This window comes from Argentina silus (genome assembly GCF_951799395.1).
Source record: "Argentina silus genome assembly, chromosome: 9".
In the NCBI taxonomy this organism is placed as follows: domain Eukaryota; kingdom Metazoa; phylum Chordata; class Actinopteri; order Argentiniformes; family Argentinidae; genus Argentina; species Argentina silus.
Genome location: NC_139663.1, coordinates 13046879 through 13118967, shown reverse-complemented (window position 1 = coordinate 13118967; position 72089 = coordinate 13046879). Strand labels below are relative to the sequence as shown.

The 72089-nt window shown below is 43.8% G+C and overlaps 4 protein-coding genes across 4 annotated transcripts; all 4 read left to right on the top strand.

Moving 5' to 3' along the window:
- Positions 1-26472: 26472 nt before the first annotated feature.
- ptger1b (prostaglandin E receptor 1b (subtype EP1)) lies at positions 26473-30813 on the top strand. Its single transcript, XM_083677992.1, has 3 exons — positions 26473-26659; positions 28113-29026; positions 30490-30813. Exons 2-3 carry the CDS (start codon positions 28160-28162, stop codon positions 30745-30747), a joined length of 1125 nt encoding a protein of 374 aa, XP_083534118.1. The 5' UTR covers positions 26473-26659; positions 28113-28159; the 3' UTR covers positions 30748-30813.
- Positions 30814-33500: 2687 nt separating this feature from the next.
- Positions 33501-49739, top strand: ilf3b (interleukin enhancer binding factor 3b). Its single transcript, XM_083677083.1, has 19 exons — positions 33501-33552; positions 35400-35525; positions 36015-36241; positions 36570-36750; positions 37232-37379; positions 38926-39020; positions 40448-40543; positions 40983-41094; positions 41778-41875; positions 41977-42088; positions 42384-42497; positions 42684-42889; positions 43134-43307; positions 43701-43838; positions 44287-44430; positions 45066-45195; positions 45414-45464; positions 47748-48194; positions 48761-49739. The coding sequence occupies exons 2-19, from the start codon at positions 35499-35501 to the stop codon at positions 48889-48891; spliced, it is 2631 nt and encodes an 876-aa protein (XP_083533209.1). The 5' UTR covers positions 33501-33552; positions 35400-35498; the 3' UTR covers positions 48892-49739.
- A 4188-nt stretch (positions 49740-53927) lies between these two features.
- farsa (phenylalanyl-tRNA synthetase subunit alpha) lies at positions 53928-61470 on the top strand. Its single transcript, XM_083676266.1, has 13 exons — positions 53928-54092; positions 55018-55155; positions 55354-55452; positions 55563-55681; positions 56570-56662; positions 57011-57139; positions 57423-57538; positions 57764-57848; positions 58035-58134; positions 58372-58540; positions 58836-58913; positions 59214-59328; positions 60875-61470. Exons 1-13 carry the CDS (start codon positions 53946-53948, stop codon positions 60978-60980), a joined length of 1494 nt encoding a protein of 497 aa, XP_083532392.1. The 5' UTR covers positions 53928-53945; the 3' UTR covers positions 60981-61470.
- Positions 61471-70632: 9162 nt separating this feature from the next.
- syce2 (synaptonemal complex central element protein 2) lies at positions 70633-71522 on the top strand (the record flags this gene model as incomplete). Its single annotated transcript, XM_083676506.1, has 2 exons — positions 70633-70833; positions 71328-71522. The coding sequence occupies 2 exons, from the start codon at positions 70633-70635 to the stop codon at positions 71520-71522; spliced, it is 396 nt and encodes a 131-aa protein (XP_083532632.1).
- Positions 71523-72089: the final 567 nt, after the last annotated feature.

The window sequence follows — 72089 nt, the reverse complement described above, 5'->3', positions numbered from 1 at the left end:
TACCACATGGGAAGACACATTTTGTATGACATCCTGGCATTTTATACATACTCAATATATATATATATCTTTTATATATGCCATTTAGCTGACGCTTTTATCCAAAGTGACTTACATTGCAGAGTGCATACATTTTTCAGTATATATGGTCCCAGTGGGACTCAAACTCACAACCTAAGTGCTGTTAGCACCATGCTCTACCAACTGAGCCACAGATTTCTAATCTTGAGCATCCTGAAAATGCCTACTAAATAGGTCACCGTATGAACGTTCAGGCCTAAACATGACTTGAGATATTTGGAACACAAATAATTGTAACAAATCATGTATGACTGGTGAAAAGAACAGTGATCTAATGAAATGAAGATATCTAATCAAATTGAATGCGTTCCGAATACTTCCTAATATGTAGAGGAAAATATAATGTCAGCAGCGAAGGAACACATCACACACTTACCCATAAATGCACTACACTGATTGTGATGAATGCACGTACATTATCGACCTCTCAATTGCAAATATCAGCCCCTTGATTGCTAATCTCAATCAGAAGCAGCTTTTTGCTGTTGTTCACCAATATGAAGCACATGCTTTGTATTACAGCCATTAAACTAAACTGGCCTCTCTCAAACCACTGAGGGTTTAAACACCATCTGGTCTAAACGGGAGAGAGTGAGAGAGAGAGAGAGAGAGAAAGAGAGAGAGAGAGAGAGAGCGAGAGAGACAGAGAGAGCGAGAGAGAGAGAGAGAGAGAAAGAGAGAGGGAAAGAGAGAGAGAGAGAGAGAGAGAGAGAGAGAGAACCCCAAAAGGCCTGAGAGCCAAGTCTGTGATCATTCTTGCAGAACATTAGCGCAACACATTAGCCCGCTCAAACCAGCTTTTATGGTTCTGTCAGTTGTTCCATGGAGTGCAACAGAGTTCAGATCTCTTTCTCGTAACTCTGATTCATTCTCTTCGCTGCCAGCGTTGGAGGAGGTAGAGGGGGGTCCCTCTTGCTCTCCCTTCTTTGATAATCATTTTCCAGAAAACACTTTGGAAATAGAACTAGGCTGGACGTTTTAAATCATCATGTTCTCTTCTCTTCTGCTCTGCTTCATTGTTGTACATGTGAGAATGTAAAGATCCGTCATACTTTAACTGCATCTGGAGTGTTTGTGTTGTACAATGGCTACTGGTATGTCTCGTTAGCTGCTCCATCAATCACGATTAGTATAGAAAGTTCAATTTTGCATTTTACATTCATGGCATTTAGCAGACGTCTTTATCCAAAGCGACTTACAACAAATACATGTTTAAGTAAGTGAATCATCTATCCATCAGTCATCATAAGAAAAAGTAATCTATGGTAGGACCAGAGGCCATTGGCTATTGTTTGATATCTGTGTTCTGTATCAGCAGTGGATACATGTGTATATGTCTATCACAGTGTGGATGTACAGTACTGTATAGTATATGTCACACTTCAATGCAACACAATGCGCTTTACAGGAAAAACACACAGTACCAAGCTGAACATGTAATATGAAATATGTAATATGAATGTACATGTAATATGAATGTAATGATTTCCTCACACTTGTTATTTTGCTTCTTTCAAAATATCTGTGACGGAATATAAGAATATATTTGAACGCTTCTGAGAGGAGTATTCCAGAGAAAGTGTGGCTCCTGATCAGAGCACACCAGAGAACTTCCATTGAATCTGCTGTCACGCTGAGTCAGATCACAGTGGAGATCTACTCCCAATGTGAAGTAATAGAAGGAGTCCTTTGAATCCTCTCTGTTTGTCTTCACACCCCACTGGCAGTACCTCCACCATGGGATATAGAATATTCTGCGAAACATACAATGAAGCAAATGTTTCAGGAGCGATTATCTAAACACCAAGTCTGTGAGGTTTTCCATTGAAGACTTGGAGAACGTCCATTTCTGACAGGAACGGAAGAGGGGAAGAGGAGAAGAGGAGAGAGGGGGAAGAAAGATATTTCCGTGTACAGTACTGTGATTTTACAGGCTTTCAGGGGTTATGGATTGTACTGTATGTGTGGACCTGTTTGTATGCATTGTATCAGTGGAGGCTGGTGGAGACAGAAATCGGAGGATGGACTCATTGTAATGCACGGAACGGAATGAGAAATGGTGTGTGTTGTTTGACATCATTCCTTATTCCGTTCCATGCATTACAATGAGGCCGTCCTCCAATTTCTACCTCCACCAGCCTCCCCTGCAATACTGTAAATATAGCATAACTGTATTGATTGAATGTGTTGCATTAAGAACAGCACAATATTGAGTGAGTCAGTAGCCTCTCATCAATTTGCAATAGCATCACCAATCAGCAGTTATTTTAGCTGAGCAGACAGGCTGTGGTAATGTGTTTTTCTATAAGCTTGTATTGGCAACTAGACTAAATCATCTAATCTGCAGGTCCCTGACCTCTGTGTGTCAGGGAAGACCTCGTCTTATCATTGGAAGTGAGTAGGTCCATCTCCTCTGATTTAATGCCGGCTTCGGCATGCAGTGGAGGCTGGAGGAGGTAGAAATTGGAGGATGGCCTCATTGTAATGCATGGAATGGAATGAGAAATGGTATTATTGAGAACTGGTACAACAACAACAACAACAACAACAACAACAACAACAACATGAATACATGGTATTGTCTGTCTATGTATAAATGTGCTCTCTTGGACTCCAGTACTGTACCATCAGAATAGAAGGAGGATCTAGCACACAGTGTTCAGATGTTCCTTCCCTGTGACTTGTGCCAAGATGTTCTGAACAAACGCCACCCTGCCTACTGCCTATTCTGGGAAAAGCCATGGAACTGGGTTTGATTATTTTCTCAGTTGTGTCCTCCACGCCTTTCCCCTCCCTCCCTCCGGGCCTCGTTCGGATCCTGTTTTAATTGGTGTCTGGGACTCCACCACACAGAAGACCATCTCTTATTTATAGGTTCCTCCGTCTCCTCCTGGCTGCTCTGCTGTTCTGGGAATCAATCAGACAACGGTTCAAATAGTATTTGATATAGCTGTATTTGATTGAGCCATTGATTGATTCCGTTTGGCTGACACAATGGACCCGATGTAGTCCCAGAGGTACAAACCTCCACTGTTCTGGGAATCAATCAGACAAGGGTTCAAATAGTATTTGATATAATTTCAAATACTTACTAGCTGTGCCTGATTGAGTTGTTGATTTATTGAGTTTGCCTGACACTGGAACCAGTGCATCAATGGAATATTTTAGTTCCAGAGGTGGAACCCCACCAAGCTGTCATTCAAGGCAGGCTCAGACCTATTAGGATCAATGAAGCACTAGCTTGTGTCCCACAGTGATCTAAATTCTAATAAACTCTGATATTCTCCGTTAGTGTTCCCGTTAGCTGATGCCCTAATGAGTGCATGCAACACGTCTCATTACCCAGACTTGAATTATTGATGGTGTGTCGCATTCGGTGACTCCTTTTTTAAACATGAAGAATGTGGCATTTCAATGCTTGATTGTTTTCGAGAAATTGCCACATGACCGATGGGCAATTGGGGCAGAGTATATTTGTCCAAATGTGCTCTCTCTTCCTCTCTCTATATTTCTCTCTTTATTTCTCTCTCTCCTACAATACCATGTTTATTTGATCCTGTTTTGATTATAACAGCATGTGGGTTTATTTACAACAGATATAATCACTCTAATAAATACACAGCCACATGGGCCTTTTTCTTTCCCAATGCCCTTTGACCTCCATATTGCCTCACAACACATCCCTCATACCTGTGATTTACAGTACTGTATCTAAACCCCTGAGGGCACATTCCTCTCCCTCATTACATTAAAAAACTGTTGCAGTCAATAGGCTCCATAATTATGAGTGAAACAGGTTGCTTATGACATAGTGCCAAACATGTGTTCCGTGGGCATGGTTCTAGAACCTCCAGAACCTTCAAGAGTTGTCTTTTCTGCTGCGCCAAGTGGGAGGAGCTGGTAGACATCAGTTAAAGGGATGTTACGACTGGTGGAGGTCAGTTTGTATGAAGGCGTTTTCTTGTGTTTTCTCATGATCTCACTGACTGACAATCTGTCTGCTTTAGCCATGATGTTTATCATGTTTGATTGCTATGTGTTTGATCTATTTCTACATTTTTGTGCGTTTAGTCAAATGAATGAGTGACGTGAGTGACGTCTATCTCCTTCATTGGACGGGGGGATCAGTGAGTCAGAGACATTGTTAATATTGAAAGTGGGGAAAATAATGTTGAGTGTGTGTGTGTGTGTGTGTGTGTGTGTGTGTGTGTGTGTGTGTGTGTGTGTGTGTGTGTGTGTGTGTGTGTGTGTGTGTGTGTGTGTGTGTGTGTGTGTGTGTCCAGAATTAGTTGTCTCTACTTTAAACATTTTAGTTTGAGGGGTCAAGAGTAAATAAGAAGTGTTTACAGTGTTTTTGAAAAACGACTAAAAAAATATTTTTAACGCAATGTAGTGTCCTTAAATGAACTGAGAGAAAGGAATAGAAGCAAGATTGTGGGGAATTGCCGGAAATAACAAATTACGTCACCCTAATCTCCTCCATAATGGACGACTACCACGTCACAGTGCGGCTCATAGTGGATGCTTCGCCTGCCTTAGTTGTGACCTTAAACAGGACTGTGCCGTTTTAAACAGTGAGAGTGTAAAAATAAAACCAGTGCAGGGCCAGGGGTGATAAAAATCTCATAGACAACACTTCCGCAAGGCGGTGTATTTCTGGGTGTGTTTACTTCATGTTAACACAGCATCATTCCTCCCAGATCTGCAACTCCCACTCATCTGTTGCCGCAACCGTTTGGTCAGAGAGATAGTGTTTTTTTCCTGTTGCAACATTCGGATAGGTACAGTGTAGTAGCTTGATGATGGGTACATAGAAAAAGACAGACAGAAACGCAAGGAATAAACAAAGTTGGGTATCATTGAATGGCTGTATGTCTGCGTTATGATGCTATAAATATAGCGGTAACTGCATTGTTCTACATTTATATTTACATTTGCATTGTATCAGCATGTTCTTAAATAGAGTGATTTAGTAATTGCTTTGTGGAGTCCAGTGGCAATTACAGTGTTACTACACAGGCAGAAGAAAGAAAGAAAGAAAGAAAGAAAGAAAGAAAGAAAGAAAGAAAGAAAGAATCTTTGAGAATGGAAGCACTAGACCACCAGCCAGGTCATTCACCCCAGAAGATCAATGACAACTGTTCTACCACTCAGTGTTCTGTCACTCATTGTTCTATGGCGTAAGACCTTTAAGCCTGCAGCCGGCTCGTTTGGCTTACCGCTGTGACGGACAGGTGTAATGGCAGTCGATGTGTTTTAATGAGAGGAAAATCGATTGTGCTGTGGGGAGGGAATGACGTGACCAGACAGAGGATAGCCAGCAAAACTGAGGGTCATGTTTTCAGGACCATTTGAATATAACATTCGTCCAACATATTGAGAAAGCACATTCAAATTCTTTGTTGAGCACATCAATCCAGACCAGTGGAGGCCGGTGAGGTAGAAATCGGAGGACGGGCTCATTGTAATGCATGGAACGGAATCAGGAAGGCTATCAAACACACGTGCGCATGGAACGGAGCGTGTTTGATGCCGATCCTCATTCCGTTCCATGCATTACAATGAGCCCGTCCTCCGATTCCTACTTCCACCAGCCTCCCCTGATCAAGACATAAATAACTTCAGAAGAGAGCAACAATGTTTTGAACTGATCCTCAAGATCCAAATAAGCAGGTTCGATTGAAAATAGCCCTAAAAAGCATCCTCTCCTCGTAGTTCCGCTTCCAGAACAATCCAGATCTCTCTGCTCTCTTCAACCAGCGAATGGTGGCTAGCGGATGACTCTATAGAGCCTTCCATAAAAGGCAGTGCAGGAAATGTTTGATTCGCCGACTGTCTCTGTGCTCTTTTGCCTGTCCTCCCCCGCGGCCCAGCAGAGCTGTGCGGCCGTCTAGTGATGATGCAGACCCAAGCCCTTCTGCCCTCTCTGTTACAGTGTGACATTCTTTATGTGCTGTTGCACAGGAGTCAGCCGGGATGAGACTACCCAGCTGTGTGAATTAGCAGGGAGGCTCTGACTGACCGCTGCTTGACCACAAAAGGGAAAATGAATGGAAAAACAATCGTAAAAATGAGAGTGGAGGAGAATGGCGGATCACTGTACAGCAGGGGAGGCTGGTGGAGGCGGAAATCGGAGGATGGGCTCATTCCAATGCACGGAATGAGGAATGGTATTAAACATGCATCTGTGGTTCATTGTGGTTTGTACGCACTGGGCTGGGTCCAAAAAGATAAGATATACTGTTACGTAATGAGTTCCTTAAAGAACTGTGTGTGTTCCCTAGTTAGGGACCTTTAGCGGTGTACAGCTGGGTCTCAGTCATATCTGTGGTCCGTTGTGGTCCATACACCCATTGGGTCCAAAGATGGGGTACGGACCTAGGCTAGTTTCCTGACCCCCAGATCCCCATGGGGGATGTTAGGACTGTGTGTGTTCCCCTGCAAGGAGCCTTGACTGGTTCAGCCTGATCTCATTGCCCATATGTAAGAACGATTCCAATTGTTCATCCCTCAGAATGCGACCTATGTTTACGTATGAATGACCACGTCTCGCATGTAGTTTAGCCAGTATTAGGCAGTAACTTTGAGTGGTTAAGGTTAGGGTAAGTTGTCAGGGGAAAGCCTTAGCCGATATTAGCATAAACAACAACAATTAGCACATGCACACACGCACACACACGCACACACATGCACACACGCACACACACGCACACACGCACACACATGCACACACACGCACACACATGCACACACACACGCACACACACACACACACACACACACGCGCACACACGCACACACGCACACACGCACACACACGCACACACGCACACACACGCACACACACGCACACACACGCACGTAAAGTGGTCACCATGGACTTACTCCAATCAGAAAATGGTCTGAATCTTGTCTGTCTGTACATACATTTGTATTTATGGATTCCCTCAATGCAGATTATTAACCCGTCTATCCATTGGCTTGCCAACTTGTTTAGCCTCCCTAACCTCAAAGCCAACCTTGCCTCCAATTACATTGCTGTGTGGGTGTGTGTGTGGGTGTGTGTGGGGGGGTGTCTTGAGGGGCTGCTGTAGGTAGAAAACAAGCATGTATAAGCTATACATTAGTGCCTAATATAAAGTGTTACCTTTTTTACTTTTTTTTTTTTGTTTGTTTATAATGTGCATTCATATACAATTGTGTTTTAGTGTAAATTGTAGATGCAGTATATCTGTTGTATCAAAAGACTGTATTCTTTAGACAGTTTTAAACTGTGGCCCAGTGGTAGCCAATATGAACTCCAGAGAAGCACATACAGTATTATATTGTCTGGCAGGGTGACCTTCTATATCCTGCAGTGCTGACTAAAGCATTTTGTAATTCTTTATTATTTACAAGGTCCAATATCTAAGGCCCTGAACAGGGAGATGGAGGCCCGCAGCTCATAAATTCAAAAGTATTGAAAACATGAAGTCATTGGGAAATATTGCTTTTTACATAACACTCAGATGTGAGTGTTTTCAAATGGAAAATTCTATTAAACGTTTCTGATTTTAAAGTAGTACAGAGGGCCCCTTGTCTTTTTCCTCTATCTGTGCTGCATCGATCGCATCATAAATGCATTTTGGACTTTGATTACAACGTTGTAAATGTCAAAATTGATATCTTTATTTGGAATTGAGATTTTGGGATTAACATGACATAAGTGTTGGCAGCGTTATTTCGAAACAGGTTTGAGGAGAACTTTGTAAGCGGTTTCTTTTGAAGCCTTCCCCTCCACCCATATCCTCCATAAACTCCACTTCTACCCATAATCCTCATTCCAGAACCAGCAGGTACTCCATTCAGAACTTGCCCAGCTTTAATGTGCATAAAGCATGAGACTAAGAATGAATACTTCTCTGGAACAATTGATACATTCACATAATACACAGTATTAGGGGCTGAAAATTATAGTTGTTTTGCATTCTGAATGTCAACAATTAGCAGGCTACGTTAACATAGCCATAATAACAAAGCGCATTTCTTATCTAAACATTTTTTTGGTAGATTACAATACAAAAATGTGCCTTTTATCAAAAGAAGTTCACATTCATGACTTCCTTATCTGCTTGGTGTTCATTACTCAAACTAAGTGTGTTGAGTCAAGTATGAAATACCCAGGGGAGGCTGGTGGAGGCACAGATCAGAGGACTGGCTCATTGTAATGCATGGAATGTAATGAGGAATGGTATCAACATGTGTTTAATACCATTCCTCATTCCATTCCACGCATTACAATGAGCCTGTCCTCCGATTTCTACCTCCACTAGCCTCCCTCCTCTCTTTGTCCTTATCTCAGAGCACGGCTCCCGCGATTAGCCATAACCTTATCACCTTCCTGAGATATCTTGTTACCCGGGAGAAAGGAAAACAATGGAGAGACTGAGCGAAGGTGGCAGAGGGACAGCAGGGAGAGCAGGGAGTAAATGAGAGGACCTCAAGTGGTTTTATTGTCTTGACATAATGTCTATTGTAGTTACTGTGCTAATCTGCTTCCCATATGGCTGAATGAATTAGGTCATGGGTTCATGCAGGGTGAACTTGTACACCTCGGACGTTGATTAAAAAAATCGAACGCAGGTGTTATAGATAAAAATGATAAGCCTATTGATTAAATGACTCACTGTTTGCACCTGTTTAAATGCCATCTAAGATAAGGCTTCTCCATGTTTTTTTATTCATAGCCTATTGGAAATGGAGGTACTGTAGGACAGTGGGAGACAGTTTAACATGAAACAGAACTCTGCAGTACGCACATTTACAGTCATTGAGTGACGTACTGTACGTCAAAGTCATTTGTTTGTGTCCCAGGTGGGAAATCGAACCCAGATCTCCCAAACGCCTACCGTTACACCAAAGAGCACATCCCTAAAGGTCTAGTAGTCTCAGGCAGGGCTACCCCTCACAGATCGTGATTCCAAATCACGTTTTCTACATATGACAGTATGAGACATGAAACAGAACTCTACAGTCATTTTCTGACCTAAATTAAAGTCATTTGTTTGTGATGACAGATCTCAAACACAGCCACCTGCCCTCTAACTGTATGTCTGTGTGTTGAAATCAGCCAAGCTGGAAGCAGTAGAGAGTTGAGGTTGGATCGTTTGGTTTGGTCTGCTCCAAAACCTGGAGAGAGCAGACCAGCCCATCTGGCGAAAGGGATGGACTAGGGTTAGAGAAGAGTGCACACATGAAATCATTCCACCCCTTAGAATCTTGGCCGAGACAAGAGAGCTAAATCCTGCAGGAAATTCTTTGGTATTTGACTTTGTTTAGTTAACTTGGTGAATAATATGATGGATGACGTCTTCTGGGTCCACTTGCAAGCCCCTCTACACCCCTGAGTGTGAACCAGTCCTCATGTGAGTCTTCTTGTAGTCTGTATATCGCCTTTGTTTTATCAGTTGGACTGATTTAAGGATGTGTCTACATGTGTTCTTTTTCTTTCTTGAAGGCAAGAAAGCAACACTGAATGAAAAAGCATGTAGGTCCAAGAGCCTGTCTTGGAAACCAGTTGTTTCTCACTCTGAAGTCTGAATTCTGAGACCTTTTCAACTCCCCTTTCAATTTATTGGCAGGCATGGCCTCTTGTTGCACCTGCACCTATGCTGACACACACACACACACACACGCACAGACGCACGCACACACGCACGCATGCACGCACGCACACAAACACAAACACATACACACACATGCACACACAAAGTGCATGAAGACACCCGTATGATAATGTGGCAGATTGAAGCATTAGTACATTACTTCACCCAGATGGCACCTTACTGGTCAAATGAGCTCATCAAATCCCCCAAATCATCCACCGTTTGGTGATTTACAGCTTCTCCGGGCAAATGCCAAAGCATCTAGAGGTGCAGCCAATTCCCCAGAGGAAAAAACTGGGCTCACATCATGACATGAGTTTCTCAGAACTAGTTAAATACTGAGGTTCACGCTGCACCGACGCGAAGCCCTTAAGTTACATGCATTCCACTGGTGGATAGATATAACATACAATGTTCCCTTCAAAGGCCTTTGAAGGCCAAAGAGGGACAGTAAAGAACCTTGTAGGGTCATTAGTGGAACATGCAGATTTGTTTTTTAAGAGAGGTGGGGTTACCTTCACAGAGAACATTTAGAAAGTTCCTTAGGAGAGGCACAACTCTGAGTAGCCACATCCAAAGGCACTGGGCCTGATACACTCACTATGACTATGTCAGGGGAGGCTGGTGGAGGTGGAAATCGGAGGACAGGCTCGTAATGCAAGGAATGGAATGAGGAATCGTTATTAAACACGTGTGTTTGATACCATTCCTCATTCCGTTCCATCTAACCCTATCTATCTATCTATCTATCTATCTATCTATCTATCTATCTATCTATCTATCTGTCTATCTATGTTAATCAACATAATGTTTCTCAGAATGTCTCCATGGCTGCACACACTCTCTCTATGAAGAGAAGTGCTGTGTCTTAAGGGTTGAAAAGGAATGATTACCACTATGAAGAGAATCATACAGTAAATGGTACTCTGCAGTCTCTCAGAGACATAAGCCAATTCATCATGTTAGCCCTTCGCCTCACCTTGGGGTCCACTGTTGTACACCAGAGATTGCTAACTGGGGACATGGCAATCCATCAAACACATCCCCCCATCTCTCTATGGTGTTTTTTTCACAAACGTCTTGTTTTCTAGTCCCCAAACACTTCCCCCCACCCCCACCCCCACCCCCCCCGTGGATTGTAATCTCTCCCCACAGTACCTGTCAATGGACTACCACCTGAGGGGGTTTGTTTGGGATGCTAAGTGGGACATGGCTGGTGAACAGACCATTTATACCTGAGCCTCGAAGCTGTATGTAATCTATCAGGGTGTTTCTGAGTAATCTCAGTCGTTGATCAGCGTCATCTCCTCTTACACCTACTCCGTTGCAATCCTCCAGGTCCTTTCAGAGAGTCTCTGAATGCTGTTGGAACACAGTAATTGGTTGACAATCTTGTTTACAGCAGACTGACTGACCCGGGCTGGAGCTGGTGGATCCCAATCAGAGGGGCTCCAAACAGAGGAGTTGCTGTTTGTTTTGGCTACTTACTATGCCCTGCTCATATGGGCGTCCCCTTGCCTGCTCTACACCCCCCCCCCCGCCCCCCCCCCCAACCCTAACCAAAATCTAACCAGCCAACAAGTGTAAACAAAGAAGTAGCCACAATAGCTTGTTGAAACCCAAACCCCATCCAAACAGGACATCCTGGAAGCTCTCAAAGCGTCCCATGTGTTTGTGGGGAAGGATAGGAGTGTGTTCCCATGGGGATGACCCCATTGACGAGGAAATGCAGCCAAATGCATGCGTATCGGATGCGTGATACAGAAATGGAGAGTGAGTGTAAATCATCCTACGTGTCATTTCAAGGAAATTGAGAAGGAAGGGATTGGGAGAATGGTGTTATTGTGTGTGTATTGTTGAAGCACTGAGTTTGGGCCAAATATTAAAGAGGGCCAAAGAATGAGCTCATCTCAGTCGCTCAATGGTGTCCAGATTTCTACCCCTAGTAATATGCATCTTTAAGGTGTATCTATATGAGGTTAACAGTAAACACAGACAGTAAATGTGGGTGTGGCAGGCATTGTTAATCATAAACATTTATCATTTACTCCAACACATCATCTGGAACAGGGGAGGCTGGTGGTGGTAGAAATCAGAGGACGTGCAATGCATGAAATGGAACGAGGAATGGTATCAAACAAATGTGGTTTCTACCTCCACCAGCTTCCTTTGTACTGAAGGTACGCCCCAGGTTTCCTGTTGAGACTGAAGGAGAAGACAGAAACACTCGAGAGAGAGAGAGAGAGAGAGAGCCGACTGGAGGAGGGAGTATCCTGACCCGACCAAATGTTCAAAACAGATTCAGCCTCGATAGACTTGAATCGTCAGACAGACAATCGAATGACATAAAACAGACAGTGATCATTTCCACCATTACATCTCTCTTGGCCCAGTTTAGGTGTGGACAGCAGCATCCAGAGACTCTCTGTGAGGACCTGGAGGATTGCAACACGGTAGGTGTGAGAGGAGAGGTTGCTGATCAACTACTGAGTCTACTCAGATACACCCCGAGAGATTAGTCAGAGTGGATGGAGGGATGGGGGGGTGTAAAAGGAAGAATGCGACAGATGGATGTGCTGCAGAGTGGAGGAGACAGAGCATCTGGTTTCAGTTGAGGCTGTCCTGTCCCGTGGACAGGAGGGGCCTGGCTGGAACCTGGTGAATGGGACTATTATTGGAGGCTTGAACCCTGTACAGCAAAAACACCCTGTTCAAGACACACTCCGACACACAAATAAGTAACCCCTTCCATCGACACGCACATACTAGCACACATAAACACACACCAGCACTTAAAGTACATATGATACACATTGGTTCATCCAATACATGTCCATGGTCCTCTGTGGCTCAGTTGGTAGAGCATGGCGCTAACAATGCTTAGGTTGTGGGTTCAATTCCTGCTGGGACCATATATACTGAAATGTACGCACCCGCTGCAATGTAAGTCGCTTTGGATAAAATCGTCAGCTAAATGGCATATATTATTACATGTCAAAACAATTACTTTACTTACATTAGGTAGGCCTACTTTACATACCTTCCATAGTGCTAACCTGACCCAACCTTGACCTTCATCCACAGTATTCTCTAATCATCATTTTTATCAGCTTCCACATGTTGTGTAGCCAACCCAGTCTCCAAATGAATACGTTCTGGGGGATTTCTTCATTCATTTCTCATTGCTAAGGACAGTTTTCTCTAGGGACTCTGCTAATGTGTCTGCCTGATAGCGATATCAACGACCACCTACACAGAGCTTTGGAGAATCATTCCAGGAAGTTGCCGGAGGGTCCTATTAAGCACAACATATCCCAGAGATGATACAATGACCTCTCATACCCCTGTTGTTGCAATGTCCTGCTTGAGTGTCCAGTCATGAGATTCAAACAACAAGATTCGACTGAACTATTGTAAAATCTGAAGAGTTTGGACACAAAGTCATGCAATTGAAGTCTACATCAGCATTTAAATGTGATCATGTCTGCATTACCAAACAAAGTATTCACTGTGTGTGCAACCTCCATTAGAGAGTTACCTTCATTATTGTCTTGTTTAACTCTGGGTGAAAGCCAGCATTGTTAGGTCTTGCACTTTAGAGATCCCTGTGGAAAAATGTATTTCTGAATTCCTGCAGTGGGGGTGTTAAGTACAGTATGGGTTCACTGCAGACATTTGAGTCAGGGAAATGTAATGGTACTAATACTAATTGTAGTCATAAATGCTTTAACCAGAACCACTAATACCACACAATACCACATAATATCCATGGGAAATAAAACCACAGGGTGTAGAGTTCCCTGCCAGAGGCCTCCTGACCAGCTACAGAACCACACAGAACCATATCCATATCATTCAACATCAAGGTTAACTACAGGGCTATGAAGGCTAGGGGTGATATACACATCCCAAAATAACCTTCACAACCGGTGTTAGGTAAACAAATGATATGTGAAGAAAGAAAAGGTATATTAATGCTCCCCAGTGCTGCTGAGAGTTGATCAGTGGAGGCTGGTGGAGGTAGAAATCGGAGGACGGGCTCATTGTAATGCATGTAATACACAGGCTCATTGTAATGCATGGAACGGAGTGAGGCTGGTGGAGGTGGAAATCGGAGGACGGGCTCAAAGTAATGCATGAAACAGAATGAGGAATGGTATCAAACACACGTGTATGCGGGCCATTTCATCCTTAACTACACAACTATAACTATAGGCACAGTCAAGGTCACTAGATAAGAGAGAATAGAACAATTGAACAATTTTCTTTGGCGATAGAATATGACTAATGGGTATTTCTAAGCAAGACAATGGCATGGCACTTCATCTGCACAGAATCTGATACAGCAGAACAAAGACAGTCTCACCGTGACATTAGACGATGGGTTCCCACTACATTTACATTTACATTTACGGCATTTAGCAGACGCCTTTATCCAAAGCAACTTACAACAAATACATTTGTTTAAGTAAGTGAATCATCTATCCAACAGTCATCATAAGACAAAGTAATCAATGCTCAGACAAGGGGGCATAGGCAGTCACAAAGCTAGAAAAAGGATTTTCTTTTTTTCTTTTTTTTTTATTAACAGGAGAGAAACTTGTACAGGGGGGTAGTGGGGGTGAAGAGGTCATTAGGAGGGAAAAGAGAGCCACTATTACTATACAGACCTGGGTTCAAATAGTATATTAAATAATTTCAAATACTACAAATACTTGATTGAGTGTGCCTGACACAGTGGAGCTAATGTAATATTCCCAAAACTGCTAACAGCGCTCAGTTTGGCATTCCAGGCAGGCTCAAGCAAACGTTCAAAGTATTTCAAAACATTGACCAAGGTCTACCCAGATAATATTAATAGGACTTTCTCCAGGATTCTTGCTATACAGCTGTCTGGCTTCTGTTTTGATGGAATCTTTTAAATATATAAATGACTCAGGATGTTTGGCTTCTGCAAGCTGATATGTTTAGATGTTTAGAGGGCTGTTACTTCCTCATGGTTGATTAACTCGCAGAATCTCAGACAAATAAGACAAAAAAGTTTAAATTTAGTCTCTCATATGACTCATATGTCAGAGGCATTAACAGCAATTATACAGCGGTGGGCGCGCGGGGGGGGGGGGGGGTGGTGGTGGAGGATGGATGGACTGGAAGCGTGACTATCTGATGCGGAAATGGAGAGGTTTTAGGGAGTACTCAGGGGAGGTAGAGTCGTAGAGTCTCAGAGGCGTGGTGCCAGGGCAGGAGGAGGAGCAGGAGGAGCAGGAGGAGCAGGAGGAGCAGGAGGAGGAGGAGGAGCAGGAGGGTGTCCAAACTCTCAGCCAGACTCAGACACAGGCGGCCAGTAGCTCTCAGCAGCCAACTCACCCCAGGACACAAGGAGGAGTAGAGGCTCTGATTACATAACACAACTGTCTGATGCACCACATGATTCATGTAAACACTGTTTGGCCTTCATATCTCTCTGTCCGTATTGACACATAGAGTATCCACCCAGCTTCATGTGCCTCATAGAACAGCTGCTGTGTTAAAGAGGAGGGGGGGGGGTCAGGGGAGAGATGGGGAAGAGGTGTTTGAAAATGTCCAGTTTCGTAATCTCCCAGGAGTGTGTTTTTGGGTAAAAATACATTAATTGACCACTAATAAGAGGCACAGGCACAATGGTATCATGCATAACATTCAGTGTTTAACAGGCAGTGTTTGTGTGCCACCACCGCCACCACCACAGTCTGAGTCTCTGAGATCCGCCCTCTGATGAGGTGTACACAGGACAGAACACGCTCTGTGAGTTTCCACCAGAACTGAATGGCCAGAATTATTACAAAAACACAGGAAACTAAACTAAAATACAGGAAAAGGCTATATTACTATTACCTCACTAGTACATACTGGGTTGAGGGTTGTGTTCCTTTGCCCCCTCCTCTCTCAACCATTGCTTCTCGCAAAACCCTATTTATGCATACCATTGCCTGCCTGGCTCAGCTGTAAACTGACAACAAGTATTTTCTATCCCATGAAATCAGTGGGACCTCCCCTAGTTCTCTTACTGCCACACTTTATGGACATGGAATAATTTAGAATGCTACATCACAATGCCAGTGTTCTAAACCGTCCAGAATTCTAAACATCCTGGCCCCGTGTGGGTCTTGAAGTAAATCTTGCCCTACAGCAAACCATTAAGTAGGATTTCTGGTCAAACCTCAACAGTTAATCTCATGGCCATTAAGGCACTCCAATACAACTGTCCACAACTTTCCTGGACAGTGAGATGTTTTGTCAGGCGTGTATCCCAAGTCTGTCTCTGTCTTTACTCAGCCAATTCAACAGACATTGAATACCCCTACTGAGGGGTTCATGTCCCCCAACCCCACCTCCACCCCCTCAACTGTACCAGGACTATAGTGCCCCTCTCCTGCTAGTATGTCACTCTGTGTACCCCTCTTCTGCTATGAATAGAAGATACAGTATTACTGTATCTTATAGTCAGATACAGTATATTACAGATACAGTATTTACCCACAATTCAAAAGCCTATCCCCTTGTGGGCAAAGTGGGAGGCTCATGTGTATGAACAAGTTATTAAGATAGTCCTCATATTCTCATTATCACCTTGTATCTTTATGGGCCCTGTGGTGTGGTGCCCAGACTCGGACAGCATCCTCTGCCATCTGGCTGAGTGTAAATCATGTGTGTCATCCTGGTCCGAGTTATGGGATTGAAGGGAGTGACTCAAGTCCTTTATGATGTTTGCTCCCAGATCATTAGTCTGAGAGCTCTATCGTTGCCTGAGAGAAACACACACACACATCACATACACTTTTAGCACGTGTTCAGGTTACAAATGACGAATTCTTCCCATGATGTCTCTAAAATGTATTCATTGATATTACGAGAAATATGACAATGCCTTTTACCGGAATATTTTTCTCGTTGTTGGAAATATAATAACACAAATGAACTGTGTGCAATTTGATATTGTGCCATTTGCGATTATAATGCTACTATCAGGAAATTATCGTATATTAAGCAACACCAAAACTAACACAGCTAGTCCAAATGCCTGAGGGAAAGAATGACGCTGTAGCTGCAACACTGTTCCCATGACAAACTGGCCTTGACATTGTTTTCTGGACGTGACAGACACCAAATCTTGAGATCTGTACATATCGTACCTCAAAATATCCCACCAATCTCAAATAGACATCTATGCCTGATTTATGCAAAGTCATACACAATCGGGTCTCACATTGGGATTGGGTGGGTGGTTGGTGTATGTCTTTGTTTTTAGTTTTATAGTTGGTGTCCCTATTGCACTAGGAATTGGTAGTTGGTATTGTAAAAAAAATAAAAAAGGGATAAAATGACCACAAAAAAAAACATATACACTCACCGAACACTTTATTAGGAACACTATACTAATACAGGGTAGGGCCTCCCTTTGCTCTAAAATCAGCCTCAATTCCTTGTGGCATTGATTCCACAAGATGTTGGAAACATTCCTTTGATATTCTGGTCCATGATGACATGATTGCATCAGGTGCACTTTCAAGCTGTGAATCTCCCGTTCTACCACATTCCAAAAGTATTCTATTGGATTCAGATCCGGTGACTGGGAAGGCCACTGAAGAACAATGAACTCATTGTCATGTTCATGAAATCAGTTTGAGATGACTTTTGCTTTGTGACATGTTGCATTGTCATGCTGGAAGTAGTCATTAGAAGCTGGGTAAATCAAATAGGCTGTGGCATTCAAGCGATGATTGATTGGTATTAACAGGCCCCAAGTGTGCCAAGAAAACATTCCCCACACCATTACACCACCTCCACCATGAGAAGGTGTACAGGTGTTCCTAATAAAGTGTTCAGTGAGTGTATTTCATATCGAGAGTGAGGCAATTTACACAGGAAGAAACGGACAAATGAAATGATGAGCTCTTTCTGTACATTAGTAACATCATCTCGTTAGCAGTAAGGCCTAACTGATGGGAGGATGGGGGAACAGGGCGGCAGGTCACCCCCGGCAGGTCACCCCCGGCAGGTCACCCCCGGGGTCAAGAGAGGGAGGAGGAAGAGGAGTTTGGGGTGGCTGTGCTCAGACATGGGTGACTGGCCCTCTGTCCTGTGTAGTGAGAAGCTGGTTACAGAGACAGTGCATGTTAATGGGAACATGCGCGTGCACACACACACACACACACACACACACACACACACACACACACACACACACACACACACACACACACAGATATTTTGGTGTATCGCTTTCCAATTGTTCTTCATGGTTTGATTGAATCAGTGGTTCTCAACCAGGGTTGTGTTTATGCTAGAGGGGCTTTAGGACTATCTCAACCAGGGGAGGCTGTTGGAAGTAGAAATCAGAGGATGGGCTCATTGTAATGCATGAAACTAAATAAGGAATGGCCACCTTTGACCAATTCTGTCTTTATATGCCAAAGGGGGTTTAGGACCAAATATCCTGTTATTAGTATAATGACTTCATGAGCTGAGCAATGGACTCTTTGTCTCTAATCAATATTATTGATATTTATTATCGATTTAGGTTTGTTTGTATGGCTCACCAGTTTGTCATGCATTATGAATTACTCACTGGTTTACAAGGAGCCATTAGCCATTCAACAGCTAAAAGCAAGTCATATGATGCACTACTGTATGTATATGACAGAGAGCACTTCAGGGCGACTGAAAGATCCTTCCTCCTACACAAGGTTGGGTGACGTAGATTCAAATGTCATGCAAATGTCACTAAGTGAGCTCAGAGAGAGCGATAAATACATACGGCATATCTGTCTTACGTTTCATGAATCACACGTCAGTTTTGCAGTTTTTATGAACAAATTATTTAATTATAAATACAATTATGTGCGCATTATTTAAGAACATATTGATGACTGAGGGCCTTTATAGCTGCTTCCTGGGTCTTTGATATCACACAATCAAACATCATTCATCACTCGCCTCATAAAACAATGTTATCCCTCAGCAGCAGCAGCAGCAGCAGCAGAGCGAAGGCAGCAGAGCGGGGCAAGGTCATAATTACAGAGGGATTTAGAGGCTATTCATCAAAGCCTGGCGCCCATAGCACTTCTCTCAGACCCCGACCTTTAACCTTTTCCCAGTCTCTGTAATGCAGTCGGGGGATCAGATTAACATCCTCTGATGATGACATTCCACCTGATTTAAGGCCCAATGACTGCGGGTCCCGGCTGTATAGCCAGCGGAGCAGGTGGTTCAGGTTTGACAGGTTTGGTGAAAGAGAGAGGAATGGTAATGTTGGCATCTCCATAACTGCTGCATGCAGGCATGCAAGACTACATGGTTGTCATGCCGATCACACATGGATGACAGGCAGGGGTTGAGCACAGAGGATAGGATACAAGACACAGGATGTTTTTATTGCCACACAACTGAGGTTGGTGGGATTTGTTTCCAGCATGGTGGGGAGCTCTACATTCAGGCTGGCGGAGGTAGAAATCCGAGGACGGGCTCATTGTAATGGATGGAATGGAATGAGGAACGGTATCAAACGTGTGTGCATTCACTGACATATCAATGAGACAAAACAGATAATGCAACACAGTACAATACAACATTATGTGCAATGAGTGTGGAAGGTGCAGTAAGATAGTGTACAGTTCATAGAAGGAGAATGAGACAGGTTTGCTACAGTATACAGGCCACACTGATCATGCATGAATATTGTAATGACTAATACTGGAAAACAGAATCAAAACAACAGCATTTGCTATCTGTCTTGGACAGGCATGCATTAGGCAGCTTTCTTGCATTCCGTGGGACATTCATCTATGAGGAAATACGATAGCAAATAGATTTTGTGGTGAAGAAGAGACACCAAAACCATGAATCCCTATTAGAGCCCTCACTTTCAGACAGGCAATGAATGTTAAAGTACTTTATGGAGATATGGAGATCATAAATCACACTTCACTCCTTGACAGAGCATTGATCCAGCAGAAATAAACGCACTGAATTAGCCATTAAAAGCTTGACAGAATTGGATGAATTTGAAAATGAGGCTTTTGCATTGTACAGATCCATAACACGATACACTGAACTACCAGGTGACAGAATGAAAGAGATGTTGCTTTGCTATGAGCCCATGAAGACAAATGGTGCTCCTCTGAAACTCTGAGCTTCGACCCACCAAGATTTAGTGTAGGATTTTGCATAGAGCTCCATATTGGCTCATTCTGAAATAGCTCCCAGTGAGGAAACTCAAAGACCCACGAGTTGCAGAGTCTGAAAACATTTCCTCTTTCTGAGGAGAGCTTGAATGCACCATGATCTTCATTTTCATTGGGGTGCAATCATTCACACAGCACATCATCTGGACTGTACTCTTCATACAGTAAATAGGTTTAGTCAGGTTGGAGGAAGGTTTTAAAGGTCAAGTTTTATCCGCTTTTTATGCAAATAAATGAAATCTCGGATGTGTTCCAATAACCACACTAGCATGCCGCATAGACTGAAGCAACATGTATTGGCCAATCATCCTCAACGGTATACTAGAGTGGATATTGAAATGTGTCCATCATTTAAGCTGTGTCATGGCAGAGCAGTGCATGGTGGGACATGTGAGTGATTTTCTCTAATGTGAGGTTAAGTTCCCATGTTCCGAGGGATGAGTCGGGGGAGGGCTGTGGTTTACCGGTCACTTGAACCGGGACACTTTACTTTCTCATTTGTTGACATCAGTTCCCAGGATACCTTGCAGGGACAAGGTTCATACTCAGCCACATCCTGAAGGGTTAAGATGTCCTTTCTCTGACCTCTCGTTGTGTGTGCTTTTTTGCTTGTTTCTTTTTGATCATTTCTAGTTTTTTTCTTGTAGATATGGGCGTGCGTGCAGGAATGTTGGTGGTCTTTATGTGTGTATATGTGTTTATGGGTTCATGTGTGAATGTTAGTGCAATTACAGTACAGAGAGAGAAATTCGTTATGACAAGAATCTGACATCCATCTGTGTCGATGTGTTTTATGGAGCATTGCTGTGTAATAGAGCTGCAGCAAACCAAAAAGACATACTTTTGGTACAGAGAAGCTGCTTGACAAATCTTTGCACAAAGTCTTGACATTACACCCATATTCTCAGGGTCACCCAGACCCTTACACAGGGCCTATGAGAACAGACATTACTGGTAGTCTACTCAGACAGCAAGATTGAATTCACACCTAACACTGCTCCAGCCTCTTAGGTCTCTGCCAGGGAGACCGCCAGGGACAGAGGTCTCATTTCAAGCCACTAGTTTAGCTTGTTAAAAGAGAAATCTTCAGAGCAATTATGGAACCCCAATCTATGGTGAAATGGTAATGGCTGCTGATGAGGCTCCCACATGCTCCTCATTCCAGGGAGTCTGTCGATAAGTGGAAATCGGCAAGCTCATCTTAGTGCCCACGGAGCACAGACAATTCATCGGAATGGTTAGCAGTTACACAGAAATGATCCCCTTCCCACTCACATTCACACTCACACACGCACACCCACATGCACGCACACACACGCACACACGCAAACACACACACACACACACACACACACACACACACACACACACACACACACACACACACACCATGTACTGTATCAGAAACTTTTCTATTTTTTGGCACATTTAGTATTATTCTTCCTTTCCCTGTATGTGTCCATCCTGTGTTTATGCAATTATTTCCATTGTCTTCTGAATGACAGACACATAGACGCACTACATTTAGCAGAATTATTGTTGGAAAGAATAAGGTGTCAAGCTGTCTCTCTTCCTGAATAGAAATTCAAAGCATATTTTATTTTCCTTCATGCTACTTCAAAAAGGAATATGTCAGTCACCTGATTTCTTGAGAAGTTCTGCAGATTTAAATAACATTCATCTCCTGGCATCATTCAATTCAGAGAAATGTTCTTCAGAAGCATCCAGCCCCCACCCCCCCCCCCTCCCCTCTCCTCTCCAGACCCCACCCCTCCTCTCCCCTCCTCTCCTCTCCAGACCCCACAACCACATTGGCTCTCTGTCGAGGGACCAGGCCAGGAAGGGGAAGGACAGACATATTTTTGTTGTGTGTGGTAAACCAAGTGCGGTTAGGGGAGTGTCTGTGCAACTGTCAGGAATCCATAGGGAGGAGGAGGAGGAGGAGGAGGAGGAGGAGGACGGGGATGAGTTGAATGGCAGTCGCTTCAGCTTTATCTTGATTCTGCCCTCTCACCTGAATACCTACAGTACAGCCCCAACACCTTTTAGACTAATGCTCCAGCACCTCAGGGGCGGCTGGTGGGGGGAAACATTTGAGGACAGGCTCGTTGTGATGCATGGAGTGATGCATGGTGTCCTCAACTGTCTCCCTCCCCCAGCCCCCCCCTGAGGTGCTTGAGCATGTCTAAGAGGGGCTGTCTGGTCACCGTACCGGGGCACTGAAGCACCTATAAGTGGACAATTTGTGTTGAAGAGGTGTTCTAGTTTATGTTCCTCACATAGTTTATGCATTTGTTTGGATGCTCACAAGACTTTGGAGGTTCTTCAGACATCAAAGCCTGATTGTCACAGTCTGCGCTCCCACTAAACTGCAGACTAAATGTCAGGCTAATTTCCCCCATCCAGGCGCAGCCAATATCTTCATCAGATAGTGGAAAGGCAAAGGTTTGAGGGGAGAGGAAATCACATTAATGTTTTAGGGAGCGTTTCGGTCCTGCATCCCGAACAAATCGAGGCGTTCCAGTGCTCTCTTCCAGATTCCATTTGACCAAATTCCCCAATGTGAGTGAATGTATGTATGGTATGAAGGAACTTAAGCCAGAGAAAAGGAGGAAGGTTTTAAAGTCTTTTGAAGCAACAGGATTACTTATACAAAATAAATCCCAAAATGTTTTGGGGATGTTTTTATATCCCTGTATATAAATGTTTTGAGGATGTTTTTATATCCCTGTAATAAATGTTTTTTTCCGGTGTTTGTCAGGTGTTCTGAGATTGGGGGCAGCGGAAGCTTGACAAGCGGTGTAATTTGTCACCAAACCGTCTGTCCTCCTTTTGCTCTCAAGGACTCTAAATTGTGACACCCAGGAAGAGCTGTCACAGTGCCGTAAATATTAGGTAACAATTGTGACATTGCAAAAAAAAAGGACAGTGCACACACCACCTCAGAAAGGAGGGAACGACAAATGGAAATTAAATTAAATCAATAAAAAGACTTTCAAGAACACATGGCTTATTTCAAATGCTTCAGCTGCTGCCAGTTTATTCCCTCCGGGCTGGGCTGAAGTTTCTGTTGGACATTTTGTTGGGTGTTTTATGAAGCCCAAGGACGTGTCCGGCCAGGAGATTGCTGTTTTACAAGGCAGCGGACGAGGTGAGACGCCACGCTGCGTTCCCCGCCGACAACCAAGGTGAGGTAAGGCACTCCCCGCCAAACCCAAACCATGTGACCTTGTCGCCGGACCTGGGCACTCTGCCTCACAGTCAGAGGTCTTCAATCCAGGGCAAGAGAGGACTTCAGACGACAAATACAACATAAATAACACTGGCATGTTTGTTCTGTGTTTGAGAGAGCTGGAGGATGAATTTATTAATAGTTTTTTTTATTTTAGCACGGTAAATTAGTTGTGACCCAATTACTTGCAGCAAGGCGACAGTTGTACATATTATGAACAATACATGTTCATAATATATGAACATTTCACACTAGCAACACTCAAGAAAGTCACTATACTGTAAAATCTAATCTAATCTAATCTAATTTTATTTGTCACGTACATCGCATACAGCTGTAATTGACATAGTGAAATGCTGTACATGATTTTAGGTTGCTCCCTCCAAAAGACACATCACAAACTCTCCACTCCATGGGTTCAAATCTTATACTGACACACACACTCACAGCAGGGGAGGCTGGTGGAGTCAGAAGTATGGGATGGAATTAGGAATGGTATCAAATACGTGTGTCCAGTTACAGCTCAGCATCTTGGACTGTACCTGACGGGGGAATCGTCTGGATAAGTTGTACCCTCTCTTAGGTTTTCAGTGCTGCGGGTTGAGAATCTGAGAGAGGCTGAGTTTTATATATTTATTTTGTGGTTGGTGAATGGGTATAGCGTTGGGTTACAACCGTTGTTGTGCAACATGTTGGGGTTATTGGGGCCAAATTGCAATCTCTTCAATCACTAAAATGGAACAATGACGTCCTCTTCAAAACAAGAGAGTGGAAAAAGTTATCTGAAGCCAAATGACACTCCAGACTCTCGCTTTCTTTATTCTAACTGCTTGAGAAGAATTAGTGGGTCAAAGTGGCTCTGGGGCTTGTGGCGTAGGACCACAACCATAAGACAAAACAGCTCCATTTCAAAGGGTTCTTGCCTTGGGGTCCAACTTCAACAACCGAAAACACCCAGCGTCACTCTGAGGGTAACTTCTTGAGTTAGTGATTCTTGTCTGGTCTGGTCTCTGTGAGAGCCAGTGTCACGGGATATCTGCTATCAGATCCTAGTCTGCACCAAGAGACTTTGGAACCTTTTCCCAATTAAATCAAAACACATCAATATCCACGCCAACATGGTCACCAAAGAAAGAAGAGTTGCAAAGAAACAAAATACACATTTTGACTTAATAAGCTAGAGCATTGGCTCAGCTGGCTAGTCAAGGCCTCATCATGACAGATTTACTTGGGCCGACATGTAGAAGAGAAGGAAGGGTGTTTTGTCTGACGGTAATAGCTGTTAGCTTTTTTTTTCCGCACCTGCCTGGATCCTGAGCTGTGGTAGTCTACCTCACCATAATCCTGTTTCTCTAACTGTGTCAACAGAACATCACAGTAAATGCTTAATAAGCACTCGTTCTACTTTAAATTTGCATTTTGTTGAGTAGAGCACTTTTGAGAACAGCACTCCTCACTTTTCTCTCAATGTAACTCTCCTTCTCCACCCTCTCTTCATCCTATTCCCCTCCCCCCTTCCCTTCATGACCACAGGGCTACCTCCTAGCGGCTACCTCCTAGCCTATAAACTGTTGATCTTAGCCGGGTTCCAGATTCTATGCTGCAGCTACCTGTCAGTTCCCTGGGCTGTTTAGGCCAAGCAGACACCTGCATCTGTCTCTGATGTTGGTCTGTGGAGTAGGAGGTGGGCTGGCTGGTTGGTTGGCAGACTGGCTGGTTGGCAAACTGGCACACACACCCTGTTGGATACCATTGCTTGCTTCATTAGGCTGCCAGTCAAGGGAAGTATTTCCTCTGCATGATTTTGCAAAGCCCATGAAAGGGCCATACTGTAGGTTAAGAGATCCCCTTATACGAGGGCCTCAGCTCTTTTAGACACAGCATGCAGGACTTATGAAAGACCATCATTGTTAAGGCTGCTGAGAAACTCCGGTAGTGTGGCTGTAGTACACCTGATTGGTGATGGCATAGTTGCTAAAATTCCTCCTGCTTCTCACACACTTAAAAGGATCAATGTGTAGCAGAGGTGATTTGAAAGTATGCAGTGGTGATGAGGTAGCCCTGTCTGTGTTGCCCTTGGATCTTGCTCATTGCAGGTTCTCACACGCAAAGGTGTTTCAAGGTCAAATCTGCTAGAGGGGCAGAAATCATTTGATTGGCTTTATGAAAGATTGGGCGGAGCCCTGGGTTTCAAACTCCGAGCATCACAAGAGCAGCACACTGCATACGCCTGACTGTTTTAGATGGGGTCAGTGTCAGCCAGAGGCTCCTTATGGATATTGTCATTGCTTCTATAACATCTTGAAAAGCCAATCTTTTGATCTTTCGACTTGAGTACGGCAGCTCTTCCCCCTATCTCCACACAACTGTATCAACACGCAGTACAATGACGTAATCCCCTTCAATGCAGACATGCTGCAGGTGTAGAAATATAGAGCTTTGAGTCGGCTTTCGAAAATGTTCTGTGTATTGTCCTAATGTCCGTGTCTGTGAGAGGTCAACACTCCGTAGAGTACGCAGGTGACAGCTGTAGCTACAGGCTACACTAGCCTCAGGGTTGTTTATGGAGGCGGGAGGGTAGATCTGGTTTGCATTGATGTCATGATGATCCTCTTCACCCTCCGTACGGCAGAAATCCAATCGCACAAAGACACAGAGGGAGATCAGGTATCAACAGAATTGCATTCGCACAGGTTTACTAAAGCTAGATGGTGGTCAAGCCTTTTATGGTTGCGTAGGGGGTGTTGGGAATGGCTTTTTCCACTGCTTGACAGAACACCTGAATGAGACACTTAGTCATAAGATCATTTTACAGGTTATGACAATACATCAATTGAAGTAACAATACAATAAAAGTAACAAGTGTCCATCTGAAGTGTCATATTTTGTAAACTGTGTTATAGCCAACACTTGAAAATGTGGAAAGCTTGTTGCCATAATCTGCAACACACAGGCCAGGTGAAGGGTAAAAGCCTTTAAAAAAGATTACATTTTAAGAAGAAAAAAAGCCTTAAAAATCTAATTTTGTGATTGGTTAGATGATGTTTCTAAACTGGCACGTGTCTCTAATTATTTAGTAGCCAACTCAACGTTCCATTTCATAGCTTTGATTACATGTTTCTGCCTTTCACGGACTCACAGAGACGCCCACGTATGCAGACGCTGCGCCGCCGTATAAAAACAGGCTGAACAGCAAAAGTTCAGGAGTACATGGTTGTGCGATCTAGAAGGGAGGCTATCCACTTGAGCGGTTGACTGGCTGCATTATCTCACACGTTTTTTTACAGGGGGAGTGAGGCACACTTGCAGCTCTTCGTGAATGATTTTCTCCTTGGAATACATGTTTTCAACTTTTATTGGATTTATCTCGAGTTTGAAGAACTTCTACATTTCGTGGTCAAAAGAAAAAATGATTTGACATCTGAAAATAAAGGAATACATAAGGTTTTATTTGTCACATGGACTTGCTGTCTAAAAAGGTAATATTCTAATTTGACCATTATCTTTGTAATTTTTCAATAATTTTTTACACACTTCATAAGAATGTATACAGTATTTTGCTTCGTTAATATGCAACTTGTCAAATATTGCAAAGGTGCAGAAAGCCTGAAATGCTGAATTTGCACATGGTTATTGGGTCAAAATATGTCAATTTGTGGCAATAATAATCACATTCATAATCGCAATTATACCCATAATATAATATTATAGTCGTTTCCCATCGTCAAGCTATAACAATCTGTATTTAATTAAATGTACAATTGTGAAAGGATCTTTTTTATCTCCTATTTTTTTTTTCAGCAAATGACAGTTTTTTATGTTATCTGATGCGGTTTATGCTGCCACTTCATCAATCAAGGGTCAGGCTTCTCTCAGTTTGATGACATGTAATCGCTATAGATTCTGACAAGAGCCATTCATCCTGCTGCATGAGTAGAGTAGAGTAGAGTAGAGTAGAGTAGAGTAGAGTAGAGTAGAATAGAGATGACTAGAGTACAGTAGAGCAGAGTACAGTAGTAAGTTATGAATAGAGACACAGTAAACACACATCACTAGACCATACACACTGTAAACTACTGTGCAAAACCACAGAAAGTGCGTAACCATATCATACAGTGATATGACAACACTGTAGGTATTATGCATAGGATGTTCACAGTAGTGGGTTCAAGCAAGGTATATCTAATGACCTCAGTTATGAGGCAACATTGTGACTTATTATTTGCTGTTCTGCAGTACGAAAATTAATAAGACCAGTCTGATTGGGTGGTTACTTCTGTGCCCAGAGACTACGCCTAGAGATCATGACAGAGCACCTTTCTATTCATTCAGGGAATGTTGGCTGCTCTGTATGGGCTTACACTGTCAACAGTAACTGTCATAACTTGTCCTGTGTTCACAACGTTGCAAAGCATGAGATGAAACCTGAGAGGCCTTTTCAGACAGTACCTCAAGGATGATGACAATGATATAGCCTGACCATTGGAGGCTGGTGGTGGTTGAAATTCCTCATACCATTCCATGCATTACAATGAGCTGTCCTCAGTCTACCTCCACCAGCCACCTCTGAGTCTGACAAAATGGAGAAAAATTAAGATGTATGGTTATTTGGGAGAAACTGATTGCTGAATGAGTATGCATTAGGTGTGTCTCTTCTATCTCTGCTATGCATGTATAGAGCACTACAGTTCTGGCTATGAAATACTATTTATTTATATATTTGTTTATTTGGATTCCCGTTAGCTGTTAAAATTTCAACAGCCATTCCTGTGGTCCATATACTGTACTTCTTATCCAAGGTAGGGCCCGTTCTGAATGTTGCAGTGGACTCAGTGTATTCATCTAAGCTCCTCCCCTCCTATTTAGTGTATTCATCTAAGCTCCTCCCCTCCTATTAAGTGTACTAATCGAAGCATCTCTCCTCCTTCTCAGTGCCCTCTCACCCAGAGGTCCCACATGACAACCAGAGCCCTGCAGTGATGTTGGCCATGCAGCATTATAACTCCTCGGACCTGGCTGCTGTCCCGCTCCCCTCCAATCACACTTGGGGGGAAGCTAAGGTGCAGGCCGTGGTCCGAATCGAGAACGGGACGGCCAAGAGGGACATTTCCCCGCCAAACAGCCCCATGGTTGCGGGCCTCTCCATGACCCTAGGCATCCTCTCTAACATCATAGCCCTGGTGATCCTGGCAAAGGCCTACAAACGTCTGCGTCGGCGCTCCAAGGCCACCTTCCTGCTCTTTGCTAGTTCCCTGGTGGCTACAGACTTTGCTGGCCACGTCATCCCCGGCGCCCTGGTGCTGAGGCTGTACTCGGCCGGGAACGGACCCGAGGCCCGTGCCATCACCGACACCTCCTGCCAGTTCCTGGGGGGCAGCATGGTGTTTTTCGGCCTGTGCCCGCTCTTCCTGGGCTGTGCCATGGCAGCCGAGCGCTGCCTGGGGGTCACGCAGCCCTTGCTCCACACCTCGCTGGTTACCATGGCGCGCACCAAGATGGCGTTGGCTCTCATCTGGCTGCTGGCTCTGTGTGTGGCCCTGTTGCCTTTCTTCAGGCTGGGGGCTTACACCTACCAGTACCCCGGGACCTGGTGCTTCATCAGGGTGCTGGGGGACATGCAGGGGACAGACGTGGCCTTTGTCATGCTGTTCTCTGGACTGGGCTTGGCCTGCCTGGCTGTGGCGCTGGTGTGCAACACCATCAGCGGGCTCACGCTGGTCATGGCCAGGCTGCGAAGGAAGACCTGTCACGGCCACCGCCGCTCGGCCAAGTCACATGACATTGAGATGGTGGCTCAGCTAGTGGGAATCATGGTCACTTCATGCATCTGCTGGAGTCCTCTGCTGGTGAGTTTGAGAAGGTTCAGGTCAATGAGATTCAGGATGCACGGGCATGTTAGGAACAAATCCATCTAAATGTCATTCTTGAAAGAAAATTCTATGTCAACTGTAGGGCATTGAAGCAGAAAAGTACAGCTCATTAAAACAACCTCGTCATCACTCTCCATTGACCAGCTGTAGGCATGACAACAGAAAAATTGTTGTAACCCTTCCTAAAAGTGTTGTTGCGCCAAATAAGAATATACTTGCACGTCAGATACATTATACACAATAATAAATCCTAAAGGTTATAATTCTTCTGAGGCTGGTAGGAATGTGAGTCTCCAAATATTCAGCATAATAAATTCATGGGCGTGAAATAACATTGTCACTTTTATCTGTAACAGCAACAAATCACCCCCCCTTGTTGTAAACTCTATTTAAAAAACACACTTTCTAGTTGATACATATACACACAACACATCAGATCTCTCCATTTGAGAGTAATGTAGAAACAGGATGTTCTGCACAAGTTAGAAATTACAACCAAGACCCTTGTCTCAGTTATAGGTGAAATAAATGAGAATTGATTGGGGCAGTTAATGTAAGTTATGAAGGACTTAGGGTAGCTTAAGGTATTTGAGTTTTAGTAATTTCTGAGATTCAGTGGTGCGTCCTGACTCCTGACAGAGAGAATGTTAGGGAAAGAGGGCATAAAACAATTTTATGCTGAACAGAGTGATGAAAATTGATGATTTTCAATGATAGATCATTTGAACAACTCCAACACATTTTTATGAACTGTTAATGTCATATTAATTACTCAAGTGAGGTATTGAAATGATTATCCATCCTGATACTTAAAATATGAGGAATGAAAGAGAACAGGGCTGTGGGTCATGGTGTGCTGGTGTGAGTTCAAAACGTTTAAATTATGCTATAAATGGCAATGGCAGCCTATTGCTTGTCATCACTGCTTCTGTTCAATGTAGTGCAGAATGGAAAAATCCCCCCCTTCCAAAAGAATAGCATTAAAGTAATCCATTGTTCTTTATTAAGAACATTATGTGCATTGAAATTGGTTAAATAATGGCTTTATTTCCTCATCTGGAAGACGTTATTCTCAGTACCTTTTGATTTGCTACTCAAATATTCGAACAAAAACAGCCAAACTGTAATTATGCCTACTTAACTGATGTGTGAACTAAATAGTCATAGCTTAGCATTTGTTTATGTTGTTAGGGAAACGTTAGAACTATTAATGAGGTATTGTTTGTGCTCGTTGTTATTGTCTTTGTAAACACTAGTTATTTGTAGCAAAGATTGCAGTAAATATTTCCCAGGGCACAATTTTGATTTAAGAGCCTGTGAAAGCTTACATATAAGCTATTCATAGCTATATCTATGAAGTTGATATTTAGTATCTAGTCAAACTAGATTCTGGGTTCCAAGGTGACCTCTAACACAACTCCTTCATCTGTGCTCCTCAGATATTTGGCCTGATATGCATAAGCGGTTCCCTAGGGAGTGACCAGACCACCTACAGCAGCCTGATGGTGATAGGTGTTCGCCTGGCCTCCTGGAACCAGATCCTGGACCCTTGGGTCTACATCCTGCTCCGCAGAGCCGTCCTGAAGAAGATCTATCGCATCACCAAGCGCCAGGCCAGCATGAACGGAAACACCTTCCGTGGCTGGGACATCAGCTCCTTCTACAGCTCAGAGAAGAAGTCTGTCAACCGGATCTGATGGATGGAGAGATGGAGGGAGAGAGAGAGATGGAGAGAGGGGGGGGGGGCAGGGTGTGTTTTCTTGTTTGGACATTGTAAAAGAAGAAGAAGAGAGAGAGAGAGGCATTTTAGGGATCTTTTCAAGGTCTAAAAGCAGGGGAGGCTCATAGTGCCCTCTATACCATCTCAAGATGTTGGATACAGGGGAAGATATCCAGTAGCATCCATCACTTGACACTGGTGCTGTTCCAGTAGTAAAGACCAGTGAGACCTGAGCTGAACTGTCTGAATCGGAATGTCTCTGGGATTGGGATGGAAATCTCATCCACCAGATGGAGTATCACCAACGTAATCGGCCAGTCAATCCATCAATTAACAAATGTGTTAATTCAAGACTGAGTAAAGACTGTTGTGTTGGTGGCTGTCGCGTGGAGCAGTCGGACACTTTTAGGATGAACATTCCTATTATACTCAAACGAAAGAAAAGTAAGTAATATAATATTGCGTGGATTCATATTGAATCTGACTGAGGGATGACAGTATGCCTCAACGGGATACTGGACACTTTAGCACAGTAGCCTCCTGGTCTCCTCCTGGCTTTGATCCACCAGCTTCTCCCAGAGCTACAGCACAGAGGATCTGGCCATGGAGAGTCTCTGGGCTGGTCTGGTCTGGTCTGTCGGCCACAGAGCAAGTCTGTGGATATACATACATGTGCTATTCAAGCTATCCACAAAATTTGACTAGGTCTCTTTTTGAAGACCAGGTGTCTCTTGAAAAAGAGATTGTATCTCAATAAGACTAACCTGGGTACAAAAAAGGTTAAATAAATAAGTGAAATAAGTGCTCAACAACAAACATCTCAATTATAGATATGTATGAATGTAGCTTTCAGTGGGTTTTTTTTGGCGGGGGGCATACTTTGATCTGCATGTGTATGTGGAATTTTGGTTTTGTACTTGCAAAGAGTGCACTCTGACACAACATATTAAGTCAGTGACTTATGTAAATATACTACTACGTTAAAGCTAAGTAAAGGCTGTGCTTTTACCAGTGCTTGAAGATGTGAAAAATATACAGTTTGTGTCAAATATGTAATGCCGTTGACATGATTGTGAATTGTGTGAACGTACTGTGTGTGTGTGTGTGTGTGTGTGTGTGTATTTATTGCCTTTATTGTTTTCCCCAATTCTCTGGGGACTTAAATGAAGCTACCTGTATGTGTGGCATTGAATGTACTGTTGCCCAATAAACCTTATGTTGCCTGATACCCTTTTCCACTCTTGAGTTTTAATTGGAGGAAAAACATATTTGACTTTGTGGTCTTTGGTGTAAAACCACAAATTGGACGGACAGTTGGGGGCAGTGGCACCATACTGTTAAACTTGCTGGGCAATAAGAGCTGGGGGAAATCTCCTGTGAAGGTGAAAAAGCACAAAAATGACCTCAGCAGGTAGGAATTGATGCTTGTTTGGGGTTTTTTACTCCATCAGCTGCAATTATTGTAATGAAAAACAGTTAGCTGGCCGAAAGCTCCCTACAAGACTCGTCTGTGCTTTTATTACTGAATCACGTAGATGTCAGGCTATGTTTTTTTAGAGTACATGTTTTTCTGGGTTGATAGGAGTTCAGGGCCTGTGTCTTCTCAGAGTAGGAGTGCTGATTCACCTAGTCATACAGTACAATCTTATTCATTATGATCCAAAAGGCAAAGTTGATCCTAGATCAGAACTCCTGCTCTGAGACACTTTGTGATTACGGAATCTGAAAGGAATTATAGAACAAGATATATGGACCACATACTCTTTACATCTCAAAGAGTCGCAAAAGTCCTCTACAGACCTCTGAAACACGTCATAATCGCAACCATGAATCAGGCAAGGTCAAATAAAAATGGATAGCTTTCCTTGAGGGTAAAAGCCAAAACCTGCATAAATCAACATTTTTGGCCTCCTGCCGTTCTTGGAACAGACCTCCACCTCAACTTAATCATCACTGACAAGCAGCACTCAGTTGGAGTCCAACGCAGTTCATTAGACACTAGAATGCTCATAGCAATTCAGCATTCATTAAGACAACTGAAATGGAGGTGAATCGAGAGAGTCGTAGCTTTCAGAGCCACAACAAATGCCAGTATGTGACAAGAAAGAAAATAGGTCTTTGATGGGTGTTTAACTTAAATTCTGTGCTGATTGTACTGTAGTTCATTTCAAGCTTTGTCCTCAACCCATCATTACCTAATCATAGGTAATGATTATGGGGCAAAGAGGAAAGGCCGCTTACAATTTCCAATGGAGCATCTTCAAGTCGGGATGGTATGCAACTGCATTTTTATAAAGCTACAGTGATACCTCGTGAACCTTTCTTTGAGTGCAACGGTTCATTTGTGCTGATCCCACTCACCTAAGTGCACCGGAGCCCTTCTTACACACGAATACAGTCTCATATCAGGCGAGAACATAATGGTACATTTACCTAAATGACTTCCTTATCTTGAATATCGCATTACGCATACCCATCACCCCCCTTCTCAACTTGTATTGCAATTGATCAGATTGCTTGTTTATCTATCTATCTATGACTAGACAAGAAAAGTACCATTTAGATAATTGACTCTTCACTAATTAGAATTGTCTAGCCAGAGCATGTCAGACAGACATCGAATGGTAATATGGGATTGGCTACCTTTGTAGTCATGTTACTTTTACCCAATTAGCTTTTAGCTTTTGGTGAAGGGGGGTGCGGTCGATTCTGTACCTCCTCTCTGGTCAACAGAATAGCAGCCATTGGTCACATCCCCTCGCATTGGAACGTCGCTGTACTGGTATGTAAAGCGATCTAAGCTCTATTTTCTGTATTCAGTGACGATGTTTACTAGATTATGATGTGTGAAATAAATGGTATGATCGAGAAACAAATATGCAGCTACGATATAAGTGGTGATGTTAATTGTGCAAGTTGTATTTCGCTAGCTAGCAAGCTAGCTATCCTCTTTGTTCATTAGGCACCTCATTCACTTCGAGCGTTACTAGTTTAAATGAATAAAACAAGTAGTTGATCAATCTTGTTTTGATTTTTTACCTTGTAGATATTTAGCTAACTATTATTTCAAGTAAAATATTGTCCTGTTTCATTGAGCTATCTAATATTAGGGTGTAACTGGCTGCAATTTGAGGACTTGATCGTGTGTCACGACCATTTTGGCTGCACTATCTAGCTAGCAAGTCTGGAATCTCCTAAAAGTTAGCTAGCCATGATATTATATAAGCAGGGGTGCGACCACGTGTGTTTTAAAGCGCATTGGATATGTTGCAATAGATTGTGTTGTGTTGTTGTGTCCTAATCTCTGAACGTGCCTGGGGGCATTTTCCAGACTGGTGACTGGCGCATTGAGCTGAAGATTGAAATTAAAATGGCGGCTGTGTGTAACGATTGATGTGGTTTATCAGGCCAGCAACCTCTCACACACCCAGGTCAGCTAACAGGGTGGGCGTAGATAGTGTGTGATTGATTGAAATAGCCATGCACTCAGATCATAGAATTTGCACCTACTTTCCCGAGGCAAGCTGGAGGTCGGCTAGTAGTGCTTAGCTAACTACATGATACTTGTTGATTCGGGTGAGATGCTGTCCCAATTATGGCTTGTGAGTTATTATGGCTGGGCAGTTCTGTGGTCAACAATTTGCGTTTAGTCTCTCCCCCTAGTATTAGACAAGAACACTATTTGACACTGCAGGATTCATGCTCTTCGCTGATCTATTGTTGTGGAACTCAACCAGAGTAGGCATATGCGGAAAATAGACGACATTTAAAAGAAATTGCAAACCGTTTGTTTACAATGCTCTAGTAAAAAATGTCTTGTTGGGACTACAAAGTGAAAAGCAATGAAACATTAACTGAGGTTGATGGTTAAATTGAACCATCTATCCCTACACATGCGTCCCCATGATCAATTGTTACGGGCAGGGACCGTTACATTCACAGTGTGGGGATCTGTCCAGCGTGATTGTGTTGTGATGGATTGTTTTTGGTCAGATTGTTTGATATTGAGAGGCTAGACCTTGGTATTGTTATCCTTAAGGGACATGTTTCTGTTGTGATTTCACTGCTGCATTACATTTGTAGAACACAGATTAATCAAACAGAGTGAATCCGAGTGCTGTCACAATAAAAGTATGGCACCACAGAGAACAGTGCTACAGTCATGTGCCAATTCCCCCCCCCCAGCCCACCCCCTTCACGTTCTGGCAGTGGTACTGGTCTAGCTTTTTATATTATTATATTTGAGATACTGAAGGAACACAGTCAGCAGTACCACTGTGTTCTCCCAAGACAAGTTTACAATGAGCACTCACCCGGTTTACTAAAGCAACAATGTCAATATTGGGTCTGTAACAGGTTTGCTGTGCAGAAACATCCTGGTTGCTGATGAGGTTGGACGAGCACAGTAATCTATCTATGCAAAAAGCCTACAATTTGATCCCACCTTTTAAATATGTTCTTTTTCTGAAGTGCTTAAAAAACAGACATTCTCCCTGTTACCCCTCTGCCTGTTTAGCTTTTGTTGGTACATTTACCAATAAATTAGCCTACGACCAGAGAAATCTGTCTCTTCTCTTTGTTGTGGTCATCCCATTTTAAAAACCCTCTGTATTTGATCTCTTTCTGCAGAAACGAGGAACAGCTTTGGTGTTCTCTGGTTCAGAGAGGGCCCATTCTTATATCACTGCCACGCTCAAGATCGACAAGTGAAAGTCCCGCGAAGCAGCCATGGTACCCCCTTTGTTATTCGGGAAAGTAAGCCAAAAACCTGTCTCAAGGGAAGCCTTGGGCCCTGTGTGGTTGCATAATCTAGATCATTGCTGAATTAGCTAGCAGAGAATTTGTCCTTATTTTGGGGCCTAATTCAACCACTGTCCCTACTAACTAATCCACTTATCTCTTTGATGTCTGACCAGCACTGGCTTGCCTAGGAAGTTACTGGCCCAATTCCCAATTCTCCACCCTTTTCCTGAATTGTGCCCTTCACCACAAGGTTTTTTAAAGTGGGTAAGACAGGTGTTGGCAACCAACCAAATGCTTTCAAATCCACAGAAGTGCATTGCTTAGGTGCACACTTCAGGAAAGGGTAGACAATTGGAATGCAGCAACACAACAACAATTCTTTTATTGGTGGTCATGAGGTGAAAGTCTAGAAAGGCGCTATATATAAAGGCAATCTATTATTATTATTATTATTAATAATAATAATAAAAGAACAACATGTTCCGTTCCCTCTCTCGCCAGCCTCCTCCGGTTCACCGCCATCGCTCCATGCGTATCTTTATGAACGACGACCGCCATGTGATGTCCAAGCACTCGGCCGTCTACCCCACCCAGGAGGAGCTGGAGGGCGTCCAGAACATGGTGTCCCACACAGAGCGCGCCCTCAAAGCCGTCTCCGACTGGCTGGACGAGCAGGAGAAGGTGGTGATCAAACCCGACCCGGACGCCATCGAGACCGATAAGGAGAGGTAAGGGAGTTTTAGCCTGGTGATGTTTGTTTGTTTGTTTATTCAGGCCCCAGTCACATTATATAAACAAGACCTCACGGTCAGCTGCTTAGGAAACGTTCAAGAGAGACATAAAAAGTTCTTCAATGTATTTTAGGCCCTATATGGACAATTTAGAGCAGCAACTTAGTTTGTCTTATACAACCCACTTCTGCATTGCAACACGTTTTGACGTCACTGGGTGCTTTCAAGCAGGGTCTTCAGTCAGCATTGATGTTAAACTGATGGATTAATAGATTTAGAATTTGTAATGTAATTTCCGTGGGTCCTCTCCTCCTCCTCCTGCTAGTGAGCCCAAGTCTCTGGAGTCGGCCACACGTTCCCTGCGTGGGGTGATGAGGGTGGGCCTGGTGGCTAAGGGCCTGCTGCTAAAGGGGGACCTGGACCTGGAGCTGGTCCTGCTGTGTAAGGACAAGCCCACCACCGTCCTGCTGAAGAAGGTTGGCGACAACCTGGCTGTGCAGCTCAAGGTGAGCGCATCCGTGTGGTTGGCTAATCCAGGATGTGATTGTTCCCTGATTAATCAGGAATTCCTGGTTGCTGTTGTTTTTTGTGTGTTTTTTTTACATTTATCCTCCAGCGTTGAATTTGCCCACGCCCCAAATCAATATCCTATTCTAATAGGATATTGTAAAAAAAAATATATATATATACTAAATCTATTTTTCTAGATTTTCTATTTTGTCATGATCCCATCTGTGGCTAATGCTTTCAATAGATTCATATGCACAGGCAAGTTTGTGATAAGTGGAGAAGTAGTTCTGTGTGAAATTGAATTGGTTCGTAGGAGGAAACACTCCCCTTCCCTGCTCTGACTGGTTCTGAGGAGAAAAGGCTCCTCTGTATTCAAACAGCCTCACTTTTTGCTTTTGCTAATTTGTCAGGATACGACCTTGTCTGCTCTACAGTTGCTACACAGATCACATGACAAACTCTCTCCCCCTGTCGCAGTCCATCACCGAGGACAAGTACGAGGTCACCCAGTCCATCCGTGAGGCGACCATCGCTATCAAGAGCACCAAGGAGCCTCCCCTTACCCTCACCATCCACATGACATCCCCATTGGTCCGTGAGGAGGTGGAGAAGCTGGCCTCCGGAGGTAGGCTCCCATGCAGGGGAAGAGGCTTCACTAGCGCCCCACCCCCTGGACAGGGAGGACCAGACAGAGACAGACAGGCAGGCAGCCAGCCAGCCAGCCAGACAAGACAGATATTGTTTATTGGGCCTTCAATGGAGCTAGAGGATGTGAAGGAACTGTCTCGTAATGAAACACCATGCTATGCTTATAGCTCTTTAGTCTCTCTCTCACGGTTCCATGTAATGTGATGTACATTTTTGATGGCCCAATACACAGTATAGGAAGCTAGAGTAGATGGGCTACTGACTGGAAAAGACATGGTATTCTGTTCCCTATGGACACCAACTATATGAAGGCTTACTGAGAAAAAAAAAAATAAACACCACTTTGTTTGCATGTGTATTACTGAACGATGATGAACGGTTTGCATTGCAGCAAAAATGAGTAGCACAAAGTGTTTGTCAAGCGTTCTGGTTACTAGACCCAGCGGTGGGCTATTGACCGTGATGTTCCTCCGTAGGGGTGATGATGACGATGACACAGGGCTACAGATAACACTAGGGGGCACTCTTTGACTCTGCATGGCTGAATGTCATGTTCACCCAGTCACAGTCAAAATCACAGGAACAACATCCATGGATAAGTCAAAACGACTGGGCTCAGGGTCTTTTATTTCATATTTGTAGGTCCTTGGAAGGGTTGCCTTTTTTTAGTTTGACCGAAATGGACTGTGGAAACATCCAGTTCAATAATGATTCCTTAGGAAGGAGTATTTATGGAAGTCAGGGGTGGCGGTGGCCTATATAATCCTTAGACGCTCGCTCTAAACAGGAGGTTAGGTCTACCTATGGTACCAGGTACTAATACCTAAGTACAAACCCAGCCTTATCTGTGACACTGTGTTGATACGGGAGCCCATTTTGGGTCTTGCAAGGCCATCAGTTTTGCTGCAGTGTGGACCTGTTTTGATACCCCTTTTTTGTGCATCTGATAACTGCTGCCTGTGGTTCCAATTCTGATTCTCTCTGTCAAGCCTTCTAGTTTGTCAATTTTTAGGGACGCTGGACCTTTGACCAACTGGACGCTCTCTGTCTCGGAAAGGGGCTAAGCAGTTACACCCAGTATAGGGGCGAAGGGGAGGGGCTCCACCTCCCATTGTGACGTCAATGAACTCCGGCGTCGGTTAAACGGGCCCGAGGCACACAGAGTTTGACATTGAACTAACATGGAGACGACCTCCCTTTTTGATAGCAGTAGTTACTTCCACGACTATATATACATCATGTTTTATACACACATTACTGTAATGGGAGAAACAACCCACTTGATAACACTGAAGTCCACAACATTCCACAAAGTGGGTTTGTTTAGTCGCATTTTTCTTAAATATAATTCCACTGGGAGGTTGAGAGAGATTTGTGCTTAGTTCTCCACCAGAGGAGGGGTCCCCCTCCCCTTCCCCCTACCTGCCTGAGGTTGTGGGAAAGCTGCCTGCACCCCCCTGGCCGTGTGACAGAACCCCCCTTGGTCAAACTGTACCTTGTGTTCTTATTCCACCCGCCAATAGAAACGCTATCAGTCATCAACGATCCCCCGGATGTTCTGGACAGGCAGAAATGCCTTACTGCCTTGGCGTCTCTTCGCCACGCAAAGTGGTTCCAGGTTTGCATCTTGTCTTTATTTGTCTTCAAGTAGTAGTTGATGAGTTGTGTTCTTTTATTTTTTTATTTTTTGGACGCTGTGTTTTTTTATGATTTGGGACATTTTCTGTGTTTTTTTTGTTTGTTTTGTTTTGAAATGTTCTATGATCATCTGTAGTAGTAATACTGTATTATCCTATACGGTGGGTTTCTTTTTGATTAAGCATTTCTGAGGAAACCTTTGTCATTACCCTGGTTGTAGAGTTGCTTTGCTGACTTAACACATTTTATTGCAGTGTCATTCAAAAATGTTCATTGCTGCTTTATAGCCCCCCCACCCTCCCCTCCCCCCCAAGTTCAACAATTCCCAGAACTACCATTGTTTACAACTGCTGCTTAATTCAGATTCTTTACTAAGATAAAGATGTGGGACTAACTTAACATACACAGGTGCAATATTTCTGAAATATCAATCTTTGGTGTGATCACAAAAGTTACTCTTGGAGCACCTTTTCTCTGTATCATCCTATTGTGTGAAGTCTAAAGGCCGGTTTCCCGGACACAGATTAAGCCTAGTCCTAGACTAAATAACATTTTCAATAGAAAAATCTCAATTAAAGATGTATTTTAGTCAGGGATTAGGCTTAATCTGTGTCTGGGAAACCAGCCCTCTAGGTTGACTGTTTTGCTCTAGTGGACTATGTTGATTGATACTTGTAGTCATCATAGTATTGTGAACTGTGTCATCTCTGGCTCTTAACTGTAAAAGCGCTCCCATCTCTCCAGCCTGTTCTTGTAGATGATGTTGTAGCTTCAACTCCTCCCATGCTCTGGCTGTGTTTCAGCTTTCTGTGTGCCTTAAGAAAAGGAATATTGCACCTTGTTTTGCGATCTTTCTAACCCTCACTGGTCCTCTTGGTGCAGCCTACCCCATTAGATAACACTTAGATCTACATGAAAGGCATCACCAAACTGAGGAGAACAACAAGACTTGTTCTCCTACTTTTCCGTTGGCATAGAGCTGTACATTGATCCCTCTTCCTTCTAATCAAAATCTGAATCATAAGCATGTCAAAGATCCGCTCTGCTGCAAGAAGCACAATTACTCCACAACAGCCTCCCTTGGGTTGGACACTACTCATGTCTATTGCTGTGTCTTTGGTCACTCGTAACTGCTTGTTACTCACACATTGCCACAAACGGAGCTGATAATTGAATACAATGATAACCTCACCGGCTGAAAAGAGTCAAAACAAATCACATTTAGGAAGCAATACAAAATAATGACAAAGCAAAGTGGTTCAAGTCTGTGTGGCTTTTTGATGTGGAGTTTCTTCTTCGTGTAGCTATCCATCTTTGTGGGTTCTTCTTGACTGAAGCTCCTCCTCCTCCTACTCCACCCTCCCCCCCCTCCTCCTCCTCCCGCCCCCCCCCTGCTTGTGTCTTCAGGCCAGGGCCAACGGGTTGAGGTCCTGCGTCATCGTTATCCGGATCCTGAGGGACCTGTGCTCCCGCGTCCCCACGTGGGCGCCTCTGCGAGGCTGGGTGAGTCACCGCCTCCGTCTGACAGCAATCTGCCAAATGGCTCTAATGTGTCGTCTCCCCCCCCCTCCTCCTCCTCCTGACTGGGTCTAATGTGTGCCCCCCTCCCCTCCCCTCTCCTCTCCTCTGACTCAGCTGAACTGGCACATGATGTCTCTTTAGAAAGTCAGTGAAATTGAATCTGTCAGGTTTTGATGACTAATATGCCGGAGCTGTGTGTTTTGAAAACGCCATTAGCCAAATGCGAAGTCCATTACCATTACTGGCAGTACAAATTATTTATTTTGATCAAGGGCCTTTGTGTAATTAACTAAACACCAATGCACCGTATGTCATGTTACAATTCTAAATGTTGGCTGGCTTTACTGCCTCCAATCGGGCATAATTCCTTTCACAAATTGAAAACCTTCCATTAACAAATTGTCTCCTCCACTCCCAATAGCCGTTGGAGCTGCTGTGTGAGAAGGCGATTGGCACAGGGAACCGGCCAATGGGAGCAGGTGAAGCTCTGCGGAGAGTTCTCGAGTGTCTGGCCTCAGGAATCCTGATGGCAGGTAAATGGTCAGAGAGAAGAGAAGGACACTGTCCAAGAAGCAAGGGAGGCTGGTGGAGGTAGAAGTTGTAGGACAGGCTCATTGTAATGCATGGAATGGAATGAGGAACAGGTTTAATGTTGATACCATTCCTCATTCCATTCCATGCATTACAATGAGCCCCTGCTCCGATCTCTACCTCCACCAGCCTCTCCTGCCAGAAACTGTCCAGGGAGAACGTTTTAACAACAAGATTCAATCACTTCTATAAGTGAATTCCCCTGTACTCTTTGCACTTATATTTATGTCAGAATGTGCCTTGCAATATAATTGGTTCTCCATGTCAAATTCAGCATACTGTACCACCTTGGTGGAAGATTTTAATTGGCCGGTTCATCCATATTTGATCATCCTTCCTGGTGACAACCTCCAACAATAACATCAGTTTTGTTAATACATTCCGTTAAACAACAGATAAAACGCAACTTGTTAGTAACACGGTTTCACAATGGACCCTTCGCGCTCTGGCCTTCAGAAGCCGCTGTTCCCAGGAGATTGTACTCGGGAGTGCACGATGGCCTCATTTCTATGATAAGAGAGAGACACAAGCCAACAAGTTACCCATGAATATGTAGTAGAAATATTCATTTTGTTGGAGCAGGAGATGTCATTTTGTTTTTCTTTTTTAAAACATATATATCCAGATGGTGCTGGGATCTGTGATCCATGTGAGAAAGAGCTGACAGACGCCATTGGCCATCTGGATCGCCAGCAGAGGGAAGACATCACACAGAGTGCACAGGTGAGTGTCATCAACACCCAGGAGAGGTGTGTGTGTGTGTGTGGGCGCATAAAAGTTTCGACGCATACGACTGATTCATTTGTTTTTGTCTTTGTTTTTAGCATGCCTTAAGGCTGTCTGCCTTCGGACAGCTTCACAAAGTGCTTGGGATGGACCCCCTTCCCTCCAAAATGCCCAGGAAACCCAGGAGTGAGACCCCCATAGACTACACAGGTATGCCAGGCAGGCTGCAGTACTGTACTATACATGCAGTATTGTACATGCAGTACTATACTGTATATATAGTATACTACAGACTGTACTGTACTGCAGGGGAGGCCAGTGGAGGTAGAAATCGGAGGATGGGCTCATTGTAATGCATGAAATGGTATCATTCCATTTCATGCATTACAGTGAGCCTGTCCTCCGATTTCTACTTCCATCAGCCTCCCCTGATATAGTACTGTACTGTACTGGGCTAAGGGAGGACAGGCTAAAGTATTAATTCCCTGTGGTTTTTATGTTGCAGTCCAAATCCCCCCCAGTACAACCTACGCCCCGCCGATGAAGAGGCCCATCGAGGAAGAGGAAGGTGGGGACGACAAAAGCCCAAACAAGAAGAAGAAAAAGCTACAGAAGAAATGTAGGTGTCCATATCCAAGGTTCCTCCCTCTCCAGTGTGTTTTGATTGCTTCCTTTTGTAGCCAATCAAAGTATTGTTACTAGGTAAATACCACATAAAACACTTGGCACTCTAAGGGGCCATCTCCCCATCTGACCCAATCCATCTCCCTCTCTCTCACCCCATCCATCTCGATCCCCCCCCCAGCCCCAGATGAGAAGACTGAGCCCCCCCAGGCCATGAACGCTCTAATGAGGCTGAACCAGCTGAAGCCGGGCCTGGGATACCGACTGTTGTCCCAGACTGGTCCGGTGCACGTGCCCGTCTTCACCATGGCCGTGGAGGTGGACGGCAAGACCTTTGAGGCCTCGGGCCCGTCCAAACGCACTGCTAAGCTTCATGTAGCTGTCAAGGTGAGCAGCTCTATGGTGCTAATGCCTTATTTAACATTTATTTTACCGGGTTTGCCTCATTTTAAATGTAAAATCCGTTGAACAATAAAGGGTATATGACACGGTATGTGGGAGTAAATGATTTTTGGCCTTGAATTTTGGGATGGAATTATAGATTCGGGTTGAATTGTGATGATGGTCTTCTACCTCGGCGTTCCCTAGTACCTTACTTGATTTGTCAATCATCTGCCTGGCCCAATCACAGGTCCTCCAGGATATGGGCCTGCCCACAGGGGTGGAGCTGAAGACTGCTGAGCCAGTGAAACCAGAGGAGGTGGTGCCCGCCATGGTGGAGGATGTGAAACCCCCCACCATGCCCGCCGAGACGGACGCTGCAGCCACGGGAGCAGCTACTGCGGAGGCCACAGACAGTGCCGAGGTAAGGCCAGAGCCACAGACAGGGCCGGGGTAAGGCCAGGCCATAAATATAGCAGCCTAAAGATCCACTCTTCACACTGTTCAGTCAATGAGGTTAAGCTGTGGAATTGGGTCGGTTTAGTTACTGCAGAGCACAGCCCAGTGTAATGGAAGTTTTTTTTTGGGGGGGGGGGGGGGGGGGTATGCAGGGTCTGATTCTGTTCCACTTTATTGTTGTTGTAGTCTGGTTATAAATGTTCATAGAGGGAGAGAGGGTTGCGCTTCTTCTACGAACATGTGTTCTTTATTTAAGGCAGCACCTCTTCTCTTCTCTCATTGTTCGAGCACGATTCCCTCCTCACCTACTAAATGTTCGTAGTGTAAATCCTCGCTCTCTCTCTCCTCCGCTCTACAGAGTGCCCGCCAGCAGGGCCCCATCCTGACCAAACACGGGAAGAACCCGGTGATGGAGCTGAACGAGAAGAGGCGTGGCCTCAAGTACGAGCTGATCTCCGAGACCGGGGGCAGCCACGACAAACGCTTTGTCATGGAGGTCAGTACTCCTCCCAGCTGTTGGCCTCTTGAGTTTTATATACTCTGTTAGAATGTATTTTCCTGAGTGACCAACGGAATGTGGTTAACAACAAGCGGTACCAGACCACAAGATCTCTGTTGATGGCATGTCAGACTCACTGGCGCCAAGCCTAACTGAGATGAGCCTTCTGTCCTGGTTTCATGTTTATTACCTACGATAAAATTGACTGCAAACTCTTTGTGGTTGCCACTTCCCTGCTGACCGTTCTCTTGGACAGTAGTTTGGTGTCCCAGATCAATTTATTTAACTTTCAATTTGAGTATCCACCTTCTTCCACACATCATTAGATATTATTCTTCAATATCAGAAACATCATCATTACATACTCTTTCATAAAGTACATTTTTGTACAGAATTGGCCTAAAGCAGTCTCTGTGTATGAACCCGTCTGTCCCTGTTCCCCCAGGTGGAGATAGATGGACAGAAGTTCCAGGGTACAGGCTCCAATAAGAAGGTGGCCAAGGCCTATGCTGCTCTGGCGGCCTTGGAGAAACTCTTCCCAGAAGGCTCTGTGACAGATGCAGCCAAGAAGAAGAAACTCCCACCAATGGTAACCATTCCTTGTTGTATCACATGCTAGTCTGTCAGATATACTCTGTCCACTTCTATCAAACATCTTGTCTCTGGTGGGCTTCATAGTTTACCAAGATAATGTTGGTATCTTTATTTTCTCGTTGCAGCATAGAAAAAACATAAGAGTAAGATGATGTAACATTGATGACATCAATTTAAATGTATATGGGTTCAAAATGCTGTTTATCTATTAAGCAATTTAGTTGACACTGGGGACTGTACACATTAATAACATCTGTTTACACATCAATGTCAATCTGTCGGATTTAGCTAGAAAGCCAATTTACATCCGTACTGCCTGGGCAGGTTTGCAGTAATAAACGTCGCCATGAAGAACCATATGTGCCATTTTCAAATTCAGATAATTAGATTCCAAATCCAAGATCATCAGTTTACTGTAATATCCAGAGATCCATCAAATACAGAGTACATCTTGTATACTTATGGTCTGTATACAACATAAAAACTCATTGACTGTACAACTAAAATGAAATGTCACACCACCAAAATGTACTAAAATGCAGATATACAGTTCTTATATACAGGTGCAAGAGTTCAGTTGGTACAGTAGCATTTAACCATAGCTGTTCTCTCTCGTGTCCCTCCCAACAGAACACTGCAGGCTTTGGGATGATGGGCGGACCGGCTGGTGACCCGGCAGCCACTCCCAGGGGCAGAGGAAGAGGGCGGGGAGGCCGGGGGAGGGGCCGAGGGTTCAACAATGGTGGTGGATTTGCCCAAGGTAAAAAGAAAAAAACTATTCTTATTCTAATAATAAAATCAATGATGGTTAGTTGGTATATCTTCAAATGTACCTATGCCTTGAATTAGCCTGATTGAGTAGATGATAAATGTTGATTTTTGGGAGAGGTAAACAGTTTTATATTTGTATATAATACATGATGGGTAATGGACATCTCACATCGAACAAGGAAGTTAATTTGCTTTGTCATCCCACAGGAGGCTATGGTAGCTATGGATACGGGAACAACGCAAACTCTGGAGGATATAGTGAGTATTGATTTCCCCCTAACCTGTTCTTACTGTTGTTCACATGTAGTGTTTCAATCCCTGAGATATTTTAGGACCTCACTCAAGTTGACTCACTCAACGCTCCAACCAGTTTCCAAAAAGCTTTGTGGCTTAAGTAGTACTTAACTTCTCTCCACAACCCAGTCAGAGAGTAACAATTGTAAAATCAATGTTTGCAGATCAATATTCTGTGTGTGAACTAACACAATTCATTAAATGAAGAACATTGCTGGCCGATGAGAGGAGTGGGCCTGGATGTTCCAAAGAGATAATAAAGTACTACTTTAGCTATGAAGCTTTGTGAAACTGACCCCCAGTTTGGTTTGAGAGCACAACATGGATCAGTTCTCCCGGAGGAGGGTTGTGCTGGTGGAGAAGCCCCCGAAGAGACCTGGGACGAGCTCTCCGCAGATCTATGTTCACAACAAGAACCTTACATTACTGTGATGTCTTGGAGAGAGTATAGCAAATGAACATGTCATCATAAACTGTCAGGACTACCACAGAACTAAGCAGTACCTAACCGTAGTACCTGAGTACTGTTGTTGCTGGTTCGGTGATGAAGATTTTACATTTCTCTGCTTTGTTAAGCCACAGGACTCGATCTATCACTTTTTGACAACCCACACTCTTATGAGAGACCCCCCCTCTTCCCAGCAGCCTATTCTGAGGAAACACCTTCTTGAGCGTGACAGGAGCAGAGAAATCTAAAAGTCCAACTGAAAAAGAAAAAAAAAACTGTTTGCAAACAATTTGAACAGTGGAATTATTGACACAAGTGCCACTTTTTTATGGCAGGAAAAATAAAAATCAATCAAACAAAACCAATCTAATTTTATTTTTTCCTTCTCTGCCCTGTTTCACTCTTTAGGTGACTTTGTCTCAGACTGCTATGGCTACCAAGAGTTTGCGACATAGATCATCCCAATCTTTAAATCAAAACAAAACGTAGAGAAAGAGGAGTAAAAACTCTTAATAGTGTTCCTGCAACATGAACTCCCATCACAACATGAACTCCCCGGAATAAACAACCCCCGCTCCTCACTACCCCCCCAACGCCCATGTCCCAACACCTAAAGAGATGGAGACCAGTGAGTGCATGTTTTCCATGGTCACCCTTCTCCAACCCATGGATGCACCTGGATACCTGGATATGACGAAGCCCCACAGGCCCGCTTCCCCCCTAGTCCACCACCTGCAGTCTGACTGGACCAGAACTTTGTGGAGAACTGTTGTCTTTCTGATGGATGACGGCACGCGGTGAAGATGCGGCCGTTGGGAGTGATCCAAACTGCACGTTGTTGGATGCCCCATATTAAGACTGCGGCGGACTGGTTTATCCAATGGCTTCCTCAGAGTTCTGTCTCAAACTGTTGTTTACTCACACAAAACAAACAAAAACAATTTGAATATGCTGTGAACGGTCTCGTGTTTTTTTTTTTTTTTTTCCTGTTTATGGTGATGTCTGAAATGTTTGTTTTTTATCAACCACTTCCAGTCATCGTTGTTTTTTTTTTTTGTTTTTTTTTTCAATGTTTTTATTTGGCTTTGGTTTTTCTTACATTGTAGAAAGGCTGCTTTCTTGGATTATGGAATAGGTGCAGATTTGTGGTTATAAGCTCGAATTGCAACACTGCTAAATCGTGGCTACTGATGCATGATGGTTAGCTACATGCTACTAGTCTTAATTTCAATGACTGTGTTCATGGTGCCCATCAATTTAGTCACCGCTCTGTGGCCATGCATGCTTAAAAGTGAAAATTGTCTCAACGAAATTGATAAGGGAGTAAATTTGCCTTTTCTTTTTACATTTTTAATGGTTATGGTTAGGGGTTGAGGTTTGGGGGTAAGGGATTAGTGATAAAGGGATAGTGTTTCCAATCATTTTTAGGACAAACAGAGTCATACTTCCTGTTTTGCAGCATGGCCCAGTAGTGATGACCTGTCAGTTCCCTCACATGTGAGCGACCATTTAGGCATGAATGAATCAGGGCTCTTAACACTTGCACAAGACTGACTGATTATGTATTGATTGTGAAGGAGAAAATTAATACAGCATTTTTGTATGTTCGTTTTTTTTAATAAATGTGAACTCCCATACCAGAATGTGGAACTAACTTTAGTATATGTTTCTGTTTTTCTTCAAAATGCATTAGATAAAGCTTGCGCCATTGCAAGCTTTTGATTCACAAGTGTTGAAGACTTAAGAAATACATGTAGCGTTAAAGCCCTCTCTTAATGTAACACCTCCCTCTCTCTCAGATTACTACAACAACGGAGGGGCCAACGGTGGAGCGGACGGGGCCACAGGTGGAGCCGGACCAGGAGGCCCCCCTCAAGCCAACCCTGCAGGGGCAGGACCAGCAGCGGGCTCCTACGGCTCCTACTACCAGAACGATGGAGGCTACGCCACCCCTCCTCCAGCACCCAAAGCCCCAGTCAAGAAGCCCCCCATGCACCAGGGGGCCAAGTCGCCCTTCCCTGGCCCCCCAGGAGTGGGCACTGGCGGGGCCCCAGGGGGCTACCCGGCCACCCCTCCCCCAGGCCAGGGTGCCTATAATCAGTACAGTCAGGGCTTTGGGCAGCAGGGCCCAAAGAAGAACTTCAATCAAAACCAGGGAGCAGCGGGAGGAGCATATCCCTACAGCACCGCCTACCCCAGTCAGGTGACGGGAGGCGGGGCCGGCAGCCAGGACTACAACTATGAAGGTGACAACCTTGAACTAGCCCTTCCAGGCGAATGTTGCTTAACTCGTTTAGTGCCAAGAGTGAATAAAGTCAGCCCAAATTGTCAACATTCTAGAGTGCCACGGGTGACTTTATTCACCAAAAATGCATAAATGATGTTGCTTTGTAGCCAATCAAAGTATTAGGTTTTTTTTTTATTATTACTAGGTAAACGCCACATAAAACACTTGGCACTCTAGGTGGTGAGTGTTCTGGAATTCTTTGGCAGTTAGTGAATTAATGACAGGGAAATGTGGTTTCCTAGAAGAGCTACATTTGATATCTGGCTCGTATTAGGAGTAATGATAAAGGTGAGATGCTTAGATGACAAGCTTCGCTAGCTAGCTCTGATTTCATGGAAAGAGCTTAATTTGAAATGGCTGGCAAGAATCAATGATATTAAAACGATTGGCATAAGAAAAGTACAGATTGTCTCAACTGGCCAGTGAGGGAGACATAACATTTAATTGTCTGTATTTCTCCCAAGAGAAACCGTAAAAGTGTGTGGTTTTACAGCAAATGACTAATCATCATCATTTTGTCCACAGGTTATGGCAATCAGACGAATTATAACACACAGGGTGGAGCCAACCAGAGCTATGGTGCTAACCCAGCCCCATACCACAACCCAGTGGGCTACGGCAGGGGAGACCCTAGCATGAACTACCAGTATAGATAGACTGAATCACCTGGCCCCGGCCCCAGCCACCCCACCTAACACACCAACACCAACCACCCCATATCCCTGTCACAAGCCTTCTCCAAAGAAGCGACAAATGACAGCTGTCCTGTGCTCCATGGTTTTCCACGTCTGATGCTGCTGCTGCTGCTGCTTGCGTTTCGGTTCTTTCGTAACTGTAGAGGGCACAAAGTGACAAACTGGACTTTTTAACGTTGGCAGGCTGAATGTGAAGGGTCCGTTTCAGTGGTATGGTCAGTGTTTAGTCTTCTTCTGTATATTTTACTTTATATCCTAAACCTCTGTATCCTACCCTCTACATCCTACCTTCCCCCCCACCCACCCACCCACCACCACCCACCACCAAACCTGGAGTGAATGCAGCCACTGATGAAGTTATTTTGTTTTGATTTAAACCCTCACTTTATTTAACTGACTTTTGAGTTCTTAAATTGCCCCGACATTCATGTTCAGTTATTAGCTTGTTTCTGTCAAACAGTGAAGGCTATGTTGACCACTAGGGGGAGTTATTGGCTGAGAAATGTTTATTTTATTTTCATTATACAGTACCAATAGGCCCAGAGAACTGCTTGCTCATTTAATAATTTGCTTGTAATTTTAGACATTTTATTTTTTAATGTTTTACTTGATGTATTTGTGTAGTTTTATTTCAACAAATTGTTTTTGGAAATGACTGGAAGGACAAATTTAAATGTCAGATGTCAAATTCACAATTCTGGTCAAAGTAGCTTTGGGTGTGTGTGGGATGTTGTTGTTTTTTCAGAACAATGTATAAGAAAGTGTGTCGTTTGTATCAATAAAGGATTTTTATTTTGGAGGAAAGTAAATTCTTTGTTTTATTTTGGACAATGATTATCATTTCAACATCTTCACTCCCATCATAAGTAGTTTGCCCATATGACGTTGGCTCATTTGTTAACTCTGATATATAAATAATAATACATCATAAAGAAACACATAGTCCTGTGTATGCATTTTAATGCATTTTATTGCTTGTTGCATTTTAATGCATATGGCATTTTATTGCTTGTTGAAAACGCTTATTACAGGGTAAATAACCAAATTGAGTTTGATCATCATGTCCAAATGTTGGTATACTACATTTGGCAGGGTCGATATGCTGGATTATAACCTTAAGTGTCACACTCATTCTTTATCAGAAGGCGGATCACAGTTCAGCGCCTTTAGAACTCTGGAAATGAACCGTCGGATCCGGCCATGTTTTTGTTTGTTGCCTTTTCCTAAAAACAGATATGAATTAGTCAATGGCAAGTTGTACACTGTTGATTGGTGTAGAGGGGGCATGGCATTAGCTGTTGATTGGTGCAGAGGGGGCATGGAATTCGTTGTTGATTGGTGCAAAGAGGCCATGGCATTAGTTGTAAGCTTACAGCTTAGTTAGAACTCACCCGGTGAGGCATCGTCTGAGTCCTCATCTGAAGATTCCTCCTTCTCCTCTTCATCAGGGTTAACTGTTTGGGTCACATCCACGGAACACTGCAAGCAGATAATTCATCAATAAACATTGATGTGTGGTAAGAGATTAACTGATTTGAACAACAACCATATTTCTCCACCCTTTCCCTACAACATACACTGTTGTGCACACATGGATTTGAATGGTAATGGATTTGTATAAAGGCACATGCTTTGACCCCATCCTATGCTTTTAAATCCTTATGGAGAAGTATACTTAAGGAGAAGAGTAGAGAAATGGGACACAGCAAATCTTAGAGGAGTGGTCTGTGTGCTGCTCAACGCTCACCTCATTTTGAGCCGGTCTCAGTGTCTCCCTCTGGACCTCACTCTCTGCTTCAGCAGGCTCTGTTAGCGTTGAGGACTTGTGCTGGGCTTCAGGCTTGTGCTGGGCTTCAGGCTTGTGCTTGGTATCAGGCATATGCTGAGTTTCAGACTCAGTGTGGGTGTCTTCATGCTGGGATTCAGTATCCACAGTTGCAGGGGGAGAGACTGGTCTTGGTACAATCACTACTTTAGGAATGACTTGCTGCACACCCTGGGCTTTTTCAGCTGCTCTTTTCAGGAAAAGCTCGGGATAAGCCTGGAGTCTCTGGGTGATCCAGTTGGCCACCACCAAACACCGCTCCATGTCCTCCATGAAGAGTTTAATTTCCCTGTAATTTTCCAGGGGAAACAAATTCTTGTAGTCCTGGTAAAGCATGCAAGCTATGATGCTATTCGAGCCGTTAATTGGGTCAGTCAGTTTTGCCAGATCTCTTGTAAATGCTGTGCTCTTCTGAGCTCTTGACATGATGCTCTGAGCCAGGACAAGCAGTTGATTGGTTAGGGAGAGGCACTGGGCCAGGAGCGTCTTGTCCGTGATCTGTGTGACCGGGTAGATCCTCGCCACAAATCTATATAGGATGTCTTTGAGGATAAAATTGGGGTTGATGCCAATTCCTTCAAGCACTTCGAATCTTGTGAGATTCACAGCCATAATCTCCATCACCACTTTATCCGCAATGTCCCTGGTCATCATCTTTGTCTCTACAGTGACTAAGTCTCGCAACATTTGTTTGTCACCCCAGCGTTTCATCAGCTGCTTGTGGACTGTGGCCACCAGCTCAAGACACTCCCATGGTTCTAGCCAGAGGGTAGCCTTCTCTTTTGTCGTGGTGACTCTCACCGATGGAAGCTTGTTTAGCGTGGTCACGATACAGTAAAAGAATGGCCAGGAACTCAGATTTATGACGTGGTTCTCCCGGATGTCATCGTAGATCTGAAGTAGCAGGAGTATGGTGATGTTCCTCGCCGTCTCTATGTGGACCAGCATTTTCCACTTCTGGATTATTGACGTGAATCTTAACTTTGTCCCAGTGGATTTGGATAACAAGCTGAGGGTGCTGTGGATGCTCACAATGTCCCTGCAGCCTACAAATAACCGTCTGACCGCATCTGTGATGGTATCAGCAATGCTGTTGATCAGCTGTGTGTCATCACCGGTTCTCAAGGTGTTCCTTATGTGTTCAAGGCCCGTCTTGGGGTTGTGTTGTAGCTTTACGTAAATGCGGTGGACTATCCAGTCAGCTTGAGGCCTGGAGAGGGAGGCAAATGGTTTCTGCAGGGTTCCAGCGAGTTTCTCCAGCACCATCAGCACCAAGCGCATGGCCATTTCACTCAGGAACATCCAGGGCCACTGACGTGGGCGGGCCTGGTGAAGTCCTACGTACTGGATAAACATGGTGACCAGGATCATCACCACCTCAGACGGGGAGTGCAGTTTGGAACAGGGCTCGTGGGCCAGGGAGCAGATGATGCTCCTCAGGGCTTGCTCAAGCAACTGAACAGTCTCTTGGTCTTCGAGGCTGGGTGCATCAAGGGATGATCCAGGACTAAAAAAAGGCCTGTTTTTTTAATAAACCAACAACTTGTTTTCTTTCTTTCTCTAAAACTGTGACTGATTCACTTACTTGAGAAATGTACTGCATAAGAGCGCCTTTTACATGAATAAAATGTGAAATGTAAATATATAAGCGAGGTAAAGAAAGTATCATGTCTGTTCAATAGGACGACGAGGACTACTCTCGAGAGCAATGAATAATAAGATATATCACCTACATTGGTGTAAAGTGTTGCAGGTAGTAGGAACAACTAAAGTAAACAAATGAGACTTACAGAGTATGTCTTATCAATGACCTTAGGTGGGAAAATCTCTCCTCTGTCTGAACCTCTCTCAAAAGGGTAATCATTTTGATGCGCTTGTTCACCTCCCAGATCTAAAACAGAGGAAGTAAAGCATCAACAAAAACGAATTAAAATTGTTAATTGAAAAACATTTTTTGAAGAAAAGATCCTGCCTGCCTCGAGTTCCCAAAAATAGGTAGCGCCGCTCTGGAGCTCATGAACAGGCATTATGCTCTATTTCCTACCATATCAGCAAGGTCACTGCCTTCCAGTGGCATTTCTCTCCTGAATCTTCATAGAGAGACAAAGTTATTGTTAATTTTCAATGAAGTAGCCTACTCATACATTTTTTTTTTTTAATCCAACAATATCTGCACACTTGTATGAAGTATGAACAGCATTCAACATTCGTTGGCACACAATATGATATAAAGGGGATTTACTGCACTATGCGGGCCTCTGTCTCTTGAGCAATGAGCCAATCCGTCAGGTCCTCTTCAGTGATTTGGAGTTGGCGTGGGAAGTGGAGTCGTTTCCGACGCAAATAGAGCAATAGAATCTTCCTCTGCCAAAGAGAGTATGATGATACTATCGGAAAATGTAATTAAATCACATGGTTTTAGCTATCAGTTAGGAAACGTACCTGCAGATTGGACTGTGTCCGATCCCAGCTGAAATGTACAGCGTGAATGTATTCTCTGCTCTGAGAGAACACATTTGAGAGTTTTACCGGCACAAATTCACAGTTTTTCACAGGATTTTGAGCGTTTAGATCCATGTATGTAGTTGTTCGATCTCCTTTCACTTGTAGGTGTATATACTTTAGGTGTTCTGATCGCAAAAAAACATATTGTAAACATTCTATCTCTATGGAGAATATACATTCTATTCGGAATATTCTTAGCTTTGATTGTGACGTAGAATGTTTTCTAACGACTGTCAGTTGGGTCTGAACAGTGATGAGAGGAAAATGATCATAACTGAATGGATTACAGAAATTATCATATGCGAATGATTGGGAGAGTGCCCCCCACTACACCAAAAATAATCTATAGCCTGGGCCCTATTGGCCTACCTGTTCAAATAAAACGTTTGTCAATTTACAATTTTATTCAGTTTTTCAAACGAACATGACATATTCAGAAGACTACACATTCATGATTCATTTCTTATTTTAAAGTAAGTTTACACATGGACTTTTTTTCAGGGAGTAGTTACTCACATTGTACTCCTCGCCTATAATAATACACCTTTAAATTGATTCAAATTGTGTTTGAGTTGTATTGCACGATTTACGGTATTATAAATCATGCCCCTATATTGTAATACTTTCGGTTTAGTAAATCCACGAGGTCACTTCCGGTCTTGTTTTCTCCTAAGCACTGACGAGCATGGCTGATACCGGGGTGGTTGAGACGCTTCTTTTGCGGGTAGAGAAGGTGGACGATGGTGTTGACAGTCAAGATGTTGCGACCAGTCTTGGAGTGGACCACCAAGTGATCGTTGGGGCAGTGAAGAGCCTACAGACCCTCGGTGATGTGAGTATACCGGTCGGTAGTGTGCAGCGGAAGTGACTGCCAGGCAACCATCATCATCACTGTGTTCATTCTATGATGGGCGAGTGGATAGGAAACTGATGCAATACCGATGTAAACACAAGCTTCCATGTCTACCACAATCTAAAAAGCGGATTACTGAAAAACCATAAATTAACAAAATATTTAGCAAGCTGTCTCTTATTGATTTCAATGTACATACAGTTTGCATGTTTGTAAAGACGCTGGGAGTGGGACAGCTGTACTGTCACCACACTGACAGACAAAGCATCAGTGACAGGCTCCCCCACCAAGTTGCTACTGACTGTTCTCAACAATCTAGTCTTCTATGCTTTTAGAATCACAATTAGGTTTGAATCACCATGATATTTTCATTATTATCCAATCTGCTTTATACAAGGTTCAATGAAAACAATGTTCCCAATACAAGGATACTTGCAATACTTGTACATGCCTGACATGACAATATTCTGTCCACCTGTATTAATGTGGTTGTACTGTAGACACTGCCTATTATGGGCCAATTTAGCTATAATGGTATTAGTTGAAACAGAGAGAGTGAGCTGTATTGTATCGGTCACTGGCTGTCATTTTCATAGCAATTACTTGAAGTATTAGTAGTTCATGGTAGGTGCAGGCACACATTGAAAAAGGAGCACTTGAGTGTTCTAGAAAGCCCTTAGACTATTATTATTTCCAAATAGGAAAACCGTGCGTTTCAGCTGTGTGATTCCCTGAAATCAAATAATAACAAATACTTTACTGAGTAAATTCACTCCCACTAAGGCCAGGTATGAGTCGTTGTTATTCCAGGCTTATATGCGCTGTTGTGCGCAATTGCCTGGGGACAAGGTTATCCATACCTTAGCCAACACTATGTCTCTCTCTACCCATGACTGTTCCCCAGGTGATCTCAGCGGAGCAGCGCTCCTCCAAGCACTGGGAGGTGACGGGGGAAGGCTGTGAGATAGCTGAGCAGGGCAGCCATGAGGCCCGGGTCTTCACTTCCATCCCAGAGGAGGGGCTACCCCAGAACCAGCTCATGGTGAGACCTGTAGTGGAAGTGGGGACAGGGCCGAACCCACGGGTCCTGGGGTTCCGGGAGTGAAATTGTTGGTGTTAATAATATACTTTAATTTCACATTCAATTTGAGATGATGGGGTGGAGTGGGTGGCCGTTAAGGCATATGCTGTAGAAAACTGATGCTTGGGAATTAGGATCTCTGTCTCTCTCTCTGTTTAGAAACTAGCTTTTGGGAAGGTGGGCTTCAGCAAGGCAATGTCCAACAAGTGGATCCGCCTGGACAAGGGTCATGAAGGTGGCCCCAGAATCTTCAAGACTGTGAGTTTGTTTTCCTATCAGCTTTGTGTGTAGATGTTGAGAAAATGAATTATACCCTATGGAGTACACATGTGTAGGGTGAGTAAAGGGGCGTGTGTTTTTGTTCTCAGGTGGAGACCATAGAGGACTTGGTGAGGGAGAAGCTGCTCCTGGTGCAGAAAGGCCTGGCATCTAAGCTAGAGGAGAAGGAGAAGAACGATCTGAAGAAACGCAAACTGCTCTCTGAAGTGTAAGAATCACACCTGTTTCCAAGTGAACATTACAGTAGGCTGCTGTTTGCACAGAGTCAGGAACGGCTGTGATGCATTCAGGTCATGTGTAGTTTAGAGTTACCCATTGGAGGAAGCATTTTTTACTTGTATCACTATTCCTGCACAGTGCGAATGTATATGTACTGGTGTCTACCAGTAGATGGCAATAGATGGTGATAGACGAAGTGATACTGCACTGTACTACACTTCACTGGAAGGAAATCAGACACGCGAATGTGGACAAGTAAACCTCAGTCTTTGCCCACCTTGAGTTTTTCATCATTTGAAGCACAATCGAATCTTCCACATTGAACCTCAAATGCCCCTCTTCAGTGTGGCCTTTACCAAGGGGTGGTTGATGAGTAGTAAATGCTGTCTGTTAGTGTAGGTTTTGTCGATTCAGGGATCCCACCAGTGAGGTTAATAGTAAATACCTCTGCTCTGTCCCTGGTGTGCAGACTGGTGTTGACTTTGTTGTCTGCCTCTGCCTAGTGTTGTTCCCTGAGGTTTCCCTCCATCTGTGGCTGTGGCCGAAATGGCATGCTTCCAGCCACAGGGCTTTGTCCGGGCTTAAGTGAAACTCTTTTAATATCTGAAATGAACAATGTAAACACGGCCCTGTTGTTCCCTGTGTGTGTTGGGGTTTAGAGAGCGGCACTGAGCAGCAGATTGCTGCATGACCCACCTAAATAGATCCTATGTGCACTGCTAGTCGTACTAAATCAAATTCCCTGGGTTCCAAGATTACCCCACTGTCAATGTTCATGCTCTCCAATGTTCCTCAAGATGGAACTCCGGAACTACACTTTTTAGCCAAGCTGTGTTTGCTGTTGTTTATATTGTTGTTGTTTGTTGTTGTTTTTCAGGACGGTTAAGTCATACTGGATCACCAAGGGCAGCTCCTTCAGCACCACCATCACCAAGCAGGACACAGAGCTTACCCCAGAGATGATCTCCAGGTGAGTCCTCCTGCCTGCCCCCCTCGGCCCCCCCCCCCAGACCCCTCCTCTGGGTCCTGTCACGTCTGCAGTGTGTCCCCTCTACCCATGCTCCGTCAGGCTTGGAAATCTCCTTCATGCTGCCTCGGAGGCCATTGTCTCCAGGGGAAACCCTGATCACTGATTTGAGTGTCTGCAGTAGAAATGAATGTTCTCCTCACTTAAATTCTCCCCTCCTTCCTATAAACACACCCATCTACCCTTCCCTTACCCCATCTCTTTCCTCTCTCACCCTAACCCCCCTCTCTGGTCCTCTCTTCTACACTCCTCTCACCCTAACCCCCATCGTTCCTCTGTGTTGTGTGGCAGTGGGAGCTGGAAAGAGAAGAACTTCAAGCCCTATAACTTTGAGGCCATGGGAGTGGCCCCAGACAGTGGCCACCTGCACCCGCTCATGAAGGTGCGCACGCAGTTCAGACAGATCTTCCTGGAGATGGGGTGAGTCGCCAGTCCTTTATTGTGCTCTTTCAGGACATGGACACACACACATACACACACACACACACACACACACACACACACACACACACACACACACACACACTTTTGAGATACTGTCTCAAAAGCAGCAAGCCATATGTTTTGTGCACGTCTTGACCACTGTTCATCTATTCCATAATAAAGCTGTGCGGATTGGATTTCTGCATTACTCTGCACTATGCTGTAGGGTTAGACTGAAGTCTAAGGGCTGAGTGAACTCATCCCTGTCTGTATCCTGCAGGTTCACTGAGATGCCCACCAACAACTTCATCGAGAGCTCCTTCTGGAACTTTGACTGTCTGTTCCAGCCCCAGCAGCATCCCGCTAGAGACCAACACGACACCTTCTTTATATCTGGTGAGGGAGAATGTGTGTGAGTGAGTGAGTCTGTGAGTGAGTGCGTGAGTGTGTCTTTTAAGTGTGTTGCCCAGATCACAGATTCCGATCTTTCACCTTCATTATATTACTCAGACCTAGCTGTCGTAGCAGCCCCCAAGATGTCCAAAGAACCCGCTGTCTATTCTTTCATATTGTGTGTATTTGACCTAGTTTCTCCCCCCCCCCCTCTCTTGTCTCCCTCAGACCCTGCTCAGGCCCACGACTTCCCCCAGGACTACCTGGAGAAAGTGAAGAAGGTCCATACAGAGGGAGGCTATGGATCACAAGGGTGACACTTCACTCTCTCTCACACACACACACACACACACACACCCACACACACCACAACCATAGCCAGAATACAGTTCAAACAAAGCTGTTTCATGTTACATAGCAATCGTTTTGGAATCTGTTTATGTTTGAAACCATATGATCGCCATATTTTGAATGAACTTTCTATGTATTTAATCTGCAGGTACAAATATGACTGGAAAATAGAGGAGGCTCAGAAGAACATCCTCCGCACACACACTACAGCTGTCAGCGCTCGCATGCTGTATAAACTCGCACAGCAGGTGACACGCACACACAGACACAGACACACACACACACACACACACACACACACACACTCCCTCATAGAGAAAGCGCGTTAAAACGTCCATTAAAAGTCTTTTGTGAAATTCCATCAAAATGAACTGAATGGGGGAAAAAATTCATGCTGTAAAATGTTAACCGTGCTGAAACTCGAGCAGTTCTGTCTAATACAAACCCATTTACATTTGACCTCTTGACCTCTGTGTTTCCACCAGGAAAAGTTCACCCCTGTCAAGTACTTCTCCATCGACAGAGTGTTCCGGAATGAAACCCTGGACGCCACCCACTTGGCCGAGTTTCACCAGATTGAAGGAGTGGTGGCCGACTATGGCCTAACCCTGGGTGATCTCATGGGCATCCTTCATCAGTTCTTCATCAAACTAGGCAAGGCCCCCTACACGTACCAATCCCTCATTCTCTTTGAACTCTAACTGACATTCTCTAACTGACAAAGAATTCCGGAACACTCACCACCTAGAGTGCCAAGTGTTTTATGTCAATTTAGGCGACCTTATTCACCCTTGGCACTAAATGAGTTAATAATACAAATTATTGATTTGAAATGAATCCCAATGGTATTAACTGAGGTGACGTGCAACATTCTCCTTGATCTGTTATTTGTTTGTGTGTCTTAAAGAATCTTCTAATGGTATCTCTATCTCTTTGTCTTGTTTCTCAGGGATCACTAAGTTACGCTTCAAGCCTGCGTATAACCCCTACACCGAGCCCAGCATGGAAGTGTTCAGCTATCACGAAGGTACACTTCCTTTAGATATCCTTCAACCTGGGTTATGCCACTTGTTAAAATGGTTATTACGCTATTACCTTGACTCTGTCATGTGTTTATGTGGTTATAACACTATTACCTTGACTACCCCCAACTGGTTATGAGATAATGGGATACAGGGTAGATTACACACTTGCCAGATTAACTGTGAATTATAGTCCCTGGGCAATAGTCTCAAAGCCAATAGACAATGCAGGCCCCTTGCCCAATCCATTCACACTTGTCCTTCATCCCTCTCTCCTCTCCTCCTCACTCCCTTCCTCCCTGCAGGACTGAAGAAGTGGGTGGAGGTGGGGAACTCAGGGGTGTTCAGGCCGGAGATGCTGCTGCCGATGGGGCTCCCAGAGGGGGTGACGGTTATCGCCTGGGGACTGTCTCTGGAGAGGTGAGACACAGCCAGGACAGACACTGTATACTACTGTATATATCCTAATCAGCGAAAACCTCAAAGGTTCACTATTTTTAGACCTGTTTTTCCAGTTGTTGGCATTGATGTAGGAACATTCAGATCGTTTTTGTGTGCAATTGTGCATATCTTTGTTTTTTTTAGCAAGTACAGCTGCCTCTGGCCATGCTCAAGCTCTCGTAAAAATAGTGAACCATCCCTTTAACCTCGTCCCCAGGCTACTGCTTCCCATATAGCCTGGCAAAACAATGACATATTCCTTTAAAAAAAACGAAAAACAACATACAGGCCTATTCCTTCATAGTTTTGTGTTCATATGTAGTGGAATTATCTGGCCTTGAATAGCATGTGGTTACAATGACCCCCTCCTCCAGTCTGGCCTAGTTTCCCCTCTGTTCCACTGCTGTCATACCAGCCCTTTCCCCCTGGCATCAGCTCCCTATCTCTCACCCTCTAGCCCAGTTTTTCTCAATCCTGGAGAGCCCAAGTACTACTTATAGTTTTTGACCCAGCTCAACACTGACAACTGATTCAGCTAATCATGGTTTTGAAGATTAGTTGATTAGTTCAATCAGGTGTGATCCTAGTGAGCACCAGGCTGGGACAAAAACCTGGAGCCACTGCAGCTCTCCTCCGGGACCAGGATTGACTATTACTGCTTTAACCCCTCGTGACCAAATGCCCGGTCTCCACTGTATAGGGCAGTTCCCCCGGACACAGATAATCTCCATTGAAGATCTAAATTTAGTCTAGGACTAGGCTTATTCTGTGTCTGGGAAAGTGCTGGACTGGAACACAGGATTTGAAGGAGCAAATATGGCCATAATGTGAGAATCTACTACTTTGCTGTTCTCTCTCTATAATCCCATTGGGATTTCTCATAGAGGGGTCTAAAGGTGTGTTGTCGTGCTGTCTGGGCTGGCCTCTATCTGGCTGCTGTTCACGTTGGCATGTCATCCTCCAGCTGGTTTCTTTCGCGAACACTACTTGCACTCCTCCTCTCACATGTTGTCTGTTTCCAACCATTAAGTAGCATTTAATGCAGGTCGGTGGGTCGAGCTATATGGAGGATTCTTAGATAGATCTTAGTCTCGAGTTTAGGGAGTTTACCTGTCACCAAGATGACCTGAGTGTGGAGTGAAGTAGGAGTCAGAGCCCCCCCCCCTCCCCCCCCCAACAAAACCATTTATCTGGTTCTATTTGAGATGCTACACTCCAAGCTTGCATGCTTGTTGGCGCACACGCACAGCCAGTGTAGGTTCCGTGTGTGTTTTCCTAGTTAAAACTATCACGGCTAAGGACTGTAGAGACAGTGAGCTGGGATGAAGGGCCCTGTAATCCACTCTGTGTGTAATTGTAATCCCCCTCTGTCCCTACTCCCTACACACTCTTCTCTTGTTCTGCTCCTTTCCCTGTTTTTACTCATTTTCTCTCTCTCTCTCTCCCCCCCCCCCCCCCCCCCCCCCTTGCTCTTGTTCATATATAATCGTCCTGACTCTTGAAATGTATTTCCTGTCTCTTCCAGACCCACCATGATCAAGTACGGCATCAACAACATCAGAGAGCTGGTGGGACACAAGGTCAACCTGCAGATGGTCTACGACAGCCCTGTGTGTCGACTGGATGCTTAAATTCTGCTCAGGCACACTTTTGGACAGGCCAAAGGACCCCTACTACTAGGCTCTCTAGTTACAATACAGACTCACTGAACAACAAGCCCATTTACCCTCAATCCATGTGTGGCTAAGAACATGTCTAGGACGCTAGCTGGATTGTTGCCCTTGTTCCACAGGTTGTTGTTATACACCAAGCCTGATGACACAGTTATAACACATTTATAACACATCCATGGTTCTTATCAGCGGCTATGCATGTGCACTTGTGTTAGAATGGTTTTCTCTGCTGGTGCTGCTTTGTGTACTGTACAACACCAGTGCGTAAGGAACTTCACCAGTGAGTCTGTTTTTAATTTGACTGTCAGGATATTTACACAGCAGTCACATACATGGTCCCTTCCCTCCTATGTCATATGAAATGCTTGTACAGAAAATATTTAAAACTCTACTCCATTTGAAACTTCATGACACATCATAAATGGTCAAATAAAGATGTTTCAAAGTATTACCCATCTTTCCGTGTTGTTTGTCTCAAGATAATCAGCACTGCCAGGTTTATTTGTTTTCCTAGATTGCTAATTATTTACTAGACGTTTACTTAGGAGTTCTTTTGAATTCAGGTCAATGTCAGTTCTTAGAGACAGGGTACACAGGGCAGTGAGGTGTTGAGGTGTCATTCTGTATCCTGTGTTAAAGTCCAGATCCAATTTTGACCTGCTAATTATTTCTTGCTGATGTTGTGGGTTTAGGTGTTCTGTGTAACGTTGTGTAATGTTATGCCGTGTGCATGCATGCGTGCGCGAGAGTGTGCATGCGTGTGCATGCGTGTCTGTGTGTGTGTGTGTGTGTGTGTGTGTGTATGTGTGTGTCTGTGTGTATGTGTGTGTCTATGTGTGTCTGTGTATCTGTGTCTGTGTGTGTATGTGTGTGTCTGTGTGTGCGAATTAAACATGATGGACTTGGACGGGTTATTTGTGTAATTCCAGTGAAAGGGTCAGGATTAGTAGTTAACCCCTCCACCTCCATGACTCCTTAAGGCGTCTCATCATCGTACGTGTGTGTCTGTGTGTGTGTTTGTGTACCATTCATTCAGATAGTCAGGTAGCCTAATAGGAACCTATTACACACACACAATAGAAAAGAGTACAATTACTAGAGGATAAGACAGAGGTTCAGTAAATAAGAGGTTATAAAGGTTAGAAGGTACCTGTATAAAGAGGTTTACTAAATTGTGGTATGCTCTGTCACTATGACGATGGCACTAAATGAAAGGCAAGCCATGACTGTTCTATTGTCACCCTACTGGGAATGTTTTTGCTAGGCAACAATTCAGCCCTAATCGCTGCGAGATTTAGAACTGATTTACTGTTTTTATAATCCAGTCCTCAAGATGTTCTGTCCAAGATATGCTGTTATTATGTCTTAGCCAGAGAACATTCTGGATCTCAGAATCATTGAGAATGTACTGTATCTTGTAATGCAAATACCGTATGTTTCTTGCTGAGCAGAGATTTTGAAGTTGTATTTGATCAATGTCTAATCCTTCCTCTGTAATTGCTTCTCCTGAAAACGTGTGCTTCTTCCTCTGAGCACAGCAACTGAGTCATTCTGTGGTACAAGAGCAAATGTTCTTGTGCTATCTTTTAGACTTAACGGACATTCTGAATTTGAAATCTGCCTGCTATCGAAATTGACTTTGTGATCCCTAATATTTTCAGCTCTGTTACATCATTTAAGGACTGGATGACCCAGAATCTGCTGAGAGTTTTTAACCAAGCTAAATGAGCTCCGTGTCATTGCTCTGTGCATGCTGTATGTTGTGTGGGTGTTATGCATGTGTCTGTTGTACATGCCAAGCAGGGGAATCCTACAGAATGTGATAATGGCAGCAGGATTAAGTCTTGTTTGTGAATTGCTGGAACTCCTTAAGTCTTTCTGTTAAACTAATCCCTCGCAGACACTCTGGAAATAACATTTTAAACCACAGTCTGGGAGTCAGGGCTCAGGTAGTGGCTTTCCTAGTAGACTGTAAACATAACCTCTGCAACTGCTTGTGCCAAAATCTACAGTATCTGTTCTCTATGAGGTTTTCACAAGTCTTGCATATCCTCGCAAAAGTAATAGAAATAACTCACCATAGGTATCAGCATCCAGATTTATGTCCATATTTCAACTAATTCATACAATGGCTTTACTAGTTTACCATTGCAACCTCTGCATCTGTTAGTGCCCCCAAAAAACAATGTAGTTTCGACCTGTTGCATATCTTCACAAAAACAATATAAATAAATCACCACAGATAGATCCATTAGATCTTTATCCAGTTTTATGTCCATGTTTCAACTGACACACTTGTCGGAAATAACACTATATTCAACTGCATCTTGTTGTTTTCTACACATCCAAAGCGATAACAACAAAATGGTCACACTTATAGCTCATTAGTTTTAACACTACTACGAACATGAGAACATTTGAATGTCTTACTACTCCAGTGAAAGGTGTAAACACATATTTTAAGTGATATAGTAGTTATTTAGGGCCTTGTTTACTGCACGGCTATGGTAAGTGAAGCCATTCAGTTGGCACAACCAGTGGAAAAGCCCATTAGCTGGTCCTTAATCTTGTTGACAGCCCAGCTGTGGGTCAATTGCTCACAGTTTCACACTCATATTGAATTACAACACATCCATTTGCATTAATCTGAACATCTTGAATTTCGTCTCCAAAAATGTAATGCTCTATTTAGGAGTCCATTCAAACATTATCTATCCATCACTTTGAAAAGAAATGGCTGTTTCTATTCTCCAGTAAGTGAGGAATTGCTCAGATTTTTGCAACAGATACTGGTTATCAGGTACAGAACGTGTCCCCCGCGATTCCCTTTTTCATCCTTTGCCCTGTACTTCTTCCTGTTTTCCCTTTTTCATCCTTTGCCCTGTACTTCTTCCTGTTTTCCCTTTTTTGCCTCATTTGGCTTAGTTCTTGATATGATGCAGTTGATCATATAATACTGGGATATATAGTAAGAGTCTTTGGAGATCTATTAATTTTTGCAGAGTACTGAGAAGAGAAGCCGTGTTTAAATGTTATGTAAGAGGGGAGGGCTGGAGCAGACAGATAGACAGAGAGTCAGTATACACTATGTGATTTTGCAGAGTCACTGATGGAGCTGATAGGATTGAGATGAACCATGACAGACAAAATCCTCTTCAAATCCACATTGCATCAGTCAGGATAAAAACTATTTTAACATGTCCCAAATCTTCAAATAATCTTTTCAAGGCAACAGCAACAACAACAACAAAAACAACAGGTTAACCCCTTCTATCCCGTACATGATCCATTCAGTCAAATATCATTCCGTATCGCAGTTCAGGATTCAGCGGTTCTTCAAACTCTCCTTTCTCAAGGCTTTGATTGCAAGTACTGTAATAACAGCATAACTCCTCTAGATATCTCGAACGGTAGTTGCCATCCTGTAGTGAGTTTATGATGTATCCTGCGGAGGGCAGGGGCTGATGTTATTGGATGTATTGGATCTCAGCTCTATGGATGTAATCAGCAGGGCTCGGACCACCACTGTTCTGGCAGAACTCTTTGGGCCCGGGGCTGCCGGGGAGGGCGGCAGAGCTGTTGTTGGAGGGGCTGTGTGTGGGGAAGAAGGAGGGGATGTAGGGGATGGTAGACAGCAAGAGTGGGCTGGCCTGGGGGCTCACATCCGGGGGGAAGGGGATTACCATGTCGTCCGAGTCCCACAGGTGGAAGGCGTTGGTGTAGGAGAGAGCCATGTTGATGGGGGGGTGGAGGGGAGTGACGCGCTGCAAGTCATTGTCTTTATCTTTGTCCTCTCCGTTGGGTGGACCGAGTACACATTCTGAGGATGGTGCGGAAGAAAAAACACAAGGGACTTTGTCAGATTCACCATCAACAATATAGCCAGTTCTCATACAGTGGCAGCTGTAGCAATAATGTGTAGTTTAGAATTAACTCTGTGTGTTAGACACAGATGTGCTCTAACATTACATGCCATGACAGAGAGTAGCATTTTTGCTCTATGGCAATTGCCCCATATCTGTGCTATCTTTAATGTGCAATTAAAGATTATAGAATATGACTAGAATAGATATGAACTAGTGTTCATACCTGCTATATCGATGATCAGATCCTTGATCAAATGTCCAACAATGGTATAGGCAACTCCCACCACTACCATTGCAGCCATCAACAGATACAAGACTGGCTTGGGTAATGGAATGAGCTCCTTGACGACCGGTCTGTACTGCTTGTACATCGGGTCATCGAGTGAAGAAGAGTACGGTGACGCATGTGCATCATCGGTGAAGTTCAAACTGGTGAGATTTAGGGCATTCATCGCTGAAAGAAATAAAGTGCCGGTTATCTTAAGTTAAATGATGAATGCGACTGTTCGGAAGTCCTGTGGTTTCACTCTTCTTGATAAGGTCCTCTGTGCGACACCCCAGTGTCACCTTCTTTGATGTCTCAATCCGAGTATTTTGTTCTAGAGGAAATAAAGAAATAAAGTGAAAATTTAATCAAAATTGTATTATCAGCTCTCGATCAACAGCCATCCCAAAGGGGTGCATGGTGAACTCGCCAAAGCGTCTGCCATTGTGGCATCTCATTCCATACAGAACATAGCAGAAAACTTATTTCATAACAAAGGCTATCAATATTTGCACGACTAGCCTACCTTCATTTTGTTGGAGGAATCCACGGACGTTTGAATGCAAACTTGCAACTGAAAAGAGTGCTAGTATGTGTTTTCAGCCGAGATGAACAGCCTCTGTTTTATCTAACAAATAAGCCTACTTTCTTTCTTAAAAAAAACAAGCAAAAAAACTTTAGGCTTTATATCCAAGTTTGGGAATCAACACGTTTGAACGGTCCCTTCGAAGCCCTCCTGTTGCGCAGCAGCCGCTGTCCTTGGTGCTGAACCGAGCTAACGAAGGGAACTTTCACGCTCGCAAGTTGCCAAACCGCAGTAAATATAGACCGCCCACTCTGCATAGTAGAGGCGAGGGAATGCTATAAGCTCTAACCCGCCTCCAGCCAACTGCCAACCCGCGCATGGGCCAGTTGACGGATTTACAAAGAAATGGAGCTCTTCTCCTTCAAACCGGCTAGATCTAGGACGTATAGGCTATGTTACCATTGCGTGGAGATCCTCATAGGAATTTGCGTGCAATTGTCCATCGACACACGATCGCATGTGGGCTATTTGCATTAATCCATGTTATTTTGGCAAGAGTGATCTATCACTCATGAATGCAATTGCATGTCACCATAAAAACATTAAACGGAGCTGATCTCTTGACAGTGGATAGTATTGCAGGTTACTAGATATACAACAATAAAGGAATTGTAGGTCAAAAGAATAAAAACAATTATATAGTATACCTAACATACCAGACTCCTGTTGCTAGCTTTTACTATATTAAAGGTGACATCTGGGATTCAAACAACAACAAAGTGGTCTCCCTGCCACTTTTTTAAAAAAAATTATAAACTGAGGGATGGGGCTGGAGAAGTTTAACCACTCTCAAAGTCTTTTGACCTTCAGGAGCACCAAAGAAGAAAGGATTAACTAAACAGTGTTTTGTTGTGTGTAAAGTTAGACTTGTCACCTTGTCAGTCTAGTGTTTTCCTTGTAACTCAGATGATCCTTTCTAAACTCTGCATTCCCAGTTAACATAGACTGAGGTTTCACTCTCCTCTACCAATAAACCAAGGTCACTTCATCATCATTCTATATTTTGGTAGATTTGTCAGCGGATAAGTAGTGGAATATTCTTGTTGAATCCAGCTATGGCTCTTCATTTAACAAAAGCACTTAATAACCCCCCCCCCCCCCCCCTCTCTCTCTCTCTCTCTGTTGCTGTGTGTGTGTGTGTTGTGTGTGTGCGTGTGTGTGTCAGAGACAGAGTGCATATTTGTGTGACTAGGCATTAACTTTATCCTTTGGAGATGAAATTAAGGACACATGTAAATGAATTTAATCAAAACATTCAAAGGACACAATTTACAGTCCATGTAGTGATCAACACATTTGAGGACAATTTGACACACTAACTCACACGTGACACAAAGATCCAGGGATGACAATGAAAAAGCTATTTCCTTATTAGGTAAGAGGAGCATGCCTGTGCATGTACATGCACAGCATGGGATTGGTCGGTTTCGTAATTCCTTACTTCAAAGCAGTGGTGGCAGGCATGCACAGAGCAGAGGATGGAGAGGTTGGAGGTTTCATTCCCTTTATGAGGGGAGCCTTTATCTGCCCATGTCCATGCCCACTTCCATATCCCTGAGACCCTGATGGATTTAAATGGTTAGAGGCATTGGACAAACCCCAGAGATTATCTTCTGAACATAGAGGACATTTTGTTCTGTTGGTTCAAAGACCCTGTGCTGCTACTTAGCTGATATCTCCACGTGTATTTCTGTGTGTGTGTGTGTGTGTGTGTGTGTGTGTGTGTGTGTGTGTGTGTGTGTGTGTTTAATGTTTATGCTGGGATATTCAAATAATAGCATACAGTGTTACCCAGAGAGGAACAGTAAGGACATAGGAGGGTTTAAATTACAGCTGGGACACAGCCAGAACTGATCACTGTTGCAGATGACCCAGTCAAGGACCCTGTTTCCAGTACCGTCTATGGACTTATTGTAATACAACACCACACTCATATCAGTCTGACCCAGACACTAGGACAATGTCACCAAAGCTGAGCAGAGTACAGAGTACGAAATGAAATCATAATATAACATAACCTTTGTTGTGGAAGAATCATGCAGCTCTATACTGTAGGGTATCACAGGCTTGGAATCGAGACATAGCATGGCATAATCATAGCAAAATAAATTATATGTTAGCATTATAGTTGGTTTCTGGAGAAAAGTCAATGACCCTATCATGTTTTTTCCCCTACACACTGTATACGATGATACAATGTATGATTGGGTACAGGAGTACAAATAGAATACATAGAGGGGTGCAACATATCATGTAGCCTATTTGTATAGTAACCCATTGATTAGTTTGATGGTTTCCATTGACAAATCTATTTATGAGACTCTAATTGAGCACACTAAGAAACATGAGTTGTTGTCCATTACAAAACACCTGTGGGTTCCTTTCCCTCAACTGTGCGTGTGTGTGTGTGTGTGTGTGTGTGTGTGTGTGTGTGTGTGTGTGTGTGTGTATCTGTCTGTCTGTCTGTCTGTTTGTCCCCTCTCCTCTGTATCGTCCTGCTCCCTCTCTCTTGTCCTCCCTGTTGTCTATTTTAGGTGCAGCATTAAATTGAATTGAAATTGAGCCCCTGGTTTGACTTTGTTTTCACCTCTCCTTCTCATTTTTTCCAGCTTGTTCATCAAGTCTATGACAGTCTGTCATTATCTCACAGGGCCTTTGTTAAAATCCCATCCAAAGCTGTTACACAACTTGAACACATAATTATGGTATATTTGATCGATGTACACCCAATGTTCACTAAACGTTCATCCGATGTGCTCCAAAGTACCTCTCTCTGAGTGTGTTTTGTTACATAACAATTTCAGAGTCATTGTGACCCCTAGAGAATTTATAGCTTGAAGTACTTTTGGCATTGACGTTTGGACATCAACAGCAACCAAGCACACCTAGAGGACTATCTGCACTGGCCTCTCTCTGGAATTTGAGACACTCTCTATTCTATAATTGAGAGTTTATTATGTAGGGGAAATGTTGTACAGATCCTGCAGTATCCAATGAACTGGTCGATTGCCTACATCAATTTCGTGATAATTACAATGACATAATTATTACAATTACTCTGACCTTTGCAAAATCACTTTCTTACTAGTATTGCTTCCCTCCATCTATTCCACTATTGCACACTGCTATCCAGAGCTCAGTTACCCTTTTCATGTACGATAGGTATTTGTATTTCTTTCTCAAAGGGAGCAGAGGTTGGTAACAAAAAAACAACCGTCAAAACAGCAACCTTGCGCGCTCACGTTCTCTTTCGCGTGCAATTTTCAAAGGTGCCTGTCAGAGAAGGTTAGGAATATGACGAGAGAAACAGCTGAATAGTTTTATAAATCTGGTAATGATAACAAGCTGTTTGCTTTTCTTGTTATTAGTTTAGCCATTGTTATAAACGCGTAATTAATAAGTGAATTCCGCTTTATTAGCTAGCTCAGCTGTGTGTGACTTGATTTTGTCAAGAGATTATTTTAGGCTAGCTAACTTGGCACGTTTGACAATCTAACGCTAGCTAAATTAGCCTTCAGCTTCTGACTAGTTGTGACTCGAGTGAGTTCGCACTTTTGTCCACACAGAACATGGCACAGCTCTTTGAAAAGCCAGCTCCTACCTCTCAGTCTACAGCCAAAACTGTGCATCACCAGTCAGTGAAGGTATGAACGGACATTTGAAAGAAAGACCATCATAGGAGCTTATTATGGTGGTTCATAATTGGCAAACCAAGGAGTGAGAGATCTCAAAGATATCTCCATGAGTCTTGGCATGATATCACACCTGGGGATCATTTCTATGATAACTGTACTGTAATCTTCTATATGCCTGATTCACAATAATCTGTCTATACTGAATGGATGGATTGGAAAATCAATATATCCTACAGTAGCTAGCCTACTACCTGTAGATAGTAACGTAATGATGTCAGTTTTGTGTGCCCTTATAGAACCCTTTTAGAGGAAATGACACAGACCAGGACATGGATGACACGCTGTTATTTGTGACTCTGGACGACAGCCATGGGCAACACAGGTGTGTTGAGACGAGTTAGAAATACCAACCGTTAGATAGTTGTGTCATTTCTTCCGCAGCAACACAATCGTTTTCAGGTTTGCAATGAGATGAAATAAAGAGATCTGAAGGTTGACGTCTTTTGGTGAGGGTACTTTATTCGATGTTACAAAGACATTATGTTTCAGGCTAGCGTGTTATCTCTCTCTCTCTGGGAGTCTCATCTCCCAGAGAAAATATATAGACTTGGAATGGAATTTAGCTTTGGAGGCTACAGGTCCTAGGCCCCCCTTTCCCTAGCATCTGATGTTATGTCTCTGCGTTGTGTGCTGGATATGAATGATGTTTCACTAGGTGAAAGGCCCGTAGAATATTGTCTGATTCCAACACAACCCATCAAAGTAGAATGTTCAATGAGTTCACCCAGAGTGTTCCATGAGGAAGAGTGGCTCCAAAGAAGGTGTTTTCTACTGGCCACCGCCAAATAGTTTAACTAGGAAGCTATATGGAACTATGTGAAGCTCATTGGTGTTGCTCTTGTAATATGATCACCTACATGATTTGAAGCATTATCATAATATTCTCTGCTCCTACACAGCATCATCGTTTATGCCTGTCTAAAATGATACAGTAACTTCTTCTGACTGCTTTTTAAATAAAAAAAAAAAAGGGCATTTCTGCTTTATTGGGATAGAGACAGTAGAGATTGACAGAAAGGATGGGTGAGAGAGAGGAGGGATGACATGCAAGATATGTCGAGGGTCGGAATCGAACCAGGAACCTTGCGATTATGTGGTATTTAATTACCCTTTTGATTGCTTTTACTGTGGTTTTACGTACAGTTTGTCGAACGTTGTTTCTCTTCTTCACGGTGGAAGTGAGGACTCAGGCATCAACATGTCCAACACCTCAGATGACAGAGAGGTGTCCGGCGAGGTGCTCCCAGGAGAGGAGACTCAGACGACCCCTTCCTTTGCCCTCAGTTCGAGGATAGAGGATATCGGGAAGAAGGCCCAGGATCTGATCGAGAGGATCAACCAGAGACGAGCCATGGACCAGGAAATCATGACCAGCTTTGAGAGCAAGCTAATGAATAAGGTATCCCTGTGACTGCACCAGGGGAGGCTGGTGGAGGTAGAAATTGAAGGACAGGCTCATTGTAATGCATGGAATGGAATGAGGAATGGTATCAAACATTTTGTATATATATATGTATGTATGTATGGATGCTTGTATGTTCTGTAGTTATGTATTTTAAATTTTACTGTTAAGCACCTTGTATTGCAATTTTGTATGGAAGGCGCTATATACATAAAGCTTGATTGATTGATTGATTGATTGAATGATTGATTATGATGAGCCCGTCCTCCAATTTCTACCTCCACCAGCCTCCACTGGACTACACCTGGATCGAATTTGCAGCCAATTGAGCAATGTAGTGGTCACACATTCCCACAAATACAGACTATACAGGTAATTTCTTAATACTTATGTAACAATTGTGTGTGTGTCTGTGTGTGTGTGTGTGTGTGTGTGTGTATGTGTATATGACTGGTGTGTGTGTGTGTGTGTGTGTGAACCCCCTCCCACAGGTGAGTGAGGTGTGCCAGCAGGTGAAGGAGCAGATGTTCAGCAGCTACGAGGAGCATGGCGGTGGGATGGAGGCCAGTCTGCAGGAGCTGTCCCAGGTGCTGGAGAGGAGCAGCCAGCTCAGCGCGGAGCTCCAGGGAGCCAGCCAGACCCTGTCAGCCATCAACATGGGCCTGCAGCAGACACCTGGGCAGTGACCACCATCCAACCATAGTCTCTCTATATGGAATCTTAGTTTACAGTAACACATACACACAGGCAGTGACCACCATCCAACCAGAGTCTCTATAAAGCTGTGCACTCAACCATTCAACTATCATACACTCGTGAATATCTTAGTTTACAGTAACTCATACACACCACCCATCTGGAGTCTATATAACACTCTGCATTCCACCATTCAATGACCATACACGACTGAATCAGAGTTTACAGTAACTCATACACACAGGTAGTAACCACCATCCATCTGTAGTCTTTGTAAGGCTTTCCATTCAACCATTCAGTTATTATACACTACTGAAAATCTTTGTGTAACTCATACACAGGCCATGATCTCCACCCATGTCTATAAGGTGGGGTTCCAGATCGGCTGTTGCAGTAGAGCTGTGCAGAGCAGCACCTTGATGTATCGTATTAATCACGCTGCAATGTAGACAACCTGTAACATCTCAAATGGCTAGGCACTCAACCATTCAGTCATTATACACTACTGAACTACTGAATATCATACTATATATATATATATATATATTATTTATTAT

Excerpts from the sequence above, each read along its gene's own strand:
- ptger1b (XM_083677992.1), top strand. The coding sequence starts at position 28,160 with ATGTTGGCCATGCAGCATTATAACTCCTCGGACCTGGCTGCTGTCCCG. Across the intron at positions 29,027-30,489 it reads TCTGCTGGAGTCCTCTGCTG|ATATTTGGCCTGATATGCAT; the intron begins GTGAGTTTGAGA and ends TGTGCTCCTCAG.
- ilf3b (XM_083677083.1), top strand. The coding sequence starts at position 35,499 with ATGGTACCCCCTTTGTTATTCGGGAAA. Across the intron at positions 42,498-42,683 it reads GAAAAAGCTACAGAAGAAAT|CCCCAGATGAGAAGACTGAG; the intron begins GTAGGTGTCCAT and ends TCCCCCCCCCAG. Across the intron at positions 44,431-45,065 it reads AGAAGAAACTCCCACCAATG|AACACTGCAGGCTTTGGGAT; the intron begins GTAACCATTCCT and ends CCCTCCCAACAG.
- farsa (XM_083676266.1), top strand. The coding sequence starts at position 53,946 with ATGGCTGATACCGGGGTGGTTGAGACGCTTCTTTTGCGGGTAGAGAAG. Across the intron at positions 55,156-55,353 it reads TACCCCAGAACCAGCTCATG|AAACTAGCTTTTGGGAAGGT; the intron begins GTGAGACCTGTA and ends CTCTCTGTTTAG. Across the intron at positions 55,453-55,562 it reads GCCCCAGAATCTTCAAGACT|GTGGAGACCATAGAGGACTT; the intron begins GTGAGTTTGTTT and ends TTTTGTTCTCAG.